General features: G+C 44.7%; 1 protein-coding gene across 1 annotated transcript; it reads left to right on the forward strand.

Moving 5' to 3' along the window:
- The first annotated feature begins 34,904 nt into the window (after positions 1 to 34,904).
- On the forward strand, positions 34,905 to 48,907 carry LOC143817648 (interleukin-20-like). The gene is made up of 5 exons (XM_077299141.1): positions 34,905 to 35,006; positions 36,949 to 37,011; positions 39,331 to 39,483; positions 40,198 to 40,272; positions 48,824 to 48,907. Exons 1-5 carry the CDS (start codon positions 34,905 to 34,907, stop codon positions 48,905 to 48,907), a joined length of 477 nt encoding a protein of 158 aa, XP_077155256.1.
- Positions 48,908 to 72,089: the final 23,182 nt, after the last annotated feature.

Raw genomic sequence — 72,089 nt, forward strand, 5'->3', positions numbered from 1 at the left:
AGGCCGAGGGTCCCCGCACACCAAATCGGAGGCAGAGGGACCCCGCCCATCAAATCGGAGGCCGAGGGGCCCCGCCCACCAAAGCGGAGGCCGAGGGTCCCCGACCACCAAATCGGAGGCCGAGGGTCCCTGCCCACCAAATCGGAGGCCGAGGGTCCCCGCCCACCAAATCGGAGGCCGAGGGGCCCCGCCCACCAAATCGGAGGCCGAGGGTCCCCGCCCAATAAATCGGAGGATAAGGGGCCCCGCCCACCAAATCGGAGGCCGAGTGGCCCCACCAACCAAATCGGAGGCCGAGGAGCCCCGCCCACCAAATCGAAGGCCAAGCGGCCCCGCCCACCAAAGCGGAGGCAGAGGGACCCTGCCCACCAAATCGGAGGCCGTGGGGCCCCGCCAACCAAATCAGAGGCCGAGGGTCCCCGCCCACCAAATTATTCTTACATTTGAATAAATAAAGTATATATGGATTCTAGACTCCCGATTCTTTAGAATCGGGCTGCCATCTAGTTAAGATCATAAAGAGATTAACAGAACAATGTAGTTATATATCTATATATATAATTGTCTAAGGGGTACTTCCGTTTTTCTGTCGGCAACTTCCGTCACGGAAATCCCGCATCGCTGATTGGTCTCGCCAGCTGCCTGTCATGGCTGCCGCGACCAATCAGCGACGGGCACAGTCCGATTAGTCCCTCCTTACTACCCTGTAGTCAGTGCCCGGCGCTCGCTCCACACTCCCTTCCGGTCACCGCTCACACAGGGTTAATGCCAGCGGTAACGGACAGCATTATGCCGCGGGTAACGCACTCCGTTACCGCTGCTATTAACCCTGTGTGTCCGCTAAGTCATCTGGGTAATTTCGCAATGCATCCTGGGAACGGAAGATGGCGGCAGCCGCGCACGCATCGCCAGAGCTTCGCTGGATCCCGGCGGGTGAGTATATAACTTTTTTTATTTTATTTTTTTTTTAACAGGGATATGGTGCCCACACTGCTAAATACTGCGTGGGCTGTGTTATATACCGCGTGGCTGCTATATACTACATGGGCAGTGTTATATACTGCATGGGCTGTGTGATATACTGCGTGGGCTGTGCTATATACTACGTGTCCTGTGTTATATACTGCGTGGCCTGTGTTATATACTACGTCACCTGTGTGCCTGTGTTATATACTGCATGGCTGCTATATACTGCGTGGGCTGTGTTATATAGTACGTGGGCTGTGTTATATACTGTTTGGGCTGTGTTATATACTGCGTGGCCACTGTTATATACTGCGTGGCCTGTATTAATGCATCGGCTATTCTACAATATGTATGTATGTATATAGCAGCCACATAGTATATAGCACAGGCCACGTAGTATTTGTCTGCTATATACTACATGGCTCCTATATACTACGTGGCCTGTGTTATATACTATGTGGCTGCTATATTCATACATACATGCATATTCTAGAATACCCGATGCGTTAGAATCGGGCCACCATCTAGTACAGTATAACTATGTCACAGTTACGTTTCCATTCATTTCAGTCATCAGTATGTATAAAATAGGAAACATTAAAAAAAACTCTTGATTTGCCTGAGGCTTTCCTGAATGTTGTACGATGTTCTGAAATCTGGATAATAATACGTTATTATGTTATTAAAAATTTCACAATCTTTGATTTTCTAAGATTATCACTATTGTACTACATTAGAGATAAAATATACATACTGTACGCCAATAACTAAAGTAAAATAATGTATTTTAGATAATTATTCCTACTGGTGAGATAACAGTTGTTTTGAACATTTGAAATTAGATCTAGTTTCTCTGTAAGATGTAGCATACTTTACAATCTGTCTTCTTTTCATTTGCTTGTGAAGTAATTCTACTGGGTTAAGCACCATATTTTATCTTACAGCAGAGGCATAGCTTGGGGTTCAACTCGTGGTTGGGGGAAGTGTAAGGGTGGGCCAGGGCGGTAGTCGTGGCTGAGGAATTCTGCTCCATCACACCCTGGCCTCCCCTCACATAAACATAGTGTCCATTAGTAAATTTACTTGTGTCTCCAGGTCCAACTCTTTCAGAGTCTCCTCTCTTCTGCAGGGGCTCTCTTCAGGCGATTTCACACAAACTGAGGCACAGTCCATTGCAACTTTAACAATAACCTATTTACTGGTTCCTTTACACAGCACATCCTTGTACTTCACAGCTTTTAGCACAGGTTGCACAATACAGTTAGCTTCATCTTTCCCTGTGCTTCTCTCATGGCTACACAGCACGTACCCAGGACAGACCATCCCAGACTGTCTCTTATCATCCTCCCTGTTTGCCTCTGCCACGGTTATACACTCTTCCATCTGTTTAAAGGTACCTTCACACGAAGCGACGCTGCAGCGATAGCGACAACGATGTCGATCGCTGCAGCGTCGCTGTTTGGTCGCTGGAGAGCTGTCACACAGACCGCTCTCCAGCGATCAACTATGCCGAGGTCCCCTGGTAACCAGGGTAAACATCGGGTAACTAAGCGCAGGGCCGCGCTTAGTAACCCGATGTTTACCCTGGTTACCAGCGTAAAATCTAAAAAAAACAAACAGCACATACTTACATTCACGTCCCCCTGCGTCCACTTCCTGACTGACTGAGCGCCGTACAGTGAGAGCAGAGCGGTGACGTCACCGCTGTGCTGCTTTCACTTTCACTTTGCGGCGCTGAGTCAGAGGAGGAAGCAGACTGCAGGGGACGCAATGTGAGTATGTACTGTTTGTTTTTTTTACATTTTACGCTAGTAACCAGGGTAAACATCGGGTAACTAAGCGCGGCCCTGCGCTTAGTAACCCGATGTTTACCCTGGTTACCAGTGTAAAATATCGCTGGTATCGTTGCTTTTGCTTTCAAACACAACGATACACAGCGATCGGACGACCAAATAAAGTTCTGGACTTTATTCAGCGACCAGCGACATCACAGCAGGATCCTGATCGCTGCTGCGTGTCAAACGAAACGATATCGCTAGCGAGGACGCTGCAACGTCACGGATTGCTAGCGATATCGTTATAATGTCGTTTCGTGTGAAGGTACCTTAACTCCAGACGTCAGATCATCTGTACCCAAAGTCAGTTGCCACATGGCGATTGACCTGCCCATCTGTACTGCCATAGCCTTTCCGGTGGTACTTCTTGTGGCCTCCAGTACATTGCGGGGACATACCGCCTTTAACGGTAATGCAGCATAAGCCCGTGCGACAAGTCGCCACATCATGGAGTCTCCTGCATCCCTGTACTCTCCTGGCCTTTCCTTCAGCTTCTGCACCACACTGCCGTTTCCCACTGTAGCTCTATCCTGTTGTTGTCCTGGCCTGTGGCTAAGGAAGGCTGGGCTCCTGTATTAAAACGTTACGGAGCTAACTGTCCTGTCAGGGCGCTCCTACCCAACTGATTCAAATTCCAGATGTTTCCCAGGTTAACGGCTGTTAGCTCCTCCCACTTAACTATGCACAAGCTGAGTATCACTCTACCCCATCTAGTGGGCCAACTAGGGTACTACGCTCTCCCTAATAAATATTACAAACAATACAATATTTAAAAACATAAATAAGCATAACATATTTTATGACTTTAGTCAACCCCCTTACTGAAACATCTGAGTGGGCCCCTAACCGGTAACCCTGATTAACTATGGTGGCACACTGATATTACCGCCAAATAGTGACATATAGTGGTCCTGCAGAACATACAAGTGATGTCAGCATGGGGCCCAGGGCGACCACACCCTCTGCCCCCTCTGCCCCTAAACTACTGTCTTACATAGTTTCTTATAGCTGTATAGTTGTATAGTAGCTGTATCTACTCGTATTGACCTCCGTTTTCATGAGCGGAGGTTAGAGCGAGCCCAGTGTAGGCAGAGGTTTCGGCTGGCTCCTTCGCCAAACCTTTGGAATCTCCGGTTCAGGTAACTGAGTCACATGAGGCCATGGAGTTGCCACGAGCGGGACCTAAGTCCCGGACCACTCGTGCACTTAGGGTCTGTCATGTTTGCCGGCAGTCAGGACATTTTGCCACCAGATGTCCTCAGCGGTCAGGGAAACGTCAGCGTCTAGTGGTAGTGGGTGGAGGTTCACTAGACCCGGCGACGTTTGCCTCCAAATTGTCCTTTAAGGGGACAATTACCATTGGCCCATCCACTCATTCGGTAGAGCTTTGCGTGGACTCCGGGGCGGAGGGCAATTTTATGTCTTCTGCATTCGCCCAACGACACACAATGCCTCTGGCGATGCTCGCCCAACCAGTGACCATACGAGTGGTGAATGGGTCGACACTGCCCTCCCAGATTACACACCAGACCATCCCATTTACTCTATCCATGTCGCCATCTCATCAGGAGATAATATCTCTGCTCATCATTCCTGAGGGAATTGATGAGGTCCTGTTAGGGATACCTTGGCTACGGAACCACTCTCCTCATATTGAGTGGTCCACAGGCAGGATTTTGGGATGGAGTAAATCTTGTGGGGGTAGATGTCAGAGGGAATGCGTTCAGGTTGCTACAACTGAGGTAGCCACAGATCTCTCCTCTCTCCCCAAGCAATATTGGCCCTATGCGGACGTGTTCTCCAAAAGGGCTGCGGAGACTCTTCCTCCTCACCGCCCCTATGACTGTCCTATTGACCTCTTGCCTGGTTCTGAGCCTCCCCGGGGTCGAGTCTACCCATTGTCTCTCCCAGAGACGGAGGCTATGTCTCAGTACATCCAGGAGAATTTGGCAAGGGGATTCATTAGGAAGTCTGTGTCACCTGCACGGGCTGGGTTCTTCTTTGTGCAGAAGAAGAAAGGAGAATTACGTCCATGCATTGATTACAGGGGTCTTAACGCCATCACCGTTAAGAACAAGTACCCTCTGCCCCTGATATCTGAGCTTTTTGACAGTCTTCGGGGAGCAAGAGTGTTTACTAAACTAGATATGCAGGGTGCTTACAACCTGATTCGCATCCGTGAGGGGGACAAATGGAAGACGGCTTTTAACACCAGGGATGGGCCCTATGAGCATCTGGTGATGCCCTTTGGGCTCTGTAATGCCCCAGCCGTTTTCCAAGACTTTGTAAACGATATCTTCCGGGATATGCTCTCCACCTCGGTGGTAGTCTACCTGGATGATATTCTCATCTACTCTCCAGATATAGACTCCCACCGGAGAGATGTGTGCAAAGTCTTCAACCTCCTACGGGCAAATTCCCTCTATGCCAAGTTGGAGAAGTGTGTGTTTGAGCAGGAGTCTTTGCCTTTCCTGGGCTATATCATCTCGGCCCAAGGATTGGCTATGGATCCTGCCAAGCTACAGGCTTTGATGGACTGGCAGGAACCCCATTCTCTCAAAGCGGTGCAGCGCTTTATGGGGTTCATTAACTACTGTCACCAGTTCATTCCCCACTTCTCAACTTTGGTAGCTCCTTTGGTTGCCCTCACCAAAAAGGGAGCAAATCCCAAATTGTGGTCAGAAGAGGTCTCCAAGGCCTTCCTCTCTATTAAGTCCCACTTTGCTAGCGCTCCCATTCTACATCGCCCCGATGTAGATAAACCTTTCATAATGGAGGTGGATGCCTCATCTGTCGGTGCTGGAGCAGTCCTATTCCAAAAGGATGCTCAAGGTCGGAAGCATCCCTGCTGCTTTTTCTCTAAGACCTTCACACCGGCAGAGAGGAATTATTCCATCGGGGACAGGGAGTTGCTAGCTATGAAGTTGGCCTTCTCGGAGTGGAGACATCTCTTGGAGGGGGCTCGTTTTCCCTTCCAAGTTTTCACCGACCACAAGAATTTGGTCTATATTCAGACTGCCCAGCGACTAAATTCTCGCCCGGCCAGATGGTCCCTGTTCTTCTCCCAGTTCCATTTCACCCTCCATTTTCTCTTCGGGGAGAAGAACATTCGTCCCGATGCTCTCTCCCACTCCGTAGTGTCATCAGCGGAGGAGGAGGAGGAACCTCGGCTTATTGGCCCTTGTGAGAGTCTGAGGACCTTGGCTCCGGTTTCGCTTGAGTCTGTGCCCCTGGGTAGGACTTTCGTGCCAGCAAATTTGCGACCGGAGGTTCTCTCTTGGGCTCATTCGTCCAGAGTGGGTGGGCACTTTGGGACTAAAAGGACATCTGAGCTGCTGGCGAGAACGTACTGGTGGCCACATATGGTCCGTGACGTCGGAGACTATATTCGGGCGTGTGTCTCCTGTGCCAAAACTAAGTCTTCTCGACAACGGCCAGGTGGGTTATTATATCCCCTGCCGGTGGCAGACAGGCCCTGGGAGATGGTCGGGATGGATTTTGTGGTGGGTTTGCCCAAGTCTCGTGGCTGTACCATCATTTGGGTTATCACCGATCATTTTTTTAAGATGGTGCACTTGGTGCCGCTTCCCCGGCTACCTTCTGCACGGGCCTTGGCAGCGTTGTTTATAAAACACATCTTCCGTCTACACGGTATGCCGGACAAAATTGTCAGTGACCGGGGTCCCCAATTTGCATCTCGGTTCTGGAGAGAGCTTTGTCATCTTCTCAGCATTGAGTTGAATCTCTCTTCTGCGTATCATCCCGAGACGAATGGGTTGGTAGAGAGGGCCAACCAGACCTTGGTCACATATCTGCGACATTTTGTCTCAGCCAGGCAGGATGACTGGGCATCTTTGCTATCGTGGGCAGAGTTTGCACTGAACAACGCTGTAGCTGACTCCACTGGACAGACTCCATTCCTCCTTAACTATGGTCAGCATCCGCGGGTACCTGTGCCCATGCCCGTGTCTTCCACCGACTCCAGGGTGGCAGACTGGGCTGTGGAGGCATGGGACATTTGGGGCTACACTCAGGATGCCATTCGGGCCTCCAAGGAGAGAATGAGGTCCTCCGCCGATACACATCGGCGCCCTGCTCCGACCTTTGTTCCTGGCGATTTAGTGTGGCTCTCCGCCCGTAACATCAGGCTGCGAGTTGAGTCCACTAAGTTTGCACCTCGCTACTTGGGTCCTTTCAAGGTCCTCGAACAGGTTAACCCTGTGGTCTACTGTTTATCCCTTCCGCCACGCCTGGGTATCACCGACACCTTTCATGTGTCCTGTTGTGAATTCTGCTCTTGTGTTCCCTCCGGTGGTTGTTGGTAGTAATGCAGTTGTCCCTGGGTTGCAATCCTGGGCAGGTGTCCCTGCTGATTGCAGCTCTGACTGGGATATTTAGGTGTGCAGGATTCATTAGCCCTTGCCAGTTGTCCATTGTTCTTGGAGGTTTTGCATCTCTGTCTGGTTCCTCCTGCCCTGCTGCCAAATCAGCAAAGATAAGTGTCTGGTTTTGTTTCTACAGCACACATGCTGTGTGCTTTACAATTCAGTACTATTCAATGTTTTTTCTTGTCCAGCTTAGACTGTGTTTGGATATTTCAGTCAAGTTGGATTCTCAGGAGATGCAGATATACGTTCCATGTCTTTAGTTAGATGGTGGAATTTTTGTATTATCTGCTGTGGATATTTTTAGGGTTTTAATACTGACCGCTTAGTATTCTGTCCTATCCTTTCCTATTTAGCTAGCGTGGCCTCTTTTGCTAAATCCTGATTTCTGCCTGTGTGTCTTTCCTCTAATACGCACAGTCAATATTTGTGGGGGGCTGCCTATCCTTTGGGGTTCTGATCTGAGGCAAGATAGAATTCCCATTTCCATCTATAGGGGTATTTAGTCCTCCGGCTGTGTCGAGGTGTCTAGGATGTGTTAGGTACACCCCACGGCTACTTCTAGTTGCGGTGACAGTTTAGGGTTTGCGGTCAGTACAGGTTCCACCTACTCCTGAGAAAGTCTCAAGCGGCTCCAAGGTCACTGGATCATAACAGTGTCCCTCTTGAAGCCCGTATTCATGTCCCGGTTTTCCGAGTCATCTGCCGGGACATCAGGTTCATCTTCGGATGATTACGAGGTGAACGCTATCTTGGGGTGCAAGGTGGTACGTGGCAAAAAATTTTATTTGGTGGATTGGAGGGGTTATGGCCCAGAGGACAGGTCCTGGGAGCCTGCTGAGCATATTCGAGCTCCGCAGCTCATTGCTGCCTTTGAGCGTAGCGAGGTCCAGGGGGAGGGGGCCCTAGGGGGGGTAATGTTAGGGGTCAAGATACCGCCTCTGCACAGGGGGAATCTCGATCCATCTCCGCTGCGGTCTCCCATCCTTCTCCAGCCGCAGTGGAGCCTGCTCAGCGGAGACGTCGGTCCCAGTGTCTGACTCTTTCCAAAGGGTTACTGCTGCTTTTCCAGCTTCTGCCATTAAACCCAGTACTGGGCAGCGGCGAGCAGACGCTTCTGGGACTAAGTCCTGCTTTTCTCGTTCTGAGCATGCCCAGAGTAAGATCTCTCAGTGGAGATCGAGGGTCACATGTTCAGATACTGCAGCTAAATCCATTGGTCCTCTAGGAAGGTCCTGAAGGTGCTCAGGCTCTGTAGCAGCCTCTCATTGGTCCTTCTAGGAAGGCCCTGTTCTTGCTGCAGCTATTCTCATGACCGCACGGCCATGCGCTAGTATTGAATCAGTTTTGTGCATGCGCCAGTGTGGTCACATTTATGTGTGTGTTCAGGGACTCGGCTGAAATAAGCCCCTAGAATGCCGGCACCTCCGGCGAGGAGATTGTGTGTGTGGATCTAGGGCCCCGGCTGAAATAAGCCCCTAGAATACCAGCTTCTCCGGTGAGGAGATTGTATGTGTGTGTGACCACACACTGCCTTCAGCTCGGCAGTTAGCTGTGAACTCCTGTGGGGTTAACAGGGCACAGCGTCTTGTTTCTGTTATGATCTGGTGGCCTAAGAGCAGCGTGAGACGTACTCCGGAGAAGGTGGTACCTGTACTGACTAAAGGGTCAAGCAAGACTAAATAGCCCAGTCAGAATTGCAAAAAGTGAACACACCTGATAAATGCTGCGATCCAGAGACAGCAGTGCTACCACTTATAACCACCGGAGGGAGCCCAAGAGCAGAATTCACAACAGTACCCCCCCTTGAGGAGGGGTCACCGAACCCTCACCAGAGCCCCCAGGCCAATCCAGACGAGCCAAATGAAAGGCACGAACCAAATCCTCAGCATGAACATCGGAGGCAACAACCCAAGAATTATCCTCCTGGCCATAACCCTTCCATTTGACAAGATACTGAAGCTTCCGCCTCGAAAAACGAGAATCCAAAATCTTCTCAACCACATACTCCAACTCCCCATCAATCAACACCGGGGCAGGAGGATCAACAGAGGGAACAACGGGCACCACATATTTCCGCAACAAAGATCTATGAAAAACATTATGGATGGAAAAAGAGGCTGGAAGGGCCAAACGAAAAGACACTGGATTGATAATCTCAGAAATCCTATAAGGGCCAATAAACCGAGGCTTAAACTTAGGGGAAGAAACCTTCATAGCAACATGACGGGAAGACAACCAGACCAAATCCCCAACCCGAAGCCGGGAACCAACACACCGACGAAGGTTAGCAAAACGCTGAGCCCCCTCCTGAGACAACACAAAATTGTCAACAACCTGAGCCCAAATTTGCTGCAACCTGTCAACCACAGAGTCCACCCCAGGACAATCAGAAGGCTCAACCTGCCCTGAAGAAAAACGAGGATGAAAACCAGAGTTACAAAAGAAGGGTGAAACCAAGGTAGCAGAACTAGCCCGATTATTAAGGGCAAACTCGCCAATGGCAAGAAAGCCACCCAATCATCCTGATCAGCAGACACAAAGCATCTCAAATAAGTTTCCAAAGTCTGATTAGTTCGTTCGGTTTGGCCATTTGTCTGAGGATGAAATGCGGAAGAAAAAGACAAATCAATGCCCAGCCTAGCACAAAAGGCCCGCCAAAACCTAGAAACAAACTGGGAACCTCTATCGGACACAATATTCTCCGGAATACCATGCAAACGAACCACATGCTGAAAAAACCACGGAACCAAATCAGAAGAGGAAGGCAATTTAGGCAAAGGTACCAAATGAACCATCTTAGAAAACCGGTCACAAGCCACCCAGATAACCGACATCCTCTGGGAAACCGGAAGATCCGAAATAAAATCCATAGAAATATGCGTCCAAGGCCTCTCAGAGACCGGCAAAGGTAAAAGCAACCCACTAGCGCGGGAACAGCAAGGCTTGGCCCGCGCACAAGTCCCACAGGACTGCACAAAAGAATGCACATCCCGTGACAAGGAAGGCCACCAAAAGGACCTACCAACCAAATCTCTGGTACCAAAAATCCCAGGATGACCAGCCAACACAGAACAATGAACCTCCGAAATCACTTTACTAGTCCATCTGTCAGGAACAAACAGTTTCCCCACTGGACAGCGGTCAGGTTTATCAGAAATTCCTGAAGAACCCGTCGTAAATCAGGGGAGATGGCAGAAAGAATCACCCCTTCCTTCAGAATGCCGACCAGCTCAAGGACCCCAGGAGAATCAGGCAAAAAGCTCCTAGAGAGGGCATCAGCCTTAACATTCTTAGAACCCGGAAGATACGAGACCACAAAATCAAAACGGGAGAAAAACAGGGACCATCGGGCCTGTCTAGGATTCAGCCGTTTGGCAGACTCGAGGTAAATCAGATTCTTATGATAGGTCAAGACCACAATACGGTGCTTGGCCCCCTCAAGCCAATGTCGCCACTCCTCAACTGCCCACTTCATAGCCAACATCTCACGATTGCCGACATCATAATTGCGTTCCGCAGGCGAAAAGTTTTGAGAAAAGAAGGCACACGGTTTCATCAAGGAACCATCAGAATTCCTCTGAGACAAAATGGCCCCTGCCCCAATCTCAGAAGCGTCAACCTCAACCTGAAAAGGAAGAGAAACATCCGGCTGACGCAACACAGGGGCAGAAGTAAATCGGCGTTTAAGCTCCTGAAAGGCAGAAACAGCCGCAGAGGACCAATTCGTCACATCAGCGCCTTTTTTCGTCATATCGGTCAGGGGTTTAACCACACTGGAGAAGTTGGCAATGAAACGGCGATAAAAATTAGCAAAGCCCAAAAATTTCTGAAGGCTTTCCACGGATGTGGGCTGGATCCAATCATGAATGGCCTGAACCTTAACCGGATCCATTTCTATAGATGAGGGAGAAAAAATGAAGCCCAAAAAAGAAATCTTCTGTACTCCAAAGAGGCGCTTAGACCCCTTCACAAACAAGGCATTATCACGAAGGATCTGAAATACCATCCTGACTTGTTTCACATGAGACTCCCAATCATCTGAAAAAATCAAAATATCATCCAAATATACAATCATGAATTTATCAAGATAATTCCGAAATATATCATGCATGAAGGACTGAAACACAGATGGAGCATTAGAGAGTCCGAATGGCATCACAAGGTATTCAAAATGGCCTTCGGGCGTATTAAACGCAGTTTTCCATTCGTCACCCTGCTTAATACGAACAAGATTATATGCCCCCCGAAGGTCAATCTTAGTAAACCAACTAACCCCCTTAATCCTAGCAAACAAATCGGAAAGCAGAGGTAAAGGGTATTGAAACTTGACCGTGATCTTATTCAAGAGGCGATAATAAATACAGGGTCTCAAGGAGCCATCCTTCTTGGCAACAAAAAAAAAACCTGCTCCCAATGGTGAAGAAGATGGCCGAATATGCCCCTTCTCCAAGGACTCCTTAACATAGCTCCGCATGGTGGTATGTTCTGGCACAGACAGGTTGAAAAGTCGGCCCTTAGGGAACTTACAGCCTGGAATCAAGTCAATAGCACAATCACAGTCCCTATGCGGTGGAAGGGAACTGGACTTGGGCTCATTGAATACATCCTGGAAATCTGACAAAAACTCAGGAATTTCAGAAGAGGGGGAGGAGGCAATTGACATCAAAGGAACGTCACCATGAACCCTGTTGTGAATTAGACTTTTTGGCACCCTCTTGTGGTCACTAGTGGTATGACTCTGGGATTGTCTTTTTTCTGTTTGGCACTCACCTGGGTCGTTAGTCCAGGGGTGTCGCTATATTAACTTCCTGGATCCTTAGTCCAGTGCCTGGCATCGTTGTAATCAGATCCTTCTGTTGCTCCTGTCTGCTGGTCCTGGCTCTTGCAAAATTAAGCTAAGTCTTGCTTCTTTGTTTTTTGAGTTACTTGCTTTGCTACTATTTTTGTCCAGCTTGTACTAAATGTGATTTTTGACCTTGCTGGAAGCTCTAGGGGGCTGGTGTTCTCCCCCCGGCCGTTATACGGTTCGGGGGTTCTTGAATATCCAGCGTGGATATTTTAATAGGGTTTTTGCTGACCATATAAGTCATCTTACTATATTCTGCTATTAGCTAGTGGGCCTCTCTTTGCTAAATACCTGGCGCGAAACGTCTAGAACCAACGTAGGCACGTTCCCCGGCTACTTCTATTTGTGGTGCTAGGATTAGATATATGGTCAGCCCAGTTACCACTGCCCTATGAGCTGGTTTTTTGTGTTTGCAGACTTGGTATTTATTCCTGAGACCCTCTGCCATTGGGGTCATAACAGTATGCCAGGCCAACATTGAATGTTTAATGCATTGCAGAAGTGGGATATAAGAAAGGAAATTCTGAATTTTTTTTTTTTCCTCTCTTCCTCCCCTTTACCTCTGAGTGGCTTGAGCTTGCTGCAGACATGAATGTCCAGACCTTGATTACAAGTGTGGACCAGCTTGCTGCTCGTGTGCAAAGCATACAAGATTTTGTTACCAGTAGTCCTATGTCTGAACCTAAAATACCTATTCCTGAACTGTTTTCTGGAGACCGATTTAAGTTTAGGAATTTCAGGGATAATTGTAAATTGTTTCTATCTCTGAGACCCCGTTCATCTGGAGACTCAGTTCAGCAAGTTAAAATTGTTATCTCTTTTTTACGGGGTGACCCTCAGGATTGGGCCTTCTCGCTAGCGCCAGGAGATCCGGCATTGGCAAATATTGATGCGTTTTTTCTGGCGCTCGGATTGCTTTACGAGGAACCCAATCTTGAGGTTCAGGCAGAAAAAGCCTTGCTGGCTATTTCTCAGGGCCAGGATGAAGCTGAAGTGTATTGCCAAAAATTTCGGAAATGGTCCGTGCTTACTCAGTGGAATGAGTGTGCTCTGGCCGCAAACTTCAGAAATGGCCTTTCTGAAGCCATTAAGAATGTGATGGTGGGTTTCTCCATTCCTACAAGTCTGAATGATTCCATGGCGCTGGCTATTCAAATTGACCGGCGTTTGCGGGAGAGCAAAACCGCTAATTCTCTGGTGGTGTTGTCTAAACAAACACCTGATTTGATGCAATGTGATAGAATTCAGACCAGAAATGAGCGGAAAAATCATAGACGTCAGAATGGGTTGCGTTTTTACTGTGGTGATTCTACACATGTTATATCAGCATGCTCTAAACGCCTAACAAGGGTTGTTAGTCCTGTCGCCATTGGTAATTTGCAACCTAAATTTATTTTGTCTGTGACTTTAATTTGCTCATTGTCCTCTTACCCTGTTATGGCGTTTGTGGATTCAGGTGCTGCCCTGAGTCTTATGGATCTGTCATTTGCCAAGCGCTGTGGTTTTGTTCTTGAGCCGTTGGTTAATCCTATCCCTCTGAGGGGTATTGATGCTACGCCATTGGCGGAAAATAAACCGCAGTTTTGGACACAGGTAACCATGTGCATGACTCCTGAACATCGGGAGGTGATTCATTTTCTTGTTCTGCATAAAATGCATGATTTGGTCGTTTTGGGGTTGCCATGGTTACAGACTCATAATCCAGTCTTGGATTGGAAGGCAATGTCTGTGTCAAGTTGGGGCTGTCAGGGTATTCATGGTGATTCCCCGCCGGTGTCTATTGCTTCCTCTACTCCTTCGGAAGTTCCTGAGTATTTGTCTGATTATCAGGATGTGTTCAGCGAGTCCAGGTCCAGTGTCCTGCCTCCTCATAGGGACTGTGACTGTGCCATAGATTTGATTCCAGATAGCAAATTTCCTAAGGGAAGACTATTTAATCTGTCTGTACCTGAGCATACCGCAATGCGTTCGTATATCAAGGAATCTCTGGAGAAGGGGCATATCCGTCCTTCCTCTTCCCCTCTCGGTGCGGGATTCTTTTTTGTGGCCAAGAAGGACGGATCTTTGAGACCTTGTATTGACTATCGGCTTTTGAATAAAATCACTGTTAAATTTCAGTATCCTTTGCCTCTATTGTCAGACTTGTTTGCCCGAATTAAAGGTGCCAAGTGGTTCACCAAGATAGATCTTCGTGGTGCGTACAACCTTGTGCGCATTAAGCGAGGAGATGAATGGAAAACCGCGTTTAATACGCCCGAAGGTCATTTTGAGTACTTGGTGATGCCTTTTGGGCTCTCTAATGCTCCTTCAGTGTTTCAGTCCTTTATGCATGATATTTTCCGGAAGTATCTGGATAAATTTATGATCGTTTATCTGGATGATATTCTGTTTTTTTCTGATGACTGGGACTCGCATGTAGAGCAGGTCAGGATGGTGTTTCAGGTTTTGCGTGAGAATGCTTTATTTGTTAAGGGCTCAAAGTGTCTCTTTGGAGTACAGAAGATTCCCTTTTTGGGGTTTATTTTTTCCCCTTCTGCGGTGGAGATGGACCCAGTCAAGGTCCGTGCTATTCATGATTGGACTCAACCCACGTCAGTTAAGAGTCTTCAGAAGTTCTTGGGTTTTGCTAACTTCTACCGTCGTTTTATTGCTAATTTTTCTAGCATTGCTAAACCTTTGACGGATATGACCAAGAAAGGTTTTGATGTTGCTAACTGGGCTCCTGCAGCCGTGGAGGCTTTCCAGGAGTTGAAGCGCCGGTTTACTTCGGCGCCTGTTTTGTGCCAGCCTGATGTCTCACTTCCCTTTCAGGTTGAAGTGGATGCTTCTGAGATTGGGGCAGGGGCCGTTTTGTCGCAGAGAGGCCCTGGTTGCTCTGTGATGAGACCTTGTGCCTTTTTCTCGAGGAAGTTTTCGCCTGCTGAGCGGAATTATGATGTTGGCAATCGGGAGTTGTTGGCCATGAAGTGGGCATTTGAGGAGTGGCGTCATTGGCTCGAGGGTGCTAAGCATCGTGTGGTGGTCTTGACTGATCACAAAAATCTGATGTATCTCGAGTCTGCTAAACGCCTGAATCCTAGACAGGCCCGCTGGTCATTGTTTTTCTCCCGTTTTGACTTTGTGGTCTCGTATTTACCAGGTTCAAAGAATGTGAAGGCTGATGCTCTTTCAAGGAGCTTTGTGCCTGACTCTCCGGGAGTCGCAGAACCAGTTGGTATTCTTAAAGAGGGAGTTATCTTGTCAGCCATTTCTCCGGATTTGCGACGTGTGTTGCAGAGATTTCAGGCTGGTAGACCTGACTCTTGTCCACCTGACAGACTGTTTGTTCCTGATAAGTGGACCAGCAGAGTCATTTCCGAGGTTCATTCCTCGGTGTTGGCAGGGCATCCGGGAATTTTTGGCACCAGAGATCTGGTGGCTAGGTCCTTTTGGTGGCTGTTATGACCCCAGTGGACAGGGTCTCAGAGGAACGTGTAAGTCTGCAAGATACAAAAATCCAGCTCATAGGGCTGTGGTAACTGGGTTGACCAAATAGCTACTCCTAACGCCAACACTAGAAGTAGCCGGGGATCATGCCTACGGTGATCGCTAGATGACTCGCGCCAGCCGGAGAATCTAACTACCCCTAGGAGAAGAAAACAAAGACCTCTCTTGCCTCCAGAGAAAGGGACCACAAAGCAAGATACAAGCCCCCCACAAATAATAACGGTGAGGTAAGAGGAAATGACAAACACAGAAATGAACCAGGTTCAGCAAAGAGAGGCCAGCTTACTAATAGCAGAATATAGCAAGATAAATTATCTGGTCAACAAAAACCCTATAAAAATCCACGCTGGAGATTCAAGAACCCCCGAACCGTCTAACGGTCCGGTGGGAGAACACCAGCCCCCTAGAGCTTCCAGCAAAGGTCAGGATACAGATAGGAACAAGCTGGACAAAAATACCAAACAAAACAAAAGCAAAAAGCAAAGAAGCAGACTTAGCTTGAAATACAGGAAACAGGATCATAGGACAAGAGCACAACAGATTAGCTCTGATTTCAACGATGCCAGGCATTGAACTGAAGGTCCAGGGAGCTTATATAGCAACGCCCCTGAACTAACGGCCCAGGTGAGGATATAGGAAAAGACAGACGCTCCAGAGTCAAATCACTAATGACCACTAGAGGGAGCAAAAAGCAAAATCACAACAGTACCCCCCCCTTAGTGAGGGGTCACCGAACCCTCACCACGACCACCAGGGCGATCAGGATGAGCGGCGTGAAAGGCACGAACTAAATCGGCCGCATGAACATCAGAGGCGACCACCCAGGAATTATCTTCCTGACCATAGCCCTTCCACTTGACCAGGTACTGAAGCCTCCGCCTGGAGAGACGAGAATCCAAGATCTTCTCCACCACGTACTCCAACTCGCCCTCAACCAACACCGGAGCAGGAGGCTCAGCAGAAGGAACCACAGGCACAACGTACCGCCGCAACAAGGACCTATGAAACACGTTGTGGATAGCAAACGACACAGGAAGATCCAGGCGAAAGGATACAGGATTAAGAATTTCCAATATCTTGTAAGGACCAATAAAACGAGGTTTAAACTTGGGAGAGGAAACCTTCATAGGAACAAAGCGGGAAGAAAGCCACACCAAATCCCCAACACGTAGTCGGGGACCCACACCGCGGCGGCGGTTGGCAAAGCGCTGAGCCCTCTCCTGTGACAACTTCAAGTTGTCCACCACAAGATTCCAGATCCGCTGCAACCTATCCACCACAGAATCCACCCCAGGGCAGTCTGAAGGTTCCACATGACCCGAAGAAAAATGAGGATGGAAACCAGAGTTGCAGAAAAACGGCGAAACCAAGGTGGCGGAACTAGCCCGATTATTAAGGGCAAACTCAGCTAACGGCAAGAAGGTCACCCAATCGTCCTGATCAGCAGAGACAAAACACCTCAAATAAGCCTCCAAAGTCTGATTAGTTCGCTCCGTCTGTCCATTAGTCTGAGGATGGAAAGCAGACGAAAACGACAAGTCAATGCCCATCCTACTACAAAAGGATCGCCAGAATCTGGAAACGAACTGGGATCCTCTGTCTGACACAATATTCTCAGGGATGCCGTGCAAACGAACCACGTTCTGGAAAAACACAGGAACCAGATCGGAAGAGGAAGGCAGCTTAGGCAAAGGAACCAAATGGACCATCTTGGAGAAGCGATCACATATCACCCAGATAACAGACATGCCCTGAGACACCGGAAGATCAGAAATGAAATCCATGGAGATATGTGTCCAAGGTCTCTTAGGGACAGGCAAGGGCAAGAGCAACCCGCTGGCACGAGAACAGCAAGGCTTAGCTCGAGCACAAGTCCCACAGGACTGTACAAATGACCGTACATCCCTAGACAAGGAAGGCCACCAAAAGGATCTGGCCACCAGATCTCTGGTGCCAAAAATTCCTGGGTGACCTGCCAACACCGAGGAATGAACCTCGGAAATGACTCTGCTGGTCCACTTATCAGGCACAAACAGTCTGTCAGGTGGACAAGAATCAGGCCTAACAGCCTGAAATCTCTGCAACACACGTCGCAGATCTGGAGAAATAGCTGACAAGATAATACCATCCTTAAGAATACCAACAGGTTCAGCGACTCCAGGAGCATCAGGCACAAAGCTCCTGGAAAGAGCATCGGCCTTCACATTCTTTGAACCTGGTAAATACGAGACAACAAAGTCAAAACGGGAGAAAAACAATGACCAGCGGGCCTGTCTAGGATTCAGGCGTTTAGCAGACTCGAGATACATCAGATTTTTGTGATCAGTCAAGACCACCACACGATGCTTAGCACCCTCGAGCCAATGACGCCACTCCTCAAATGCCCATTTCATGGCCAACAACTCCCGATTGCCCACATCATAATTTTGCTCCGCAGGCGAAAACTTCCTAGAGAAAAAGGCTCAAGGTCTCATAACAGAGCAACCAGGGCCTCTCTGCGACAAAACGGCCCCTGCTCCAATCTCTGAAGCATCCACCTCAACTTAAAAGGGAAGCGAGACATCAGGCTGGCACAAAACAGGCGCCGAAGTAAACCGACGTTTCAACTCCTGGAAAGCCTCCACGGCAGCAGGAGCCCAATTAACCACATCGGAGCCCTTCTTGGTCATATCCGTCAAAGGTTTCACAATGCTAGAAAAGTTAGCGATAAAACGACGGTAGAAGTTAGCGAAACCCAAGAACTTCTGAAGACTCTTAACTGACGAGGGCTGAGTCCAATCAAGAATAGCTCGGACCTTGACTGGGTCCATCTCCACAGCAGAAGGGGAAAAAATGAACCCCAAAAAGGGAACCTTCTGTACACCAAAAAGACACTTTGAGCCCTTGACAAACAAAGAATTTTCACGCAAAATTTTAAAGACCATCCTGACCTGCTCCACATGCGAGTCCCAATTATCAGAAAAAAACAGAATATCATCCAGATAAACGATCAGAAATTTATCCAGATAGTTCCGGAAAATGTCATGCATAAAGGACTGAAAAACTGAAGGGGCATTAGAGAGCCCAAAAGGCATCACCAAGTACTCAAAATGACCTTCGGGCGTATTGAATGCGGTTTTCCATTCATCCCCTTGCTTAATGCGCACAAGGTTGTACGCACCACGAAGGTCTATCTTGGTAAACCACTTGGCACCTTTAATCCGGGCAAACAAGTCAGACAACAGCGGCAAAGGATACTGAAATTTGACAGTGATCTTATTTAAAAGCCGATAGTCAATACAAGGCCTCAAAGATCCGTCCTTTTTAGCCACAAAAAAGAATCCCGCACCAAGAGGGGAAGAAGACGGACGGATGTGTCCTTTCTCCAGAGACTCGTTGATATATGAACGCATAGCGGTATGTTCAGGTATCGACAGATTAAATAGTCTTCCCTTAGGAAATTTACTGCCTGGAATCAAATCTATTGCACAGTCACATTCCCTATGAGGAGGCAATGCACTGGACCTGGACTCGCTAAAGACATCCTGATAATCAGACAAGTACTCCGGAACTTCCGAAGGCGTAGAAGAAGCAATAGACACAGGCAGGGAATCCTCATGAATACCACGACAGCCCCAACTAGACACTGACATAGCCTTCCAGTCAAGGACTGGATTATGGGTCTGTAATAGTGTTGAGCATTCCGATACTGCAAGTATCGGGTATCGGCCGATACTTGCTGTATCGGAATTTCCGATACCGAGATCCGATACTTTTGTGGTATCGGGTATCGGGTATCGCAACAACATTAATGTAATAATGTGTAAAAAAGAGAATTAAAATAAAAAATATCGCTATACTCACCTGTCCGACGCAGCCGGGACCTCAGCGAGGGAACCGGCAGCGTTGTTTGTTTAAATTTCGCGCTTTTACTTGGTTACGTGAAGTCCCGGCTTGTGATTGGTCAGGGCGGCCATGTTGCCGGGACGCGGACCAATCACAGCAAGCCGTGACGAAATTACGTCACGGCTTGCTGTGATTGGTCCGCGTCCCGGCAACATGGCCGCCATTAACCAATCACAAGCCGTGATGTCACGGGAGGCTGGACATGCGCGTATTTTGAAAAGCGCGCGTGTCCAGCCTCCAGTGACGTCCCGGCAACATGGCCGCCATTAACCAATCACAAGCCGTGACGTCACGGGAGGCTGGACATGCGCGTATTTTGAAAAGCGCGCGTGTCCAGCCTCCAGTGACGTCCCGGCAACATGGCCGCCATTAACCAATCACAAGCCGTGACGTCACGGGAGGCTGGACATGCGCGTATTTTGAAAAGCGCGCGTGTCCAGCCTCCAGTGACGTCCCGGCAACATGGCCGCCATTAACCAATCACAAGCCGGGACGTCACGGGAGGCTGGACATGCGCGTATTTTGAAAAGCGCGCGTGTCCAGCCTCCAGTGACGTCCCGGCAACATGGCCGCCATTAACCAATCACAAGCCGTGACGTCACGGGAGGCTGGACATGCGCGTATTTTGAAAAGCGCGCGTGTCCAGCCTCCAGTGACGTCCCGGCAACATGGCCGCCATTAACCAATCACAAGCCGGGACGTCACTGGAGGCTGGACACGCGCGCTTTTCAAAATACGCGCATGTCCAGCCTCCCGTGACGTCACGGCTTGTGATTGGTTAATGGCGGCCATGTTGCCGGGACGCGGACCAATCACAGCAAGCCGTGACGTAATTTCGTCACGGCTTGCTGTGATTGGTCCGCGTCCCGGCAACATGGCCGCCCTGACCAATCACAAGCCGGGACTTCACGTAACCAAGTAAAAGCGCGAATTTTAAACAAACAACGCTGCCGGTTCCCTCGCTGAGGTCCCGGCTGCGTCGGACAGGTGAGTATAGCGATATTTTTTATTTTAATTCTTTATTTTACACATTTATATGGATCCCAGGGTCTGAAGGAGAGTTTCCTCTCCTTCAGACCCTGGGAACCATCAGGAATACCGTCCGATACATGAGTCCCATTGACTTGTATTGGTATCGGGTATCGGTATCGGATTGGATCCGATACTTTGCCGGTATCGGCCGATACTTTCCGATACCGATACTTTCAAGTATCGGACGGTATCGCTCAACACTAGTCTGTAACCATGGCAGCCCCAAAACAACCAAATCATGCATTTTATGTAGAACGAGAAAACGTATCACCTCGCGGTGTTCAGGAGTCATGCACATGGTAACCTGTGTCCAATACTGCGGCTTATTTTCTGCCAATGGCGTAGCATCAATACCCCTAAGAGGGATAGGATTTTCTAATGGTTCAAGAATAAAACCACAGCGCTTAGCAAATGAGAGATCCATAAGACTCAGGGCAGCACCTGAATCTACAAACGCCATGACAGGATAAGATGACAGTGAGCAAATCAAAGTTACAGACAGAATAAACTTAGGATGCAAATTACCAACGGTGACAGGACTAACAACCTTAGATATACGTTTAGAGCATGCTGAGATAACATGTGTAGAATCACCACAGTAGTAGCACAAGCCATTCCGGCGTCTATGAATTTTCCTCTCATTTCTAGTCAGGATTCTATCACATTGCATCAAATCAGGTGTCCGTTCAGACAACACCATGAGGGAATTTGCGGTTTTTCTATCACATTGCATCACATCAGGTGTCTGTTCAGACAACAACATGAGGGAATTTGCGGTTTTGCGCTCCCGCAACCGCCGGTCAATTTGAATAGCCAGGGACATGGTATCATTCAGACCTGTGGGAATGGGAAAACCCACCATAACATTCTTAATGGCCTCAGAAAGGCCATTTCTAAAATTAGCGGCCAGTGCACACTCGTTCCAATGTGTCAGCACGGACCATTTCCGAAATTTTTGGCAATACACCTCAGCCTCATCCTGGCCCTGAGACATAGCCAGCAAGGCTTTCTCTGCCTGAATCTCAAGATTGGGTTCCTCATAAAGTAAACCGAGCGCCAGAAAAAACGCATCAATATCAGCCAATGCCGGATCTCCTGGCGCCAACGAAAAAGCCCAATCCTGAGGGTCACCCCGTAAGAATGAAATAACAATTTTTACTTGTTGAGCAGAGTCTCCAGACGAACAAGGTTTCAGGGACAAAAATAATTTACAATTATTCCTGAAATTCCTAAACTTAAATCGGTCTCCTGAAAACAGTTCAGGAATCGGAATCTTGGGTTCAGACCTAGGATTTCTGGTAACATAATCTTGTATACCCTGCACACGAGCGGCAAGCTGGTCCACACTTGTAATCAAGGTCTGGACATTCATGTCTGCAGCAAGCTTAAGCCACTCTGAGGTAAAGGGGAAAAGAAAAAAAAAAAATGAGAGAGGGAAAAAAAAAACTCAAAATTTTCTTTCTTATAATCCCACTTCTGCAATGCATTAAACATTTAATACTGGCCTGGCATACTGTTATGACCCCAGTGGACAGGGTCTCAGAGGAATGTGTAAGTCTGCAAGATACAAAAATCCAGCTCATAGGGCTGTGGTAACTGGGTTGACCAAATAGCTACTCCTAACGCCAACACTAGAAGTAGCCGGGGATCATGCCTACGGTGATCGCTAGATGACTCGCGCCAGCCAGAGAATCTAACTACCCCTAGGAGAAGAAAACAAAGACCTCTCTTGCCTCCAGAGAAAGGGACCCCAAAGCAAGATACAAGCCCCCCACAAATAATAACGGTGAGGTAAGAGGAAATGACAAACACAGAAATGAACCAGGTTCAGCAAAGAGAGGCCAGCTTACTAATAGCAGAATATAGCAAGATAAATTATCTGGTCAACAAAAACCCTATAAAAATCCACGCTGGAGATTCAAGAACCCCCGAACCGTCTAACGGTCCGGGGGGAGAACACCAGCCCCCTAGAGCTTGCAGCAAAGGTCAGGATACAGATAGGAACAAGCTGGACAAAAATACCAAACAAAACAAAAGCAAAAAGCAAAGAAGCAGACTTAGCTTGAAATACAGGAACCAGGATCATAGGACAAGAGCACAACAGATTAGCTCTGATTTCAACGATGCCAGGCATTGAACTGAAGGTCCAGGGAGCTTATATAGCAACGCCCCTGAACTAACGGCCCAGGTGAGGATATAGGAAAAGACAGACGCTCCAGAGTCAAATCACTAATGACCACTAGAGGGAGCAAAAAGCAAAATCACAACAGGTGGCCTTCCTTGTCACGGGATGTGCGGTCGTTTGTGCAGTCCTGTGGGACTTGTGCTCGAGCTAAGCCTTGCTGTTCGCATGCCAGCGGGTTGCTCTTGCCCTTGCCTGTCCCGAAGAGGCCTTGGACACACATTTCCATGGATTTCATTTCAGATCTCCCGGTGTCTCAGGGCATGTCTGTTATCTGGGTGATATGTGATCGCTTCTCCAAGATGGTCCATTTGGTTCCTTTGCCTAAGCTGCCTTCCTCTTCCGATCTGGTTCCTGTGTTCTTTCAGAATGTGGTTCGTTTACACGGCATTCCTGAGAATATTGTGTCTGACAGAGGATCCCAGTTTGTTTCCAGGTTCTGGCGATCCTTTTGTGCTAGGATGGGCATTGAGTTGTCGTTTTCGTCTGCCTTTCATCCTCAGACTAATGGACAAACGGAGCGAACTAATCAGACTCCGGAGGCTTATTTGAGGTGTTTTGTTTCTGCGGATCAGGATGATTGGGTGACCTTCTTGCCATTGGCTGAGTTTGCCCTTAATAATCGGGCTAGTTCCGCTACATTGGTTTCGCCATTTTTCTGCAACTCTGGTTTCCATCCTCGTTTTTCCTCGGGACATGTGGAGCCTTCTGACTGTCCTGGGGTGGATTCTGTGGTGGATAGGTTGCAGCAGATCTGGAATCATGTGGTGGACAACTTAAAGTTGTCACAAGAGAAGGCTCAGCGTTTTGCCAACCGCCGCCGCGGTGTGGGTCCCCGACTTCGTGTTGGGGATTTGGTATGGCTGTCTTCTCGATTTGTTCCTATGAAGGTCTCCTCTCCTAAATTTAAGCCTCGCTTCATCGGTCCTTACAAGATATTGGAAATCCTTGGTCCTGTGTCCTTTCGCTTGGATCTTCCTGTGTCGTTTGCCATTCACAACGTGTTCCATAGGTCTTTGTTGCGGCGGTACGTTGTACCTGTGGTTCCTTCTGTTGAGCCTCCTGCTCCGGTGTTGGTTGAGGGCGAGTTGGAGTACGTGGTGGAGAAGATCTTGGATTCTCGTCTCTCCAGGCGGAGGCTTCAGTACCTGGTCAAGTGGAAGGGCTATGGTCAGGAGGATAATTCCTGGGTGGTTGCCTCTGATGTGCATGCGGCCGATTTAGTTCGTGCCTTTCACGCTGCTCATCCTGATCGCCCTGGTGGTCTTGGTGAGGGTTCGGTGACCCCTCCTTAAGGGGGGGGTACTGTTGTGAATTAGACTTTTTGGCTCCCTCTTGTGGTCACTAGTGGTATGACTCTGGGATTGTCTTTTTTCTGTTTGGCACTCACCTGGGTCGTTAGTCCAGGGGTGTCGCTATATTAACTTCCTGGATCCTTAGTCCAGTGCCTGGCATCGTTGTAATCAGATCCTTCTGTTGCTCCTGTCTGCTGGTCCTGGCTCTTGCAAAATTAAGCTAAGTCTTGCTTCTTTGTTTTTTGAGTTACTTGCTTTGCTACTATTTTTGTCCAGCTTGTACTAAATGTGATTTCTGACCTTGCTGGAAGCTCTAGGGGGCTGGTGTTCTCCCCCCGGCCGTTAGACGGTTCGGGGGTTCTTGAATATCCAGCGTGGATATTTTAATAGGGTTTTTGCTGACCATATAAGTCATCTTACTATATTCTGCTATTAGCTAGTGGGCCTCTCTTTGCTAAATACCTAGCTTATTCTTATGTTTGTCTTTTCCTCTTACCTCACCGTTATTATTTGTTGGGGGCTTGTATCCAACTTTTGGGGTCTTTTCTCTGGAGGCAAGAAAGGTCTCTCTTTTCCCTTCTAGGGTTAGTTAGTTCTCCGGCTGGCGCGAGACGTCTAGAACCAACGTAGGCACGTTCCCCGGCTACTTCTATTTGTGGTGCTAGGATTAGATATATGGTCAGCCCAGTTACCACTGCCCTATGAGCTGGTTTTTTGTGTTTGCAGACTTGGTATTTATTCCTGAGACCCTCTGCCATTGGGGTCATAACAGAACCCCCTGACAACCCCAACTAGTCACAGACATAGATTTCCAATCTAATACCGGATTATGCACCTGTAACCATGGGAAACCCAGCACAATAGCATCATGCAAATTATGCAACACCAGAAAACGACAATCTTCCTGATGGGCTGGCACCATGCACATGGTCAGCTGTGTCCAAAACTGAGGTTTATTTTTAGCCAACGGTGTAGCATCAATGCTCCTCAAAGGAATAGGACTCTGCAAAGGCTGCAAGGGGAAACCACAATGTCTGGCAAATTCTAAGTCCATTGGGTTTAGAGCGGCGCCTGAATCCACAAATGCCATGACAGAAAATGACGATAATGAGCAGATCAGGGTCACAGATAACAGAAATTTAGGTTGTACAGTACTGATGGTAACAGAACTAGCGATTCTCTTGGTACGCTTAGGGCAATCAGAAATAACATGAGCAGAATCGCCGCAGTAAAAACACAACCTATTCTGACGTCTGAATCCTTGTTGTTCAGCTCTAGACACAATCCTATCACACTGCATAGGCTCAGGACTCCGCTCGGAAGACAATGCCATAGTGTGCACAACTCTGTGCTCGCGCAAGCGCTGATCAATCTGAATGGCCAGAGACATAGAATCACTCAGACCAGCAGGCGTGGGGAACCCCACCATAACATCTTTAACGGATTCAGAAAGACCCTTTCTGAAAATTGCCGCCAAGGCATCCTCATTCCATTTAGTCAGTACAGACCATTTTCTAAATTTCTGGCAATATGATTCTGCCGCTTCTTGACCCTGACACATGGCCAACAAGGTCTTCTCAGCATGATCCACTGAATTAGGTTCATCATACAATAACCCAAGCACCTGGAAAAAGGTGTCTACATTAAACAACGCCGGATTCCCAAGTTCCAGGGCAAATGCCCAATCCTGGGGGTCACCACGCAGCAGAGATATAACAATTTTAACCTGCTGGGTGGGATCACCAGAGGAACGGGGTTTCAGAGCAAAAAACAGTTTACAGTTATTTTTAAAGCTCAAAAATTTGGACCTGTCCCCAAAAAACAAATCAGGAGTTGGAATTCTAGGCTCTGAAACCGGAGTCTGAACGATATAATCGGAAATACCCTGTACTCTAGCAGCAAGTTGATCCACACGAGAAGCCAATCCCTGAACATCCATACCAGCGCCGAACTCCTAAGCCGCCCAGAAGTAAAGAGGGAAAAAAAAAAAAACACAACAGACTACAGAAAAAAAAATGGCTCAGCACTTTCCTTCCCTTCTTCTGAGATGCGGTTAACTCATTACTGGCCAGTTGTACTGTTATGATCTGGTGGCCTAAGAGCAGCATGAGACGTACTCCGGAGAAGGTGGTACCTGTACTGACTAAAGGGTCAAGCAAGACTAAATAGCCCAGTCAGAATTGCAAAAAGTGAACACATAACGGCTCTGTTATTTTCATAGCATATGTAAACTGGCAGGCAGATTTACTTTGAAGGAACCCTATGGAGTCTCACGCTGCTGCTGGTCTTCACCCTCCTGGGCAAGGAAATATGTCCCTAATCAGTTAGCTCTCTAAATTATAGTCCTGCAGAGGCAGAAGAAAGTGTCAAAGCAGAGTTAGAGAGGATGAAAAGGAGGCTGGGAAGGAGACAGAGTCGAAAGTCCAAGCTAGAGATCAAACAAGAGAAACAAAGTTGAAGGCAATATTTAAGGGAAAAGATAGAGAGAGGCACACAGACAGGCAGAAAAATATACAGGCTAAATTAAAAATTGAGGTATGGCAAAGGGATCACACACCAATTGTGACAAGAACAGAAAAAAATACAATCAAACAGGTCCAAAGTAAAAGGCTATAAATATTTTATTGGATATTATAAGTCAGGGTAAAGGGAGAATGGGGGAGAAAAAGGTGCATACGTGCTATAAACAAAGCTGGGACGCAGAGTGCGCGCTTAAGGTCATATAACACACACAATATAATTAGCAAATAGCCATTAATTCAAATACTCAGAATAAAGACCCATTGCCCATATTCATTAATAAAGTATCTACATCTTTTTACTTTGGATCTGTTTGATCGTATTTTTTTCTGTTCTTGTGATGTCTTCTGGCGATCGGTCCGCCTATGAGTCCCTCATATGAGCATTATAATAAATAATATGATTATGGAACGTATTCTATCATTATGATAATGGTGCTATATTTTTTGTTGAGTTATCTTTACACACCAATTGTGGTGGCAGATGAAACATAAAGCAATAGAATGGTATATAAAGGGAATCTATTAGAAGGTCTTTGCCATGTAATCTGAAGATGGCAGGTGATGGAGGCTGAAATACAGAATTCAGAGATGTGTAACTTGTAAAAGTATGTACTGCTGTTTACTAACTGTGAAAGATGTATCACTAAGAGATTAAAATTGCTGTACTACATTAGTCTGACAGCACCTCCTCCCCCTGTGCTAAGCATCTCACTAGTCTATGGACTTTGTGCACGGAGAGCCTGGTGTGGGTGGTGTTTGCTTTCTTAGCTTTGCTTCATTCTAAATCTAAAAATGATTCATCATTGGATTTAGGGTCTCTTTGCCTATATTATGCTGCTTTCAGATGATATAGCAAAAATCAGCTGACGGATTCCCTTTAACACATGCCCTTTCAACAGGCTGATATGACTTTGCATGCCAGAGATTGAACAATATTAATTTTAGACAATGGTTCATCATGGTTATTGTTTGTTATATTAGACATCTTTAACATTGGACATAGCATGTATCATTAACATAATTGGTTTTCAATGGTTAATAATAAATGTTACATATATGGTACTATAAGCAAACAGTTCCAATTTCCAATGAATGGAAAATTGTTCCAAGAGTTTGAACACATTGGTGGAAATTCTTTATGGCTAGAGATAAGCAAATTGAATAGATTCAAATAATATCTTGGGCATGGCTAAGCAGAGTTTCCCAAAAAGATTTTTTCTCATCACATCGTATAGTATAGTCAATTAGGTGGAACTATAAAAGTCTGTATAAAAGCAAAAGCAGGAAATGCAGCATCCATTTTGTGTTGAATCTGGATGAAAAAAGGATTTCACAGCTTAGCCATACAGATAGGGAGTTGAAAGCCATAAAACATTTAAGCGACTGTACAAATAGTGTGTGACAGCATAGCATGGCATAGCAGTGAAGAACAGTTACCATTTATCCATAGCTATATATGTAATGATTTATTTGGACTTAATTCTGTGTTTGCATTAAAGGTACTTGAAAGGGGTTGGGCAGAGTTGTAGCGACCTCAGAGTATCTTAAACTTCTTAAATTTTCTAAGGAATTAAAAAAAATGTTTTTACCCATATTTACGACACATAAAAAGTTAAAAGTGGATTTTCAGTTAAAACACTTTTCCAAAATTTTGTGAATTTTCTACACCATCCCTGTTTTTAGAATTGAGAGATGTGGCCAACTAGGACTTGCCAATTTCTCAATAAGTTTTGCCAGAAAGTACAGTAAATTGTAGAAGAAATCTACGCCAGTTCATATCTAAGAAAAAGAAGGGGAGAAGCCAGCACTGCTTATGGTCCGAACGCAATACAAATGATGCACATGCACCTACTGAATTCTAACTGTAGTTCAAATATGAGACATTTAGCAAATAATTGATCAATTTTTTGAGCTACCCCGCCACTTCACGGCAATCTCATAATGGGGCAGTCCTACGCTACGTATTTTATTAACATTGTGCCATTACGGCCTCCTAGATGTATAAAAAAAGCATAAAAAGAAAGACACCATTACTTTACTATGACATGCAAGCTGTACCTGGAGCATTTTCAGAATCACTCCCTTGGTGCCAGGAAGGAAAAGCGTAGGTGAAGGCCGATCAGGTCCTGTACGGACATATCAGATCTGGCCTCCACGCCTCCAAACCAGCACCAAGGTTAAAGGGTGAGACAGGCTCAGACACAGCTGCAAAATTAACTAGAGCCTGAGGCAGGGCAGGGCTGCTGTGTGTGTGAACAGCAGCCTATCAATCACAGAGAACACAGAAAGAATGGCGTACGTAACCCAGCGTGCGCGGCAACAGTGGTGGTCTGTGATTGATAGGCTGCTGTTCACACACACAGCAGCCCTGCCCTGCCTCAGGCTCTAGTTAATTTTGCAGCTGTGTCTGAGCCTGTCTCACCCTTTAACCTTGGTGCTGGTTTGGAGGTGTGGAAGCCAGATCTGACATGTCCGCACTGGACCTGATCGGCCTTCACCTACGCTTTTCCTTCCTGGCACCAAGGGAGTGATTCTGAAAATGCTCCAGGTACAGCTTGCATGTCATAGTAAAGTAATGGTGTCTTACTTTTTAGGCTTTTTTTATACATCTAGGAGGCCGTAAGGGCACAATGTTAATAAAATACGTAGCGTAGGACTGCCCCATTATGAGATTGCCGTGAAGTGGCGGGGTAGCTCAAAAAATTGATCAATTATTTGCTAAATGTCCCATATTTGAACTACAGTTAGAATTCAGTAGGTGCATGTGCATCATTTGTATTGCGTTCGGACCATAAGCAGTGCTGGCTTCTCCCCTTCTTTTTCCAGTTCATATCTGGTATATATTTCTGATTCTGGGGAACGGAAATTTTGGACTTCATGTGACACCAGATTTGAAGTATTTGCCCTTATCGTTTAAGTTTCATAATTTGGGGGGGTGTTAAATGCTAGATTTTTATAATGTAATACTATCATCCAAGATGCATGTAGAGTAATACATACGACTCATACTTTACATACTATTAGATTATAGAATCCAAGACTATTGCAGCTTCTGAATGATGCAATTTTTGAAACTTTCCATACATAACATTGGCAAATTTAAGCTGTGTGCTAACAAGGAAAAAAGTTTTGGAAACTGGTAAAAAACTGATCTGACAAGTGTTTAGTCATGATCATAAAGGTATATAAGAGATGGGGAATATCAGATCCTATGCATTTCTTTACAAGAAAGACCGTGTTTAGTAAATTGAAGCCTAGGTGAGCAAAAGTCTATTTTTTTGTATCCAAAGACTATTTCAATGTTAGCCTAAAATATTATAGCACATATATAGCAAATATAATAGTATTATTTATTTATTATTATTATTTACATGTGTATTAGCAGGGATTATAGTGTTGTACCTTAAAATATATGTTATTTTCAGAGTAATTATTTGAATACATGAAAATTAAAGTGATAATAACTTGATAATATGATAGGCGATGCTGTTACACATTTTCCATGGGGGTCAGAAGCATTGTACCACTAATTATCCAAAATATCTGTAACTCAGGCATTGATAGGTGCTACTATGAATTGGATGTATTGTGGCTATTACTAATCATGAAAATCTTAGTTGTTAATGTTATTTTGAGTCTATTGCTGTCTCTTTTGAAGAGCATGACATTGATTTGGTAGAAGTGCGGATCTTAGGGATGACGTGACTATCACTATTATTGGAAGGGTAATTGTTACATTTATGGGGTTCACCGTGGCTTCCACTGTTATAGGAAAACTGACATTGTGGGTGACACTGTGGTCTATAATAGTGTGAAGTGGCATTGTGGTCATTAATAGTGTGGGGTGGCACTGTGGTTGTTAATAGTGTGGGGTGGCATTGTGGTCATTAATAGTGTGGGGTGGCATTGTGGTCGTTAATAGTGTGGAGTGGCATTGTGGTCACTAATAGTGTGGGGTAGCACTGTGGTTGTTAATAGTGTGGGGTGGCATTGTGGTCATTAATAGTGTGGGGTGGCATTGTGGTCGTTAATAGTGTGGAGTGGCATTGTGGTCACTAATAGTGTGGGGTAGCACTGTGGTTGTTAATAGTGTGGGGTGGCATTGTGGTCATTAATAGTGTGGGGTGGCATTGTGGTCATTAATAGTGTGGAGTGGCATTGTGGTCATTAATAGTGTGGGGTGGCACTGTGGATGTTAAAAGTGTGGGGTGGCATTGTGGTCATTAATAGTGTGGGCTGGCATTGTGTTCGTTAATAGTGTGGAGTGGCATTGTGGTCATTAATAGTGTGGGGTAGCACTGTGGTTGTTAATAGTGTGGGGTGGCATTGTGGTCATTAATAGTGTGAGGTGGCATTGTGGTCGTTAATATTGTGGAGTGGCATTGTGGTCATTAATAGTGTGGGTGGCACTGTGGATGTTAATAGTGTGGGGTGGCATTGTGGTCATTAATAGTGTGGGGTGGCCCTGTGGATGTTAAAAGTGTGGAGTGGCATTGTGGTCATTAATAGTGTGGGGTGGCATTGTGGTCATTAATAGTGTGGGTGGCACTGTGGATGTTAATAGTGTGGGGTGGCATTGAGGTCATTAATAGTGTGGGGTGGCACTGTGGTCATTAATAGTGTGGGGTAGCACTGTGGTTGTCAATAGTGTGGGGTGGCACTGTGGTCATTAATAGTGTGGGGTGGCACTGTGGATGTTAATAGTGTGGGGTGGCATTGTGGTCGTTAATAGTGTGGGGTGGCATTGTGGTCATTAATAGTGTGGGGTAGCACAGTGGATGTTAACAGTGTGGGGTGGCATTGTGGTCATTAATAGTGTGCAGTGGCATTGTGGTCGTTAATAGTGTGGGGTGGCATTGTGGTCGTTAATAGTGTGGAGTGGCACTGTGGATGTTAACAGTGTTGAGTGGCATTGTGGTCATTAATAGTGTGGGGTGGCACTGTGGTCATTAATAGTGTGGGGTGGCACTGTGGATGTTAGTAGTGTGGGGTGGCATTGTGGTCATTAATAGTGTGGGGTGGCCCTGTGGATGTTAAAAGTGTTTAGTGGCATTGTGGTCATTAATAGTGTGGGGTGGCATTGTGGCCATTAATAGTGTGGGATGGCATTGTGGTCATTAATAGTGTGGGTGGCACTGTGGATGTTAATAGTGTGGGGTGGCATTGAGGTCATTAATAGTGTGGGGTGGCACTGTGGTCATTAATAGTGTGGGGTAGCACTGTGGTTGTCAATAGTGTAGGGTGGCACTGTGGTCATTAATAGTGTGGGGTGGCACTGTGGTTGTTAATAGTGTGGGGTGGCATTGTGGTCATTAATAGTGTGGGGTGGCATTGTGGTCGTTAATAGTGTGGAGTGGCATTGTGGTCACTAATAGTGTGGGGTAGCACTGTGGTTGTTAATAGTGTGGGGTGGCATTGTGGTCATTAATAGTGTGGGGTGGCATTGTGGTCGTTAATAGTGTGGAGTGGCATTGTGGTCACTAATAGTGTGGGGTAGCACTGTGGTTGTTAATAGTGTGGGGTGGCATTGTGGTCATTAATAGTGTGGGGTGGCATTGTGGTCATTAATAGTGTGGAGTGGCATTGTGGTCATTAATAGTGTGGGGTGGCACTGTGGATGTTAAAAGTGTGGGGTGGCATTGTGGTCATTAATAGTGTGGGCTGGCATTGTGTTCGTTAATAGTGTGGAGTGGCATTGTGGTCATTAATAGTGTGGGGTAGCACTGTGGTTGTTAATAGTGTGGGGTGGCATTGTGGTCATTAATAGTGTGAGGTGGCATTGTGGTCGTTAATATTGTGGAGTGGCATTGTGGTCATTAATAGTGTGGGTGGCACTGTGGATGTTAATAGTGTGGGGTGGCATTGTGGTCATTAATAGTGTGGGGTGGCCCTGTGGATGTTAAAAGTGTGGAGTGGCATTGTGGTCATTAATAGTGTGGGGTGGCATTGTGGTCATTAATAGTGTGGGTGGCACTGTGGATGTTAATAGTGTGGGGTGGCATTGAGGTCATTAATAGTGTGGGGTGGCACTGTGGTCATTAATAGTGTGGGGTAGCACTGTGGTTGTCAATAGTGTGGGGTGGCACTGTGGTCATTAATAGTGTGGGGTGGCACTGTGGATGTTAATAGTGTGGGGTGGCATTGTGGTCGTTAATAGTGTGGGGTGGCATTGTGGTCATTAATAGTGTGGGGTAGCACAGTGGATGTTAACAGTGTGGGGTGGCATTGTGGTCATTAATAGTGTGCAGTGGCATTGTGGTCGTTAATAGTGTGGGGTGGCATTGTGGTCGTTAATAGTGTGGAGTGGCACTGTGGATGTTAAAAGTGTTGAGTGGCATTGTGGTCATTAATAGTGTGGGGTGGCACTGTGGTCATTAATAGTGTGGGGTGGCACTGTGGATGTTAGTAGTGTGGGGTGGCATTGTGGTCATTAATAGTGTGGGGTGGCCCTGTGGATGTTAAAAGTGTTTAGTGGCATTGTGGTCATTAATAGTGTGGGGTGGCATTGTGGCCATTAATAGTGTGGGATGGCATTGTGGTCATTAATAGTGTGGGTGGCACTGTGGATGTTAATAGTGTGGGGTGGCATTGAGGTCATTAATAGTGTGGGGTGGCACTGTGGTCATTAATAGTGTGGGGTAGCACTGTGGTTGTCAATAGTGTAGGGTGGCACTGTGGTCATTAATAGTGTGGGGTGGCACTGTGGATGTTAATAGTGTGGGGTGGCATTGTGGTCGTTAATAGTGTGGGGTGGCATTGTGGTCATTAATAGTGTGGGGTGGCACTGTGGATGTTAACAGTGTGGGGTGGCATTGTGGTCATTAATAGTGTGCAGTGGCATTGTGGTCGTTAATAGTGTGGGGTGGCGCCTAATACATAAATTATTTGTTTGGTTCTTATTGTATTCCCATGTCATATGCTAGAAATACTAAAATCTATTCTTTTTAACCAAATTACTTTTTTAATTTATTGTGGTCCTTGGGAGTGGTTGTAGGATATTTAGCTCCCAGCAGTTCGCCCCCAGCAGTTCATCCTGTTCGTGATGCCAAGTTGAGTCACCCGCCAGGGCAGTGGGGTACTCGGTACCGGGTCCGATACTTGAAGGGGACATCACGGTGGCTGCGACCCGGTCCATGGCCCTGTGCGCCCAAGTAAAGGGAAAGTTCTTTAAAGGGAGTTTAAGAAGAAAGTGTGTTTGTGACGCCACCTGTGGTATTCAGTCAGTAAGGACCGACGCTGCTTAAAGGGGTCCTCTGGGGTGATGGTATGGCAGCTGGATAGTATAACTTCCCACAGGTGAAGTAAATGTACCCAGGGCGAACTGCTGGGGCGAACTTCTAGGAGCGAACTGCTGGGGGCGAAACAACCAAATCCCTTTGGCAGTATTGTAATCTACAATGTTTTGGAACACATCTAAATATGCTGCCAAAAGCTAAATGCAATAATAGAATATTGCACTAACAGTTATATATAGAGCTTTAATCTGTTCATATGTACTTACCATAGATGTGATTCTATTAAGATCTGGTATGTGTTTTATTCATGTAGACCCTTGTTCATTTTCAGTTAATTAATAATTGCCGTCCTTTTTGGTAGATGGCATGTATAAGTGTTCTTATTGGGATAGTGCTGAGTATCTCCTCCCACTGGACTCTGAAAACCAAACTGAGCAAGAATGTAAATTACTTATATTATAAGCTATTCTGAATATTTTTCCGTAAAAATATTTTTCTAACTTAGCAGCTCCATTTACTTTACAACATCTGCCTGAAGATCAAGCTGCATCATGACAGGTTTTATTTAAATGGAACCTGTCACCGTGAAAATGCAGTCCAATCTATAGGCATCATGTTCTAGAGCAGAAGGAGCTGAGAAGAGTGATACATAGCTTTGTGAGAAAACATTCAGTATAACTTGTGTTTTAATCATTCAGTCCTCTGATCTTTCTGGGATTTTTGGTCCTATCAGTGACTGACAGCTATATCTGTATGATTACTTATACATGGGAGCTCTCAGTCACTGATATGACCGCCCTCTGGGCCAAAAATCCCAGAAAGATCCGAGGATTAAATGACTAAAACACAAGTTATACTTAATCTTTTCCCACAAAACTGTATATCAATCTGCTCATCTCATCCTGCTCTAAAACATGCTTCCTGCAGACTGGACTGCATTTGCATGATGAAAGGTTCCCTTTAATATATAGTATATCAAATGTATTCGAGAAAATGTTTCTGCATACTTATATTTGTTACCAAGTATGATGATACTGCACCAATCTGTGAATAATTTGAATTAAGTAAATTTATAGCAGACTGTGCTTAATGCTAAATTACTGGACAATGTTACTGTCAAATATAGTAGAAACGTGACTTTGTCTATTCCTCTTTTATATATTATTTGATTAGGACTTGCTTGCATCATGCAATCTGCATATGTCCGTCTCTGTATCATCACGGTTGGAATAATGGCAATGGACATGGCATCTTTTGAAGATAAGAAGAGTTGTGCGATATCTCAAGATATGTTTGAATTAAAAAAATATTTTGAGGTTATTAAAGATATTTTGGTGAGTTGCATAGATTTTTGTTGGGATTTCTACTTTAAGATTCATATTTGAGTATATTTGTCATTTATTTATTTTGCTCTATTATATAGAGTCATTAATTATCACAGCGCCTTACATACATTATTATCACTGTCCTCATTGGGGCTCACAATCTAAATTCAATATTAGTAAGTTTTTTGCAGTATGAATGGAGTACCCAGAGGAAACCCATGAAAACATGGGGAGAACATACAAATTGTTTGCAGGTGTTGTCCTTGGTGGGATTTGTACCCAGGACCCCAGCATTGCAAGGAAACTATTTGATTAAAGACTTTTCTTCATTTATAAAAATTCACAGTAATTGTATACAATGTATCCACTTCCGGCACACAAAGACAACAATAGCCAATTTTTCAGAGATGCCAAAAATTTGGACTCTCTTTCTCGAGAACTTTCAGTGGCTATGACATATCATATGTCATATCCACTGAAAGTTCTCGAGAAAGAGAGTCCAAATTTTTGTATTGTATTTGCTTCTATATAAAGTGCCAAAAGTTTACGATTTGCATTTTTTTGCATTTCAGTAGCCAACACATCTTGGAGTCTGTGCTAAATATCTTCTCTTTCAACATGAAACCTATGGATAAACTGTGTACACAAACTGTCACACTCATGACAAATGTTAAAAGCAGAAAATGCCTAAACTCACTTGCATCACAGTAGGTATTGCATCATTGTGAACAAAAAAATTCCAGCACAAAACTAAATAAAATTTTGCTATATATTTCATGCAAAACGTTTCATTTATGTAAAAAAAAAAACCTAGCCATCGTTTACATATTCACAATCAGGTCACAATCAGTAGACACTTTTTTATCCTAATATTCAAGTCCATATGTCACATATGGACATATGCCCGCCGCTAATGTGAACGTTAGCAAAGAGAAGATATTTAGCACAGACTCCAAGATGTGTTGGCTACTGAAATGCAAAAAAATGCAAATCGTAAACTTTTGGCACTTTATATAGAAGCAAATACAGCAGAATTAATTGATTTTTTTGACACACGATTTGGTACTGGATTGTTATCACATATTATGAATTATTATCAGAAAAAGTCTACAAAAGAGTTGTTAAAATTCATTAAGGGAGTTGTCTTACCTTGAGGTACAAGTCTTGTGAATCTTCTCAGTGCGCTCCCTGCTCGCTGTGAAGATTCTCTGGTGCCAGAACCAGCAGCCGGCGATCATGTGACCGCAAGTATGTGATTTGCATACTTCTGGCCACAATCTGACTAGACGTGTCCAGCCTTGCTTAATACACTTGCACTGAGCGAGGATGCACACGTCTAGTCGGCACATGATGTTTGTAAATCGCATACTTGTGGTCACACGCCTGCCGCAATGTGCATGCTGTGAGGATTCATAAGTCTGTAGTCACATACAGTGACTGCATACTTGTACACCAAGGCTAGACAACCCCTTTGAGACAATATTAGCTTTTGCTCCATTCAGAGAAGCTCCCAAATTGATTTCTGAGTTTGATCCTTAACTTTTGATCAACCTTCTTTTGCAATTCTATGGGATGCCTGATTGGCAAACTTCCTAGATTATTCAATTTCAGATTAAATAAGTTTCACTGTGCATTTTATTAGTCTCAGAGAATACTCTTTTAAAGGACACTTTTAAAGTAGCTGGTGTTCTTATCCCAACAAAAATGAACTAATAGCATGGAGCTGGAATAGGCGGCAGTGCTGTTGTTGAGGCACAATCGGGCACCAACTCAAGTAGTGCTTAAACTTCCAGTGGAGTCCCCTAGCATTATATTTCAAATTATTTTGGAGACCCAAAGCACCATGAACATTATAGGTGCCCTAATACCCTTATACTAATACTTAGGAAAATACTTATGAAATACTAAATTGTGTTTTTGACATTTCAATTGTTGCTTTCATTTTCTGTAGCATGACAATGACAAAATCACAGATATAAACCTACTAAGCGGAAGAGCACTGAATGAAATACATGTAAGTAACAAGTCTTAGATATTTGTTTAAATGACCGATTTCAATAGCTTGCACGTAATTAAATGCCATAATCCAGATTCATTCAGTGCTGAATATTATTTTAAAAACGAATTCTTTGTAAATTTCTCTAAAATGTGTTTTTATGCGAAACACCTTTTTTGTGGATAAACATAAAGGGTAAATGTATCTGTATTGAAATATCTTGCCAACTTAACATCTTAATGACCAGAGGTATTTTTGTTTTTGCATTTTCATTTTCTGCCCCCCCCCCCCTTCTTCCCAGAGCCAAAACATTTTTTATTTTTTGGTCAAAATGACCATGTGAGGGCTTGTTTTTTTGTAAAACGAGTTGTACTTTTGAAGGATACCATTGGTTTTAACATATTGTGTACTGAAAAATGGGAAAGAAATCCCAAGTGCTGTGAAATTGCAAAAAAAGTGCAACCCCACAGTTATTTTTTTTACCATTTTCACTAAATGCTAAAACTGACCTGCCATTATGATTCTCCAGGTCATTACGATTTCATAGACACCAAACATGTCTAGGTTCTTTTTTATTTAAGTGGTAAAAAAATAATTCCAATTTTGTTAAAAAAAATTGCACATTTTCCAATACCTGTAGCGTCTCCATTTTTCGTGATCTCAGCTTGGGTGAGGACTTATTTTTTGCATACCAAGCTGATGTTTTTAATTATACCATTTTGGTGCAGATGCGATCTTTTTATAACCTGTTATTGCATTTTAATGCAATGTTGTGGCAACCACAAAAATTTAATTCTTGACTGTTTTCTCGTTATGCCATTTAACAGTCGGGTTAATTCTTTATTTATATTGACAGATCGGGCGATTCTGAAAGCCGCAATGCCAAATATGTGTATATTTGATATTTTTATTGTTTTATTTTGAATGGGGTAAAAGGGGGATGATTTGAACTTTCATATATTTTTTAATTTTTATATTTTTAAAACATTTTTTTTTTTTTGCATGCTTCAATATTCTCCATTGGAGACTAGAAGCTGCAGTTGCTCTGCTACATACAGGTGATGATCAGATCGCCTGTATGTAGCAGAAATGCTCACTTGCTGTATCATTCTGGCTATGGCAGTAATGCAGTAATGCAGTTCAACTTTCAAATATCATGTTTTCATATTTTAGAGCTACAGTGTGCTGTCTTATTTATTTGATTATACCAGGAAGGGGCCCAGTATGGAGGACATTGTTACAGAAAGGGGTTATGATGGGGTACATTATTACACAGAGGGGCCTAGGATGGAGGACAATAGTACATGGAGGTTGAACACATTTTTATAGGATTTAGAAAGCTACAAAAGCCCATACATCTGACGAACATGTAGATGGGGGCCCTGGTTCAAATGTTGCTCCGGGGCCCTTGGGACTCTAGTTATGCAACTGGCTGCCGGCATTCAGTCATAGAGTTGAGACAGGAGCGGATTAAGCAACTGCTCAGCATACAGTGAGATGTGGCTGTAAGCATTCCCTGGCACTTTCACAGCTCACTTTGCACAGATGTGTTGCAAAGAGAGCTGTCAAAGTGCCAGAGAATGCCAAAATTACTACTACCCTCACTATATACTGTGCAGTGACATGACTCTATGATTGAATACCGGCAGTTTCGAGGAGGTAGAAATGTCATTCTCTCCCAGTAGCCATGCTTTCATTAAGATGAGTTTTGTAATTTGAGGACATGACAGGTAACCTTTTCAATGTTATCCTGCCATAGACATTTATGGCATATCCATATTATACATTTCAGATACGAATTGTATGTGAATTTTTCTGTTTCTGTAACTTCAATAGGCTTCAGTAGAGAGAGCCACTCACAATGTTTTGGTCACACCTCATTTAGACATAGATCTTAAGAGGTCATAAAAGGTTGAGTTACCCAAGAACATTTACTTATAACTTATGCTATAAATGTCTATGGCTGGAAACCACTTTAATATCTTGATTTTACAATCTCTAATATAGCATCATGGTCTTCCACTAATATCTCTTCAAAAAGATATGATCCAATAGTTGCAATAAGCAACAGCTTCAAACAAAATTGTTGTGTAACGTAATTTTACCTGGGAAAAGACAACGCCTTCAAAAGCAAAATATTTTATGCAAAATGTAGCATATAAGAGCATATAAAAACAATGGAGCGATGTTGCCCAAAACTTACCAGACAGGTTTTCTTACATTTTGAACATTTTCTTTTGTGCATACACTAGTCTGCACTTGTGATTGATTATGCTTGAATTTGAAGTTCTTAAACTTTGCACTAATTTTCTTTTTTTTTTTGGTCTTTGCTTTTAGGTATTTGAAAAATGTTGCTTTCTCCTTAAAATTGGAACATTTTATGTGACCAACATTTTCCCTCAGCTTCAATTCAACATCAGCAAGAAACACAGAGAATTCAGCCATCTAGCCAATTCTATGCTTGGTTTGAAGATAGAACTCAAGCATTGTGTATGTATTTGCATTTATTTCCATCATTATTGGAAATTTAGGAAGATGATATTTCCTTTTAACGTTAACTTAGTAAAGTGTGGTCACAGGATTCAGGGTTGCTGCTTCAGGAGACCGGCGGCAGCTGGAGTGGGGCGATGCTGTGGTGCCTGGGACCTCAGAAGGTGTCAGTGTCGGTGAGCGGAGTACATTTTCCCTATGATGTTACTGCAGCGGGCTTCAGGAAAATGGCCGCCGGAGACAGCACATGTGCATATTGAGATCTTGGAAGACTAGATCTCCTCTCCTGAAATCTCAATCTACACATGAGCAGCCGGAGGCAGCCATTTTCCTGAAGATCATTGCAGTGCAATCCTAGGGACAGTGGACTCCGCTTACCGGCGCCGACACCCTCTGTGATCTCAGCCACCGCAACATCAAGTGCTCCTGCTGCCGCCTGTACCCTGAGGCAGCGAACCTGCCTACTGTAATCCTGCTACACTGCTGCCGTTCCCTGGCAATCTAATTTCGGATTTTGAAACACACCCCTATTTTCCTCCCAAATTTGGAAGAAAAAAGTGTATCTTATGATCTGAAAATTACAGTACTTATTTATACATACATTAAGCAGCTAATTTTTTAAAAATATCATAAATGCATTACTATCAAATGCAATGAATGCAGAATCTTAACAGGTTGTAGGTAGAATTATTGATGTTTTTCTTTCATTTATAGCATGCTACAATGAGGTGCCCATGTGGGGAGCAAGCCAAAATAATGATGGAAGAATTCAAGCATGACTATTACAAGGTATGTGATGTTTTGAAAACTTATATTTTCATAATACCCTAGTTCTTTTTTTCATTAACCTCGGTGTTAGGAAACATTACACTTGTTTTTGTTTTCTGTAAGGTTCTTCTGTGAAAGGTAATATGCTACTTATTACATAAGATTTTAAAACATTACAAAAAAATAGTGAGACAACTATCTAAAGTAAAATCTAACAGGCCAAGTGCAGCTCACAGTCTTCTGAGTACCCAACTAGGAGCCAAACAGGCATCCAAGAAACACATTTATGGCCAGATCTGTGACAAATAGGCAGAGGCAAAGATTGCTATATCCAGTCAGTTTATTTTAGAGCTTTAAGTAGAAGTGATATAGAAATTATAAAAGTACTGCATTACAAAGGCAAAATATGAGCATTTAGGGTTAGGACATTTGTTTAAACATGGATGCTTTGGTTTAACCCCTTTCCAACATCGGTCGTAATGGAACGCCGAAGTCAGACTCCCTCCCTTTGATTCCCTTTGTAGACTCCTGCGCTGAATTCACATCTTTTCGGCACATGTCAGCTGTTTTGAACAGATGACATGTGCCTCTAACAGCTGCGAGTGGAATCGCGATCCATTCGCGGTTTTAACCCCTTCATGACCCAGCCTATTTTGACCTTAATGACCTGGCCGTTTTTTGCAATTCTGACCAGTGTCCCTTTATGAGGTAATAACTCAGGAACGCTTCAACGGATCCTAGCGATTCTGAGATTGTTTTTTCGTGACATATTGGGCTTCATGTTAGTGGTAAATTTAGGTCGATAATTTCTGAATTTATTTGTGAAAAAAATGAAAATTTTGAAAATTTCGCAATTTTCACATTCTGAATTTTTATTCTGTTAAACCAGAGAGTTATGTGACACAAAATAGTTAATAAATAACATTTCCCACATGTCTACTTTACATCAGCACAATTTTGGAAACAACAGGTTTTTTTTTTGCTAGGAAGTTATAAGGGTTAAAATTTGACCAGTGATTTCTCATTTTTACAACAAAATTTACAAAACCATTTTTTTTAGGGACCACCTCACATTTGAAGTCAGTTTGAGGGTTCTATATGGCTGAAAATACCCAAAAGTGACACCATTCCAAAAACTGCACCCCTCAAGGTGCTCAAAACCACATTCAAGAAGTTTATTAACCCTTCAGGTGTTTCACAGCAGCAGAAGCAACATGGAAGAAAAAATGAACATTTAACTTTTTAGTCACAAAAATGATCTTTTAGCAACAATTTTTTTATTTTCCCAAGGGTAAAAGGAGAAACTGGACCACGAACGTTCTTGTCCAATTTGTCCTGAGTACGTTGATACCTAATATGTGGGGGTAAACCACTGTTTGGGCGCACGGCAGGGCTCGGAAGAGAAGGAGCGCCATTTGACTTTTTGAATGAAAAATTGGCTCCAATCTTTAGCGGACACCATGTCGCGTTTGGAGAGCCCCCGTGCGCCTAAACATTGGAGCTCCCCCACAAGTGACCCCATTTTGGAAACTAGACCCCCCAAGGAACTTATCTAGAAGCATAGTGAGCACTTTAAACCCCCAGGTGCTTCACAAATTGATCCGTAAAAATAAAAAAGTACTTTTTTTCACAAAAAAATTATTGTAGCCTCAATTTTTTCATTTTCACATGGGCAACAGGATAAGATGGATCCTAAAATTTGTTTGGCAATTTCTCCTGAGTACAACAGTACCTCACATGTGGGGGTAAACCACTGTTTGGGCACATGGTAAGGCTCGGAAGGGAAGGAGCGCCATTTGACTTTTTGAATGAAAAATTATCTCCATCGTTAGCGGACACCATGTCGCGTTTGGAAAGCCCCTGTGTGCCTAAACATTGGAGCTCCCCCACAAGTGAGCCCATTTTGGAAACTAGACCCCCCAAGGAACTTATCTAGAAGCATAGTGAGCACTTTAAACCCTCAGGTGCTTCACAAATTGATCCGTAAAAATGAAAAAAGTACTTTTTTTCCACACAAAATTTCTTTTAGCCTCAATTTTTTCATTTTCACATGGTCAACAGGATAAAATGTATCCTAAAATTTGTTGGGCAATTTCTCCTGAGTATGCAGATACCTCATATGTGGGGGTAAACCACTGTTTGGGTGCACGGCAAGGCTCGGAAGGGAAGGCGTGCCATTTGACTTTTTGAATGGAAAATTAGCTCCAATCGTTAGCGGACACCATGTCGCGTTTGGAGAGCCCCTGTGTGCCTAAACATTGGAGCTTCCCTACAAGTGACCCAATTTTGGAAACTAGACCCCCAAAGGAACTTATCTAGATGCATAGTGAGCACTTTAAACCCCCAGGTGCTTCACAGAAGTTTATACCGCAGAGCCGTGAAAATAAAAAATAATTTTTCTTTCCTCAAAAATGATTTTTAGCCCGGAATTTTTTATTTTCCCAAGGGTAACAGGAGAAATTGGACCCCAAATGTTGTTGTCCAGTTTGTCCTGAGTACGATGATACCTTATATGTTGGGGTAAACCACTGTTTGGGCGCACGGCAGGGCTCGGAAGGGAAGGCACGCCATTTGGCTATTTGAATGGAAAATTAGCTCCAATCATTAGCGGACACCATGTCGCATTTGGAGAGCCCCTGTGTGCCTAAACATTGGAGCTCCCCCACAAGTGACCCCATTTTGGAAACTAGACCTCCCAAGGACCTAATCTAGATGTGTGGTGAGCACTTTGAACCCCCAAGTGCTTCACAGAAGTTTATAACGCAGAGCCATGAAAATAAAAAATAATTTTTCTTTTCTCAAAAATGATTTTTTAGCCCACAATATTTTATTTTCCCAAGGGTAACAGGAGAAATTGGACCCCAAAAGTTGTTGTCCAGTTTCTCTTGAGTACGCTGATACCCCATATGGTGGGGAAACTACTGTTTGGGCACATGCCGGGGCTCGGAAGGGAAGTAGTGATGTTTTGGAATGCAGACTTTGATGGAATGGTCTGCGGGCATCATGTTACGTTTGCAGAGCCCCTGATGTGCCTAAACAGTAGAAACCCCCCACAAGTGACCCCATTTTGGAAACTAGACCCCCCAAAGAACTTATCTAGATGTGTAATGAGCACTTAGAACCCCCAAGTGCTTCATAGAAGTTTACAACGCAGAGCCGTGAAAATAAAAAATAATTTTTCATTCCTCAAAATTTATGTTTTAGCAAGCAATTTTTTATTTTTGCAAGAGTAACAGGAGAAATTGGACCCCAATATTTGTTATCCAGTTTGTCGTGAGTACGCTGGTACCCCATACGTGGGGGTAAACCACTGTTTGGGCACAAGTCGGGGCTCGGAAGGGAGGTAGTGACGTTTTGAAATGCAGGCTTTGATGGAGTGGTCTGCGGGCTTCACATTCCATTTGCAGAGCCCTTGATGTGCCTAAACAGTAGAAACCCCCCACAAGTGACCCCATTTTGGAAACTAGACCCCCCAAGGAACTTATCTAGATGTGTAGTGAGCACTTAGAACCCCCAAGTGCTTCATAGAAGTTTACAACGCAAAGCCGTGAACATAAAAAATCATTTTTCTTTCCTCAAAAATGATGTTTTAGCAAGCAATTTTTTATTTTCACAAGGGTAACAGGAGAATTTGGACCCCAACAGTTGTTGCCCAGTTTGTCCTGAGTACACTGATACCCCATATGTGGGGGTAAACCACTGTTTGGGCACAAGTCGGGGCTCGGAAGGGAGGTAGTGACGTTTTGAAATGCAGGCTTTGATGGAGTGGTCTGCGGGCGTCACATTCCATTTGCAGAGCCCCTGATGTGCCTAAACAGTAGAAATCACCCACAAGTGACCCCATTTGGAAACTAGACCCCCCAAGGAACTTATCTAGATGTGTAGTGAGCACTTAGAACCCCCAAGTGCTTCATAAAAGTTTACAACGCAAAGCCGTGAACATAAAAAATCATTTTTCTTTCCTCAAAAATGATGTTTTAGCAAGCAATTTTTTATTTTTACAAGGGTAACAGGAGAAATTGGACCCCAATAATTGTTGCCCAGTTTGTCCTGAGTATGCTGGTACCCCATATGTGGGGGTAAACCACTGTTTGGGCGCACGTCGGGGCTCGGAAGGGAGGGAGCACCATTTGACTTTTTGAACGCAAGATTGGCTGGAATCAATGGTGGCGCCATTGCGTTTTGAGACCCCTGATGTGCCTAAACAGTGGAAACCCCTCAATTCTAACTCCAACCCTAACCCCAACACACCCCTAACCACAACCCTAACCCTAATCCCAATCCTAACCCTAATCCCAACCCTAACCCTAACCTCAACCCTAACCACAACTTTAACCCCAACACACCCCTAACCCTAGCCATAACCCTAACCACAAGCCTATTCTTAACCCTATTTCCAACCCTAGCCTTAATTCCAACCCTAACTCTAATTCCAACCCTAAGGCTATGTGCCCACGTTGCGGATTCGTGTGAGATTTTTCCGCACCATTTTTGAAAAATCTGCAGGTAAAAGGCCTTACCACGGATTTCCAGTGTTTTTTATGCGGATTTCACCTGCGGATTCCTATTGAGGAACAGGTGTAAAAGGCTGCGAAATCCGCACAAAGAATTGACATGCTGCGGAAAATACAATGCAGCATTTCCGCGCTGTATTTTCCGCACCATGGGCACAGCGGATTTGGTTTTCCATAGGTTTACATGGTACTGTAAACATGATGGAACACTGCTACGAATCCGCAGCGGCCAATCCGCTGCGGATCCGCAGCCAAATCCGCACCGTGTGCACATAGCCTAATTCTAACGCTAACCCTATTTCTAACACTAACCCTAACCCTAACCCTACCCCTAACCCTACCCCTAACCTTAACCCTACCCCTAACCCTAACCCTAACCCTAGTTCTAACCCTAGTGGAAAAAAAAATATTTTCTTTATTTTATTATTGTCCCTACCTGTGGGGGTGATAAAGGGGGGGGTTCATTTACTATTTTTTTTCTTTTGATCACTGTGATAGGTTTTATCACACCGATCAAAATGTGCATGGAACGAATCTGCCGGCCGACAGATTCGGCGGGCGCACTGCGCATGCGCCCGCCATTTTGGAAGATGGCGGCGCCCAGGGAGAAGACGGACGGACTCCGGGAGGATCGGTAAGTATGAGGGGGCGGTGGGGGGGTGGATCGGAGCACGGGGGGGTGGATCGGAGCATGGGGGGAGCGGACAGGAGGACGGGGGAGCGGACAGGCGGACGGAGGGGAGTACGGGACAGAACGGAGGACTGGGGAGGCGATTGGTGGCGGTAAGGTGGGCAGATTAGGTTTTCCAGCCATGGCCGATGCTATTGCAGCATCGGCCATGGCTGGATTGCAATATTTCACCATTTTCATAGGTGAAATATTGCAAATTGCTCTGATTGGCTGTTGCACTTTCAACAGCCAATCAGAGCGATCGTAGCCATGTGGGGGCAAAGCCACCCCCCCTGGGCTGAAGTACCTCTCCCCCTGTCCCTGCAGATTGGGTGAAATTGGAGTTAACCCTTTCACCCGATCTGCAGGGATGCAATCATTCCATGATGCCACATAGGCGTCACAGGTCGGATTGGCACCGACTTTCATGACGCCTACGTGGCGTCATGGGTCGGGAAGGGGTTAACTACCGTATATACTCGAGTATAAGCCGAGATTTTCAGCCCATTTTTTTGGTCTGAAAGTGCCCCTCTCGGCTTATACTCGAGTCATGGTCGGCGGGTGAGGGGGAACAATGACTGGCACATACTCACCAGCTCCTGGCGCGGTCCCTGCATGTTCTGTGGTCTCTGGCGCCCGCAGCTCTTCCTCTGTTCAGCGGTCACTGGTACCGCTCATTAAAGTAATGAATATGGACTCCACTCCCATGGGGTGGAGCCGCATATTCATTACTGTAATGACCAGTACCAGTGACCGCTGAACAGAGGAAGAAGCTGCCGGCTCCCGGAGACCATCTGTCCGTGAGAAGCTGCCAGGGACCACGCCGGGAGCAGGTGACTATTTCATAGTCACCTTTCCCTGTCCCACCGCCGCTCCGTCTTCCGCGTCCTCTGCAGTGGCTGTTCAGGTCAGAGGGTGGAATGATGTATTAGTGTGTGCACCGCCCTCTACATTACATGTGGCACATTTTTATATGGAGCGTCTTATGGGGCCATAATGAACTGTATGGAGCATTACATGTGGCACATTTTTATATGGAGCATCTTATGGGGCCATATTGAACTGTATGGAGCATTATATGTGGCACATTGTTATATGTAGCACCTTTTGTGCCATAATGAACTGTATGGAGCCTTATATGTGGCACATTTTTATATGGAGCAACTTATGGGGCCATAATGAACTGTATGGAGCATTACATGTGGCACATTTTTATATGGAGCATCTTATGGGGCCATAATGAACTGTATGGAGCATTATATGAGGCACATTTTTATATGGAGCATCTTATGGGGCCATAATGAACTGTATGGAGCATTATATGTGTCACATTTTTTTATGGAGCATCTTATGGGGCCATAATGAACTGTATGGAGCACTATATGTGGCACATTTTAACACTTAACCTACTGATGTCTCAATCAATTTTACTTTTATTGGTATCTATTTTTATTTTTGAAATTTACCAGTAGCTGCTGCATTTCCTACCCTAGGCTTATACTTGAGTCAATAAGTTTTCCCAGTTTTTTGTGGCAAACTTTGGGGTCTCGGCTTATACTCGGGTCAGCTTATACTTGACTATATACGGTAGTTAAATGCTGCTGTCAATTTCTGACAGCGGCATTTAACATGCACTTCCGGCAAGCGCATCGGAAATCCCACCCATTGGTGACCCCGTCACGTGATTGCAGGTCACTTATGAGTCAGCACGACAACCAGAGGACTCCAGCAGTCCTCTATGGTTGTCACTGCCGGGTTGATATGAGGGCCGACCGATGGTCGGCACTCATGGCAAATGAGCACTTCTGCTAAACACAGGCAATCTGATCATCGCCTATATGTAGCAGAAGCGATCGGATTATGGCAGCTTTTAGTCTCCCATAGAGACTAATGAAGCATGTCAAAAGTAAAAAATAATGCTTTTAAAAAATGAAAAAAATGTAAAAGTTCAAATCATCCACTTTTCGCTCCATTCAAAATAGAACAATAAAAAAACAAACATACACATATTTGGTATCGCCGATTTCAGAATCGCCCAATCTGTCAATATAAAAAAATAATTAACCCGCTCATTAAACGTTGTAGTGAGAATAAAGTCAAAACGCTCGAATTACGTTTTTTTGGTTGCCGCAGCGTTGCATTGAAATGGGCAATAAAAAGATTGTATCTGCACCAAAATGGTATCAATAAAAACATCAGCTTGGATTTCCCAAAATAAGCCCTTACCAACCCTAGATCACAAAAAATGGAGACGCTACGATTATCGGAAAATGGCACAATTTTTTTTAACAAACTTTGACTTTTTTTTACCACTTAAATAAAAAAGGACCTATACATGTTTGGTGTCTATAAACTTGTAATGACCTGGGGACTCATAACGGCAGGTCAGACTTAGCATTTAGTGAACATGGTAAAAAAAACAGTGGGATTGCCCTTTTTTTGCAATTTCACCACACCTGGAATTTTTTTCCTGTTCTCGAGTACACAATATGGTAAAACCAATGATGTTGTTCAAAAATACAACTGCAAACAATAACATGTCCATTTTGACCAAAAAAATAAAAACGTTATGGCTCTGGGAAGAAGGGGAGCAAAAAATGAAAATACAAAACCAAAAATACCTCTGGTTGTTAAGAGGTTAAGCATGTTTACTGGTTTAACAGTAGTTTATTTGCTGGTTCTTTGGATTTAGAAATACTGCCTTATTACTATCAAAGCATTTTCTGGAATTATGATTGGATGACATGCTGGAATTGGCAATTTTGTGTTATTTCTTTGCTGGCCTTACTAATAGACCAATCCATTATCACTGTCAGTAGAGAAAAATGGCAAAGAATAGCTGAAACATGGCACCATTATGTTAGAACCATGACAGTCTGCTCTAAAAAAGAATATTTTGAACTTTTTTATAAAATATTATTTTTGAGGGTGAGGAATGGATAAGAGGTGTTAGATTAACAAGATTTGAAGATGACTAGAAATGAGTAGATCGATTTGCGCATCTCGGGTCCAGTGTCTAGGTCAGTGGTGCGTGACAGCTACATGGGAGGCCCGTTAATCTCTTACCTTCTCTCATTCATGGCCCAGCTTTTCCTTAATGCAATGTTATCTGTTCATCACATCACACAGATGATGACACGCTAGTCCCAACAAATCAGATGCTATGTTGGGGATGCTGAAAGGTAAGAGATTCACAGGTCTCCTATCCAGCTGCCAGCTACCACCGACCTTGATGATAGGCCATATTGTCATGAATGTATTGCTTATAATGATAACCTTTCCGCAAATGTTTTCATTGTTAAAACATTATAATTATATTTAGAAAAAAGTCTAAAAATGTATCAAGATTTACTTTTCTCTTGATTAATTGCAATTCCTCTTTTTACAGATGAAAACACAGGATGCTACCGTTAAAGCTATTGGAGAGCTGAATGTTCTGTTCCATTGGATAGAGAAGAACTTTAAAAACTAAAGCGCTAAGCTAAATATTTATTAAGGAATAATTCCATTCTTTATTTTTTAATTTGTTTATAGAATAGGAAATCATACAATTTTCAATCTTGCAAGTATTTAAGTTGAAACGTTAAAAAAAACCACATCCCTGATAAGTATGATTTGCTACCCTCTGAAAAACAAGAAAAATATTGGACAACCCTTTTAACTTATTACTGCCAATTAGATATAAGCAAAGTGATATTTATGTAGTATTTATTTATTTAAAACAAACTAATTTATTTAGTTATTTAAGTTGACAATAATTGATTATTGAATTAGTACAATTTGTTCTATTTATATAAAATTATTTTTTTATACTGTATTTATAAAGATTTATGCTATTGGCTTGAACTGAAATGGTATTGAAACTTAGATGAACGTTGCTAAATATTGTATGTTTATATTTTTTGTTGACTTTTTGTCTAATAAAAATGAATCTTTTTTAAAAGTAAAGATTTATCTATCAACTGTATTTCAACAAAACTGTCAATGGTCTTCAGTAGGGTTGAGCGAAACGGATCGTTCATTTTCATAAGTCGCCGACTTTTGGCAAAGTCGGCGTCTCATGAAACCCGACCCGATCCCTGTGTGGGGTCGGCCATGCGGTACGCGACTTTCGCGCCAAAGTCGTGTTTCAATGACGCTAAAAGCGCCATTTCTCAGCCAATGAAGGTGGACGCAGAGTGTGGACAGCGTGATGACATAGATCTCAGTCCCCACCATCTTAGAGAAGGGCATTGCAGTGATTAACTTGCTTTCTGCGGCGTCACAGGGGCTATAAAGGGGCGTTCCCGCCGACCGCCATCTTACTGCTGCTGATCTGAGCGTAGGGAGAAGTTGCTGCTGCTTCGTCAGAAGCAGGGATAGTGTTAGGCAGGGTACATTCAACCCCCAAACCGCTTGTGCTGTAGCGATTTCCACTGTCCAACACCACCTTTTGTTTCCAGGGACAGTGGAACTACATTTTTTTTTCCTCAGCGCTGTAGCTCATTGGGCTGCCCTAGAAGGCTCCCTGATAGCTGCGTTGCTGTGTGTGTACGCCGCTGTGCAAACCAACTGCTTTTTTCAAAGCACAAATCCTGTTGTTCCTTCCTTTCTGCACAGCTATCATGTTTGTTTGTCCACACTTTTGTGTGCAGCAGTCCTTTTTATAGCTGCCTGCCATACTTTTCTGAGATTACTGCAGGGAGATAAAGATTGGCAAGTTTGCCTCTGTGCCAGTGCTGTGTGTGGCATCTGTCTCTCATTGTGTGCCACAGAAAACCTAGTGTGTAATACTGGGCCTTTTTTTTTTTTTTTTATTCTCCCTGAAAAAAAAATAAAAAATAGTGGGAGATAAAGATTGGCAAGTCTGCCTCTGTGCCAGTGCTTTGTGTGGCATCTGTCTCTCATTGTGTGTCACAGAAAACCTAGTGTGTAATACTGGGCCATTTTTTTTTTTTTGGTAAATTCTCCCTGAAAAAAAATAAATAAATAAATAGTGGGAGATAAAGATTGGCAAGTCTGCCTCTGTGCCATTGCTGTGTGTGGCATCTGTCTCTCATAGTGTGCCACAGAAAACCAGTGTGTAATACTGGGCCATTTTTTTTTTTTCGTAAATTCTCCCTGAAAAAAAAAAAATAAATAGTGGGAGATAAAGATTGGCAAGTCTGCCTCTGTGCCATTGCTGTGTGTGGCATCTGTCTCTCATAGTGTGCCACAGAAAACCAGTGTGTAATACTGGGCCATTTTTTTTTTTTTTTGTAAATTCTCCCTGAAAAAAGTAAATAGTGGGAGATAAAGATTGGCAAGTCTGCCTCTGTGCCATTGCTATGTGTGGCATCTGTCTCTCATTGTGTGCCACAGAAAACCAGTGTGTAATACTGGGCCCTTTTTTTTTGTAAATTGTCCCTGAAAAAAAAAAAAATAGTGGGAGATAAAGATTGGCAAGTCTGCCTCTGTGCCATTGCTGTGTGTGGCATCTGTCTCTCATTGTGTGTCACAGAAAACCTAGTGTGTAATACTGGGCCATTTTTTTTTTTTTAATTCTCCCTGAAAAAAAAAAAATAGTGGGAGATAAAGATTGGCAAGTCTGCCTCTGTGCCATTGCTGTGTGTGGCATCTGTCTCTCATAGTGTGCCACAGAAAACCTAGTGTGTAATACTGGGCCATTTTTTATTTTTTTTTATTCTCCCTGAAAAAAAAAAAATAGTGGGAGATTAAGATTGGCATTTCTGCTTGAGTGCCGGTCGTGTGTGTGCCATCTGTCTCAAATTATTGGGGCACAGAAAACCTAGAGTGTAACATTGGGCCTGGTTTTCCTTTCAGTGTCAGCCACCTATAAAGGTGTATATAAATCCTACAGAAGTTTGAGATCACCTTATAAGTTGTTTTACAGTAACAAATACCGTTACTTTGGTTACGTTTTGCAAACAATGAGGAAGTCAGGTGGAAGAGGTCGTGGCCGTGGGCGGTCATTGTCAGCTGGTAATGATGGTAGTGGTGGTGGAGCATCAGGTGGTCGTGGTAAAAGCAGTACAGCACCTAAGTCTCGAGTTGTTGAGCCAGGTTCGTCATCTGGCTACACAAGGCCTCGAACGCTCCCTTTTCTGGGAGTAGGAAAACCGCTTTTAAAGCCGGAGCAGCAAGAACAATTTTTGGCTTTCCTTGCTGACTCAGCCTCTAGCTCTTTTGCCTCATCTTCTGAAAGTGCAAAATGTAAAAGCAGCGCGTCGTTAGTGGATGTTCACAGTCAGGGACAAGTCGCTTCCTTGTCTTCTTCACCCAGAACAAGAGAGAAGGATGCGTCAGGAGACACAACGGGTTACTCCATGGAGCTCTTTACACATACCGTTCCTGGGTTAGACAGTGAAACAGTTAACAGGCCATGCCCATTAGAAGTTGAATCGGACATGGAGTGCACTGATGCACAGCTACAGCCAGATTACTATGCTGTTCCTTTGACTCAGACCAGAACATTGCCCTTGCAGTGTACTGAGCCAGAATCAAACCCAGCTGAGACTATGGTGCCCCGTCACGAACGCTATACCACCGGCTTACACGGTGACACAGACGAAGTTGCACACGAGATAGAAGAGGAGGTCATAGATGACCCAGTTGTTGACCCCGATTGGCAGCCATTGGGGGGAACAGGGTGCAGGCGGCAGTAGTTATGAAGTGGAGGAGGAGGAGGAGCCGCAGCAGGCATCAACATCACAACAGGTTCCATCTGCCGGGCCCATATCTGGCCAAAAACGCGTGGCAAAACCAAAACCAGTTGGAGGACAGCGTGGCCATCCGGTTAAAGAAGCTCAGTCTGCAATGCCTGAAAAGGTATCCGATAGTAGAAAGAGTGCAGTCTGGCATTTTTTTAAACAACATCCAAATGATCAGCGCAAAGTCATCTGTCAAAAATGTTCAACTACCTTAAGCAGAGGTCAGAATCTTAAAAGTCTAAATACAAGTTGCATGCATAGACATTTAGCCACCATGCATTTGCAAGCCTGGACTAACTAACAAACGTGCTTAAAGGTTGCAGCACCCTCGGCCAATGAAGCTAGTCAGCAACGCTACATCCCTTCCCTCACTGTAAGCCCACCATTTACCGCAACACCTGCAGTATCTGTGCAGCTTTTGTCTCCAGGCCAAAGCAGTCAGGGAATCACCAGGTTCGTAGTAGGAAACACTGCATGTAGGGCACCGGCAAGAATACCATCTCCAACCCTCTCTCAGTCTGCCATGTCCACCGGCACCACCGCTAGTTCCACGATCTCCAGCTCTCCAGTCCAGCTCACCCTACATGAGACTCTTGTTAGGAAAAGGAAGTAATCATCCTCGCATCCACGTACAAAGGGTTTGAACGCCCACATTGCTAGACTAATCTCATTAGAGATGATGCCCTACCGGTTAGTTGAAAGCGAAGCTTTCAAAGCGCTGATGGACTACGCTGTACCACGCTACGAGCTACCCAGTCAACACTTCTTTTCTAGAAAAGCCATCCCAGCCCTCCAACAGCATGTTAAAGACTGCATCGTCCATGCACTCAGGCAGTCTGTGACTACAAAGGTGCACCTGACAACAGATGCATGGACCAGTAGGCATGGCCAGGGACGTTACATGTCCATCACGGCACACTGGGTGAATGTGGTGGATGCAGGGTCCACGGGGACAGCAATATTGGGACAGTTCTGCCTAGCCCACGGTCAAGGAAAGAGTTGGCTGTAGGCGTTCGCCCCCCCTCCTCCTCTTCCTCGTCCTCCTGCAGAAGCGAGAGCTTGTCCACAGACCGCAGTCGCACATCCACTCCATCCACAGCTGCCACTGTTGCACACCAGGTGTGCCATTATGGGACAGCTAGTGGCAAGCGTCAGCAGGCTGTATTGGCAATGAAGTGTTTGGGCGACAACAGACACACCGCGGAAGTTCTGTCCGAGTTCTTGCAGAAAGAAACTCAGTCATGGCTGGGCACTGTACATCTTGAGGCAGGCAAGGTAGTGAGTGATAACGGAAGGAATTTCATGGCTGCCATAGCCCTTTCCCAACTGAAACACATTCCTTGCCTGGCTCACACCTTAAACCTGGTGGTGCAGTGCTTCCTGAAAAGTTATCCGGGGTTACCCGACGTGCTCCTCAAAGTGCGCAGACTTTGCTCGCATATCCGCCGTTCACCCGTACACTCCAGCCGTATGCAGAACTATCAGCGGTCTTTGAACCTTCCCCAGCATCGCCTAATCATCGACGTTGCAACAAGATGGAACTCCACACTGCACATGCTTCAGAGAGTGTGCGAACAGAGGCGTGCTGTTATGTATTTGTGGGAGGATACACGGGCAGGCAGTTGGATGGCAGACATGGAGTTGTCAGGTGTGCAGTGGTCGAAGCTACAAGACCTGTGTCAAGTCCTTCAGTGTTTTGAGGAATGCACACGGCTGGTTAGTGCAGACAACGCCATAATAAGCATGAGCATCCCCCTAATGCGTCTGCTGATGCAAAGTTTGACGCACATAAAGGAGCAGGCGTCTGCAGCCGAGGAAGAGGAAAGCCTTGATGACAGTCAGCCATTGTCTGGTCAGGGCCGTGTAGAGGACGCGGTAGTGGGCGAAGAGGATGAGGAGGACGAGGAGGATGATGGGGATGAGTACTTTTTTAATGAGGAAGCTTCTCCTGGGCCAACAGAAATTAGTGGCGTTGCAAGGCCGGGTTCTGGTTTTTTAAGGGAGACAAGTAACGTAGATTTGCGGATTATGCCTTACGTATCCTCAAAAGGGACCCACGCATTATTAAAATGATGACCGATGACGATTACTGGTTGGCCTGCATCCTTGACCCTCACTATAAAGGCAAATTGCCAAATATTATGCCACATGAGAACCTCGAACAAATATTAGCAACCAAACAAGCAACTCTTGTAGACCGTTTGATTCAGGCATTCCCAGCACACAGCGCCGGTGATGGTTCTCACACGAGCTGCAGGGGGCTACAGGGCAGAGGTGTTAGAGGTGCACAAATCAGAAGTGGCGTTGGACAGAGGGGTTCTCTGACCAGGTTGTGGAGTGATTTCGCAATGACCGCAGACAGGACAGGTACTGCAGCATCTATTCAAAGTGACAGGAGACAACAATTGTCCAGTATGGTTACTAACTATTTTTCATCCCTTATCGATGTTCTCCCTCAACCGTCATTCCCATTTGATTACTGGGCATCCAAATTAGACACCTGGCCTGAATTGGCAGAATATGCATTGCAGGAGCTTGCTTGCCCAGCAGCTAGTGTGCTATCAGAAAGAGTATTCAGTGCTGCTGGTTCAATATTAACCGAAAAAAGGACTCGTCTGGCTACCCAAAATGTGGATGATCTAACCTTCATCAAAATAAACCACTCCTGGATTTCAAATTATTTTGCCCCACCTTTCCCGGCTGACACCTAGCTTTCCTATAAAAAGGTCTTGCTTGTGGACTGGTCTTACTGAGTGTTCCAATCTCTTAATTTGCAGCAGCTGTTTGTCCAGCATACGACATGTTTACACCTCCCTCAATGGGAAAACTCCCCCCACGGGGCCGTGGTCTCGCCACTTGGCGCAAGCACCTGTTAGAGTGCCGTTTGTCTGAAGAGGTGGGTGTGCCCGCTTTTGGTCGACGGCACTGCCACTGGGTCCCTCATAGTACAATAAAGTGTCTCTGGCGGTGGTGGCGCGCACCCAATGTCAGACACACCCTTGTAACATGAGGGGCCCTGGGACGGTACCGCCGGCCACAAGAGAGTTCACCCCCCCCAGCTCAAACTGTGCTCTACCACGTGCAAAATTATCTCTCACAGCTCCACCAATGTTTAGTCTATGCGCTGACATCATTCAATGCCTGGCACTGACAATACCAATTTGTTGACATCTATGATGCTAGTTAAAGTAGTCTGGGTCAGTGTCCTATACTGACACCAGTAAATACTTACTGCCAAATTACTATGTCAGAAACTCAGCAGATGAGCCCACCCCTGTGCCTAAGTATGCCACCCTTTTTTTTTTTTTTTTTTTTGCGAGACATTAACATCTATTTATTTTTTGTGAATACTAACTGTGTCAGACACTCCTTGCAATCGTCCTCCGCTGACCACACAATGCTGCCTGTGTACCCCTGCGAGATAACTCTAAGTGCCTTGAGCCTATTTTTATTTATTTTAGGCCTAGTAAGCCTGTCTGTGGTCCCTCCTTGCAATCCTCCTCCGCTGACCACAACAATGCTGCCTGTGTACCCCTGCGAGATAACTCTAAGTGCCTTGAGCCTATTTTTATTTATTTTAGGCCTAGCAAGCCTGTCTGCGGTCCCTCCTTGCAATCCTCCTCCACTGACCACAACAATGCTGCCTGTGTACCCATGTAACCTATTTAAAACTGCATAGAGCCTATTTTTTTCTTTTATTTAATATTAATAAAGCCATGATGGACTACGCTGTACCACGCTACGAGCTACCCAGTTGACACTTCTTTTGCGAGAAAAGCCATCCCAACCCTCCACCAGCATGTAAAAGACCGCATTGTCCATGCACTCTGTCAATCTGTGAGTACAAAGGTACACCTGACAACAGACGCATGGACCTGTAGGCATGACCACGGAAGGTTACGTGTCCATTACGGCGCAATCGGTTAATGTGGTGGATGCATGGTCCACAGGGGACAGCCTACTAAGTCTGTCTGCAGTTCCTAATTCAAATTGTCCTCAATTCAGGTTTTCGGGCTTTTTTAAAAAATAGGAAACTGCATTTGGGCTACTAGTTTGGTTGGGGCCTACTGTTGATGTCTGACGCTCCTGGGTGTTCTCCTCCTCCTTGGTGTTCTCCTCCAGGTTTCCTTGTCTGAGATTCAACCTTCTGGCTCTCATTAAGTGCTTTTTTTTTAAAAATTGGGGGTTAGGGCCTACTAACGGTGTCTGCCGCTCCCTGGTGTTGTCCTCCACTGTATAAATCTGAGCTTCAACCTTCTGGCTCTCATTAAGTGCTTTTTAAAAAAAAAATTGGTGGTTAGGGCCTACTTACGGTGTCTGCCGCTCCCTGGTGTTGTCCTCCACTGTATAAATCTGAGCTTCAACCTTCTGGCTCTCATTAAGTGCTGTTTTTAAAAAAATTGGTGGTTAGGGCCTACTAACGGTGTCTGCCGCTCCCTGGTGTTGTCCTCAACTGTATAAATCTGAGCTTCAACCTTCTGGCTCTCATTAAGTGCTGTTTTTTAAAAAAAATGGTGGTTAGGGCCTACTAACGGTGTCTGCCGCTCCCTGGTGTTGTCCTCGACTGTATAAATCTGAGCCTCAACCTTCTGGCTCTCATTAAGTGCTGTTTTTAAAAAAATTGGTGGTTAGGGCCTACTAACGGTGTCTGTCGCTCCCTGGTGTTGTCCTCAACTGTATAAATCTGAGCTTCAACCTTCTGGCTCTCATTAAGTGCTGTTTTTTAAAAAAATGGTGGTTAGGGCCTACTAACGGTGTCTGCCGCTCCCTGGTGTTGTCCTCGACTGTATAAATCTGAGCTTCAACCTTCTGGCTCTCATTAAGTGCTGTTTTTAAAAAAAATTGGGGGTTAGGGCCTACTAACGGTGTCTGCCGCTCCCTGGTGTTGTCCTCAACTGTATAAATCTGAGCTTCAACCTTCTGGCTCTCATTAAGTGCTTTTTTAAAAAAAATTGGGGGTTAGGGCCTACTAACGGTGTCTGCCACTCCCTGGTGTTGTCCTCAACTGTATAAATCTGAGCTTCAACCTTCTGGCTCTCATTAAGTGCTGTTTTTAAAAATAAATGTTTTTTAGGGCCTACTAACGGTGTCTGCCGCTCCCTGGTGTTGTCCTCGACTGTATAAATCTGAGCCTCAACCTTCTGGCTCTCATTAAGTGCTGTTTTTAAAAAAATTGGTGGTTAGGGCCTACTAACGGTGTCTGCCGCTCCCTGGTGTTGTCCTCAACTGTATAAATCTGAGCTTCAACCTTCTGGCTCTCATTAAGTGCTGTTTTTTTTTAAAATTGTGGTTAGGGCCTACTAACGGTGTCTGCCGCTCCCTGGTGTTGTCCTCGACTGTATAAATCTGAGCTTCAACCTTCTGGCTCTCATTAAGTGCTGTTTTTAAAAAAAATTGGGGGTTAGGGCCTACTAACGGTGTCTGCCGCTCCCTGGTGTTGTCCTCAACTGTATAAATCTGAGCTTCAACCTTCTGGCTCTCATTAAGTGCTTTTTTAAAAAAAAATTGGTGGTTAGGGCCTACTAACGGTGTCTGCCGCTCCCTGGTGTTGTCCTCGACTGTATAAATCTGAGCTTCAACCTTCTGGCTCTCATTAAGTGCTGTTTTTAAAAAATTTGGGGGTTAGGGCCTACTAACGGTGTCTGCCGCTCCCTGGTGTTGTCCTCAACTGTATAAATCTGAGCTTCAACCTTCTGGCTCTCATTAAGTGCTTTTAAAAAAAAATGGTGGTTAGGGCCTACTAACGGTGTCTGCCGCTCCCTGGTGTTGTCCTCCACTGTATAAATCTGAGCTTCAACCTTCTGGCTCTCATTAAGTGCTGTTTTTTAAAAATTTGGTGGTTGGGGCCTACTAACGGTGTCTGCCGCACCTTGGTGTTGTCCTGTGTTATTTTCCTGACCTTTAATCTTCAGGCTTTCGGCCTTCATTTGTAATATTAAACTGCATAGGGACTATTATTTCAAAGGTGTTCTCCACTGAACAAAGCAGTGCCGCCTGTTTACTCCTGTTACCAATTTTGAACTTTATTTTGCCCACTTTATTATTTGGGCCTACTAACTGTGTCTGCCTCTCATTACAGTTGTCCTCCACTGAACTAAGCAATGCTCCCTGGTTGGTTAGTCCTGTTACCAATTTTGAATTGCATTTAGCCCACTTTATTATTTGGCCCTATATCAGTGTTTCTTCCTCATCCTGCCCATTGCCCAGCCGGTGCTACATGAGTCTTGTGGTACTTTGACCCAGACCACTACATTCCCCTTGCACGCTACACAGCCACAATCTGACCCTGCTGAAAGTCAGGTTCCCCTTCCCGCATACTATACCACCTTACACAGGGACAAAGAGGAAGGTGCAGATGAAAGTGCAGGTTTCTTTAACAGGTAGGGGGCATACTCGTTGGTGACGTCACAGGCACAGGGCCCCTCAGAGTACGCAAAAGTGTCGCTGCCGGTGGGAGGCGCCCCCGCCGTGCAAACACACCGCTGTACTTTGAGGGGCCCTGTGCCAGTGCCATGTGAACGAGTGGGCCTCCCTGCTTGCTCAGGATCACAGCACTTGCAAAGTTGAAATACTTACCTCTCACTGCTCCACCGCCGTGACGCACTCCACGTTTCCTGGGCCCACTAAAACCTTGAACCAGCCCTACCCCCCACAACTTTTGCCAAATGACCCCCAATTTCCAATGCCCAACTATTATTATAAAGTTAATTAAGATTGACAAGCTTCAGAAACAAGAATGGATGTTTTTGGCATTAAAATGGGCACTGTAGGTGTTTTCCTGGCCTCCACTCACTGCCGACTATGCTTCCCCATTGACTTGCATTGGGTTTCGTGTTTCGGTCGATCCCCGACTTTTCGCGATAATCGGCCGACTGCACTCGACTCGACTTTGGGCAAAGTCGGGTTTCGCAAAACCCGACTCGATCTTAAAAAAATGAAACTCGCCCAACCCTAGTCTTCAGCATTTGCTACATTAAAACAAAATAAATGTGTTAAAACATGCAAATTAAAAGATTTCTTCTTTTATTAAAATGTGGGAGAGTATGATACTTAGAGCAATAAACCTATCAGAAATGTTAGCTCTCATTTGGACATAGATGAGCAGAAAAGTATTGTAAAAATCATTGTACCCCAAAAAGATCTTAGGAATCTATATGCCTAGGTCATATCATTTATGTGTTAACTATGTATCAAACCTTAAAAAGAAGCTTTCATTAAAAAAATACTATTAACCTGCAGATATGAGGTTAATATGTAGGTTAAAAGCACACTGCAGCTCTGCGGCCGCCACACTGAGAGCCCAACTTTCCATTGTGAGTGGCAGCTCCTGGCTTTGACTGACAGCTGACTCAGTATTGCATCAGTACAGAGCTGGCTTTCAATCAGTGTTCATGGTGTAGTTACAGCTGCCACTCACTATACACTGAGTGGCGTATAGGCCACGTCCCTATGACTGAAAGCTCAAGGCTGCCGGGAGGAACAAAGTTTGTTTCCTCCCAGCAGCAGAGCTCTCAATGTGGCAGTTGCATGGTTTCAGAACACTATTAACCTTCAGAGTAACCCTACAGCTGCAGGTGAATAGCATTTTTTGTACATGACAGGTTCCCTCTAAAGCAAACCTGTGACCTTTAGAATGCAGCCCAATTTCTAGGCAACATGGTAAAGTGCATGAAAAGCGGAACAGATCAATATATAATTTATCAGTAAAAGGTTTAGTATAGCCTGTGATTTATTCATTTAGATCCCTATTTATTTTGGACTTTTCAGTCACGTAGCCGATCCAGCTCTATGACTTACAGCTTTCTGTGTACAGGAAGGATATATATCTTGGTACCGTGTTAGCCAGTTGATAGAACAATATTTAGAATTGAGAGTCCTCAGTGGTTAATACTCAATACACAAATGTATAGGAATCAAAAAATCTAGTGTGCGCACATATAATCCCTTAAAACTTTACTTTTATTTATATTAAATATAAAACCCAGACCCAATATAAAAAAGGAGAAAACGATACCAAAATATGAGTCACAAAATACAATAACCTATTATGGTCCTAGATATGCCTACTGCTCGCACCTGCCTTGCTGTGGGGGTTGGCACCCTAAGAAACGATTTTTTGGCGCCCCCACTCAAAGCAGGCTATCCCTCTCTCCCCTGCAATATCCCTCTCAATGCAGGTGGGAAAACAATATAGTTTAGGAGCAGTGGTGTAATAATTATAGGGGATAACTCAGGAGACTCTTTGCGTGGAACAAGACAACTACAGGACACAGTTTTATAAGTGTTAAAGTCTATATTATCACACGGTGATTCAAACAGGTGCAGAGAGAAACTCAAGTCCACAACACTTGGTGTAAATATGAAACGCAGCTTAGCAGTCTATAGGAAACTTCAGAGGAAAATGCAATCAAGCAGAAAATCTATGAAGCACAGTTATTCTTGAGGATACTTGACACGAATAAATCCTTGTCGTAGTCCAAACACAGATAGATATGCTTATAAGGCAGTTCAAATCATATCTTAGCTCAACCAGGGAGGCCTGGTTAAAAGTCTCAGGTTTCTGCAGAGCAGAAACAGCTTACATGTCCAGCAAATGCAGATGGAAGTAAACATGAGCAGCAGATGAAGGAAGATTACTGGAACTGGTGTATGCAGCAGGAACTCTGAGAAGAGCAGCAGGATAACCCCACAGGTTCACAGGAGCAGGTATATAGCCAGGGAGTAATCAGAGGTCAGAAGCTGGATGCAAGGCAGAATACTCTAGCACAGATTGAAGGCTGGGGTGGAATTTTATATCAGGAAGACACAGTGCACATGAGACCAAAGACGCCATCTTGGAAAAGGACAGTAATGCACAAAAGGTTAAAAATGTTCAGAGTCCTGACAAGTGGTGAAACATAGACAAATAAATAAATAAATCAGCCATCATATGGACCTATATAGGTACCTCCATATAATCAAGCAAGGTTTACAACACAACGCACATAATGCATAAATAATCCCCTGTAGTATCAAAAAGCATTGCACTCAGATAGCAGTTGTGATGATTCTCTATCCATCAGCAATACATGATAGATTTACTCAAATCAATAACCAGACAGCAGCAATAGAAAGATACCTCTTAGTGGATAGTTAGGGTACCGTCACACAGTGCAATTTTGATCGCTACGACGGCACGATTCGTGACGTTCCAGCGATGCATTTACGATATCGCTGTGTCTGACACGCTACTGCGATCCGGATCCCCGCTGAGAATCGTACGTCGTAGCAGATCGTTTGAAACTTTCTTTCGTCGTCTAGTGTCCCGCTGTGGCGGCATGATTGCATTGTGTGACACAGGTTGTATACGATGTGCGCACAGTAACCAACGGCTTCTACATCGCAAATACGTCATGAAATTATCGCTCCAGCGCCGTGTATTGCAACGTGTGACCGCAGTATACGACGCTGGAGCGATACTTATACGACGCTGCAACGTCACGAATCGTGCCGTCGTAGCGATGAAAATGGCACTGTGTGACGGTACCCTTAGGGTAACTTAGCATGTGTCGGTATCTCCCTCGCACATAATGCATATATAATCCCCTGTAGTATCAAAAAGCCTTGCACTCAGATAGCAGCTGTCATGATCCTCCATCCATCAGCAATACATGATAAACTTAGTCAATTCAATAACCAGACAGTAGCAATAAAAAGATATCTCTTAGTAGATAGTTTGGGTGACTTGGCGTGTGTCGGTGGGTGAACTGGAGACTGCCATAACTTTTTCGTATACAGAGGAGGATGCCCTACGGATTTTGTCCGGTACCTCCGTTGATAATGCTTTCCTGAGTAGACCTACTGCGGATATGCTCCGCAAGAAACATGAAAGTGAAAAAAGGAGACTGATCTCTCTTGAACTGCATGTGACGACTCTCATTGAGTATTACAAGGCCCATAGAATACCAAGGGGCCTACGTCCGCATTTACGTCCGACTTTGCTGGCTGATAATGTGCAGTTTTGTAACAAATTTGAATGTATCACGAATAAGTTCGCCTTTGACATAATGCTCCTTAATATTGAATTTCTCCAGAAGGAGATGGAGCTTGTGAAACCTGTGGTGGCGGATTTAGAGGTACAATTGGCTAATCTTATGACTGCACAGGATTTGGAGGTTTATAAATCTCGATTGGAGGCGAATTTGATTAAATTTCGTGAGGAGATTGAAAAGACTAAAAGAGTCAAATGGTTCCGGGATGTGGAAGATTACAAGTCAGGTCGAATTTTCTCCTGGCATCCTGGTACACTATCTGCATTAAATAATAGGAGGCCGAGAGCTTTTCAGCCACGCTATAAGAGGAGACCACGAGAGAAAGACTAACACAAATTTGGTTTTACGACGGCGGAGTCTGACTCCACTGACGACTCCAATGTTGGAGCTTCTTCTTCTTCTTCCATTTTTTTAGGTACCAAGAAAACGGACAGACCATCAGCAAAAGGAGGAACCGCAGAGGCGGGAGGAAGCACAGGAGGAAACACTACGAATCAAGATCGGAGGAAATTTCACAAATCCCCGATGAGAACACGGAACATGGACAAACGACGGAAAATGCACTAAATCATAGAGAACTGGTGGTAAATATATCATCTGTACAACTTTCGGAGACTGAGTATGATGTGTTGTCCAAGGGACTTTCTTTTTGTCCTAAAAATTCACCTGACTGGTTCCAGATTGAATGTGACTTGTTTGCTTTCTTTAGAAGACTTCGGTTGACCGCTTATTTCTCAGGGACCCAACATGATTCTGATAGAAGAAAAGGGGTGGATATGGGTGGATTTACCTTGGAAGGGGCGGGTTTATTTAATCGCAGCTCCTTTCAACCCCCGATTAAAAATCATTTTGTTGAATCATATGTTGAATTGGTAGAGAGAGATGTCAAACGGTTAAAAAATAACTTCCGGAGCTCTGGGTTTAATAATCTATCCAATGTGGAAAGACAGGCTCTTGCTAGCTTATCAAACAGGACCGAAATTACAATCAAACCGGCCGACAAAGGGGGTGCGGTTGTGATTATGGATACGGTCAAGTACAGAACGGAGATTCTGGAACAGCTGGCTGATACAGCGGTGTATTTGAAACTAGATTGTGATCCCACTACTCGTTTCCAAAGGGAACTACAGCTTCTGATCGAGGACTCCTTGACTTGTGGACTTATCGATCAGAAACTATCAGAATTTTTGTTTGTAGATGCCCCTATTACTCCAGTTCTGTATACCCTCCCCAAAATTCATAAAGATTTATTTTGTCCCCCCGGACGTCCGATTGTATCGGGGAGAGGGTCCATGTGCAATAAGGTAGCCATTTTTTTGGATAAGATTCTTCGTTGTTTTGCTACTTCTGCTCGTTCCTATATTAGGGATACGAGCGATCTCTTGGAAAAAATTAACAATGTCCGTGTTGGCACTTCTACTATCCTAGTGTCTTTTGATGTAGTGTCTCTGTACACATCTATTGAGCACGAGAGAGGTTTGGATGCTGTTGGTGTGGCGCTATCTGGCTCGGACGTGGCTCCGGATTGTGCACGGTTGGTCCTCACGCTGCTGGAGTTCATCCTCACGAGAAATTTCTTTCTTTTTGGGGATGAATACTACCAGCAGCTACGGGGTACCGCCATGGGGTCCAATGTGGCCCCCACTTATGCTAACATCTACATGGCGGTACTTGAGGACCAATTCGTGTACAGTTCCAGCTTCTGGGGCTGTGTCCGGGCTTGGTGGCGCTACATCGACGACATCTTTTGTGTGTGGGAGGGGTCTCAGGATGAGCTCTCCAGTTTCCTGGTTGAACTCAATAATGTACATCCGGAATTTAAATTCACCATGACAGCTTCGGTGGATCATTTACAGTTCTTGGATACGATGGTGTACAAACAAGGTGATATGTTATGTACTGATTTGTTTACCAAAATTACTGACAGAAATAGTCTTTTGTATTATGACAGCTACCACCCTAGGAAGATGATGGACTCGCTCCCGTGGAGTCAGTTGGTCCGTGTACGTAGGATAGTTTCCGATACTGACACACGTGATGTAAGGTTGGATGAGATGTGTGAAAAATTTATACACAGGGGCTATCCTAGAGAGAAAGTGATTCACCAGAAGGAGAAAGTAACGGGTTTACGTGATGGTGATTTAACTGTACACAGATCTCAATCAAAACAGAAACGCATACCATTTGTTTCAACATATTGCCCAGCCAGTAATGGGATTGCCAATATCCTTAACAAACATTGGCTACTACTGAATAGGGGTTTGCCCCTTATACAGGACTTCAGCTCGCGCCCCATTCTATCATATAGACGGGGGCGCAATCTGAAGGACCGTTTAGTTAAATCAGACGTAGGGACAGGTAAGGTTGCCCTCCAAAGGACTTTATGTCCACCACGGATGGGCAATTTTCCCTGTTTGAGTTGTTCATGTTGTAGCAATATGCTGAAAGGGGATAGCTTTTGTCATCCCCAGACTGGAAAGAGATTCTCCATTAAGGAACGGTATACGTGCTCCTCTAAATTTGTGGTTTATTTATTGATATGCCCATGTGGTCTCATGTATGTTGGTGAGACCACGATGGAGATAAGAGCACGTGTGAATAAACACAAAAGTACCATCAGGACAAAAATGCTTGATTTGCCAGTTCCTAAACACTTTCATGAGTACAGGCACTCTATCAATCAATTAAGGTTTAGGGTTATCGATGGGTTCCCTGTATTAAGGAGGGGGGAGACAGAATACAAAAATTGAAGCAAAAAGAACTAAGATGGATTTCCACTTTAGAGACTTTGCAACCAAAGGGGTTGAACATTGAATACAACCTCCAAATATGTTTATCTTGAAGCCCCCTTCTATTACAGGGTTTGGGTTCCCTTCTCCTGTATTTTTGTATATGTATTTTTGTATATATATTTTTTATTTCTTTGTTTGATATTGTACATTATTTTTTTTCCCTTTCTTGTTTTTAGCTAATCATGGATTTGGCATCCAGGGACATCAGGAGGATACAAGGGATAGTTCTGTATTAATTAGATCTGAACACAATGTGCATTATGTTGTATCTCCTCCCTTCTTTCCCCCCCCCCCCTTTTTCTCCCTCCTTTTTCCTTGTCTGCCAGATCACTGTGTGGCTATATTCTTTAGTTTTGCTCCTGTTTTTACATTACTACCCATGTTTGGTTTGGTAGCCATGGATATGGCTGGTCCCCTTTCTCTCCCCGAGATCACGGACCCAGCGCGGCCGGTGAGTGATAGGGGGTGTGGCTGAATGCATCCTGCTTCACCGCCTCCCTTCCTCATGTGCGCCTGCGCTGGTGATCTGGTGACTTGGATGGGAATGTTCGTCCTCTTGCCGCTGTGCGCGTGCGCGGAGGTTTTCACCTACGTTGCGGTCATGTGACCGGTGACGTGGGTGTCCCTGTGCGCTTGCGCCGGCGTCCTGTGGCCGTTGGACTCCAGAAATGGATTATGTGAGTGTAATGTGGCGCGCTTGTTACTGGCAGTACCGATTGGTTAGCGTTTTACATATGATATGTTGGTCGCTATGACAACAATATAAACCAAGGAGGTGATTGGTGGATTTCATGTTGTGTGATGTCTTTTCTAGCTTTTATTCTCATGTTTTCTATGTAGTTTTTATATATTAATTACATTTCTGATATGTCTGTATCGATGCTATGATATTGATTTTTAATATATGTATATACTATGCGTTATTTGAGATATGTATTAAAGGCCGCCCTTTTGTGGTGATTGGCCCAGATTTGGGCACTACACTATTTAAGATGGCCACTGATGCTTTATTGTATGCTTGACAAAGGCTGGTTGCCGGCCGAAACGTTGCATCCTGTAAATGGCAGAATAAAGACTTTATTTTTTCACCTGGATACGGATGCTGCTCCTTTCTTTATTATTATTGGCGTGTGTCGGTATCTCCCCGACGCGTTTCCCCGCTCTCACGGTTCATCAGGAGGAAGCGATATTCATGTTGCCGCATGCTCAATAGATGTAAGGCATGACTTACATCTTTAAGAGATATCTTTTTATTGCTACTGTCTGGTTATTGATTTGACTTGATTTGGTAGTCTCGAAAGCTTGCAATTTGTTACCATCTTTTCAGTTAGCCATTAAAAGGTATCAACCACTGAGGATTCTCAATTCTAAACATTTTTCTTTCTATACAAGTAGTTTCAGGTCCATGGTGCTATGATCAGGCATACAAATATGTTTGGCCACAGGTAGATCCATTGTTTTTTCTCTTATTGTATGGCGGTGAGAATTTATCCTTGTTCTCAGTTTTTGCCCTGTCTCCCTAACATACAGACCCCCAGTTGGACATTTAGTACAAATAATTAAGTACACCACATTAGATGTGATGCATTTGAAGGTACCTGGTATCTTGTAGTCCTGATGTGATTATAAATGGACAGGTTTTACATTTTTTTTGGTTACAAGGAAAGGATCCTGCAGCTGTTGGAGAGGACAGGGAACTTCTGACAATGATGCTTCTTAGATTTGGTGGCTGCCTAAAACACACTAGTGGGGGGGGGGGGGTCTGGAAAAATGTATTGTAACTGTAAGCGGGCATCTTTTTGTAGTCAGGGCTGTAATTTCCGTGCAGCTCCTGTTAGCACTTCCAGATTTGGATTGTAGGTAACTAATAGAGATACCCGGTTATTTTCTTCTTTAGCTTTGTAATGTAGCAGGTGATTCCTTGATATTCTGGTGGCTCTTGTAATCTGGCTTTCAATTGTTCTTGGATGGTAGCACTGATTCAAAAAGGTCTTTCTGAGGCGACCAAGGTATTCATCCCTAACCATTGGGTTGGAACATATATGATTGTATCTGATGGCTTAGCTGTAGACAATAGAGTTTTTTATGTGTTTTGGATGGAAAATGTCCAATTTAAGGTAAGTTGGGCGGTCGATTGGCTTCTGATACAGGGATGTCTCTATTTTATTGTTCTGCAGCTTAATGATGGTTTCCAAAAAGTTAATTTCAGTACAGGAGTAGTTGAGTGTCAAGTTGATGGTGGGATTAAATTGATTAAACTGTTCATGGAACGTCTTTAGCTGTGGCTCATACTCCGTCCAGATGATTAAAATGTCATCAATGTAGTGGTAGTAGGCCAAAGGCATGAGGACAAAAAGTCACTTTCAAGCTTGGCCATGAAAAGATTTGCATACTATGGAGCCATTTTACTTCCCATTGCTGTGCCAGTCTCCTGTAGATAATGTAGATCAGTGTTTCTCAACTCCAGTCCTCAAGACCCACCAACAGGTCAAGTTTTCAAGATATCCTTAGTATTGCACAGGTGATAATTTAATCACCTGCTCAAGCATTAATTCCATCACCCATGCAATGCTAAGGAAATCTTGAAAACATGACCTGTTGGTGGGTCTTGAGGACTGGAGTTGAGAACACTGCTGTAGATAGACCTTGTTGTCAAATTCAAAGTAATTGTGGGTGAGGATGAATTTTATAAGTTTCACCACAGAATCTGCATCAGTCCCCGTGTTTTCCAGGAAGAATTTGCAGGCATTTTATCCATCCTGGTGTGGGATATTGTAGTACAAAGATTCCACATCCATGGTGGCCAGGATGATTCCTTCTGGTAGAGGACCTATTGCTGATAGTTTGTTTAATAGGTCAGTTGTGTCCTGCATGAAGCTGGGTGTATCCTTTACCAGGGGTTAAAGAATACCCTCTACCCATCCAGATACCTGCTCAGTAAGGGTGCCCACACATGAAATAATTGGTCTTCCTGGATTTCCAGATTTGTGGATTTTGGGAAGCATGTAGAATATCCCTGTTCTTGGACTTTCTGGTATCAGGTCATTGGCTCTTATGGATTCGTCAGGCAGACAAGATACCAACTTGTTTAGTTCCTTGTAATAGTCCTGTGTAGGATCCAACTCCAATTTTTTGTAGTAGCGTGTGTCCATAAGTTGTCTGTTTGCTTCCTTCATATAGTTTGATGTGTTCATCATGACTATTGCACCTCCCTTGTCAGCAGGTTTGATGATGATTTCTTTGTTGGTTTTCAGAGACTGTATCTGTACCTTTAGCTGCATCACATCTAATGTGGTGTACTTAATTATTTGTACTAAATGTTCAACTGGGGTGTGGCACCCCAGGGTCCTGGTCGTCACAGTAGCATTGCTTTCCTCATGGGGAGAGTGATGTTACGTTTGGAAGCGATGAAGGATATCTTTTATCAGGTAACCACCATACATACAACATGTTCACACTCCAGGCTAGAAGGGGGAGCTCTAAACCTGTTTAAGGTGAACTCCCCTATAAATACATTCTAATCTGGAGGGAAAGGGTTCAGAAAGTTACAGACATGGAAGAGAGCAGACCGACAGAGTGTCAGAAGGTCTGAAGGGGCCGTGTAGTCTGAAGTACTACAGCTCCTGGAAAGAGACATACAGAAAGCCGAACATTGTTCAGTGAGCATGCAGGAGAGCGAAGCACAGGAGAGTAACATCAGGGGAGACCAGCTATGAGCAGACTGTCTCCCTGGCAAAGCGCAGATAACCAGTAGCTGGAACACCGAAGTTGTAAGGGACTCTACGACTTACAGCAGAGACCGGCAGGACAGCTGAACTGCAAGTTACCTGAATGCCACAGACACCTGAGACACAGTGACACATAGAGACTGGGGCGTGCTAGAGTCCCTGTAAAAAGGCCTGAGTTACCTTTCATGCAGGTATGGTTATGGTCCTATCCTATATGGGGACAGAGAGAAGAACTGTGAGGACCTTATTTGAAGCCATATGCAGTAAGGGACTACAACACCACCGCACTAGAGGAAGGCTTTTAACTCCACCTGGTAAAGGGGACTCTGGATTCACTTCCAAGCCAGCCGGACCCTGCCTGCCTTGTGATCTGGTACTCTGGACTAGGGTTGAGCGAAACGGGTCGATCATTTTCAAAAGTCGCCGACTTTTGGCTAAGTCGGCGTCTCATGAAACCCGATCCGACCCCTGTGCTTGTCGGCCATGCGGTACGCGACTTTCGCGCCAAAGTCGCGTTTCAATGACGCGAAAAGCGCCATTTCTCAGCCAATGAAGGTGAACGCAGAGTGTGGGCAGCGTGATGACATAGATCCTGGTCCCCACCATCTTAGAGAAGGGCATTGCAGTGATTGGCTTGCTGTCTGCGGCGTCACAGGGGCTATAAAGGGGCGTTCCCGCCGACCGCCATCTTACTGCTGCTGATCTGAGCTTAGGGACAGGTTGCTGCCGCTTCATCAGAAGCAGGGAGAGCGTTAGGCAGGGTCCACTAACCACCAAACCGCTTGTGCTGCAGCGATTTCCACTGTCCAACACCACCTTCGGTGTGCAGGGACTGTGGAAGCTATTTATTTATTTTTTTCCCCTCAGCGCTGTAGCTCATTGGGCTGCCCTAGAAGGCTCCGTGATAGCTGTATTGCTGTGTGTACGCCACTGTGGAAACCAACTGCTTTTTTCAAAGCACATATCCTCTTGTTCCTTCCTTTCTGCACAGCTATCTTTTTTGTTTGTCCACACTTTTTATTTAATTTGTGCATCAGTCCACTCCTATTGCTGCCTGCCATACCTGGCTTACATTACTGCAGGGAGATAGTAATTGTAGGACAGTTTTTTTTTTTTTTTTGTTTTTTTTTTGTGGGAGATTAAGATTGGCATTTCTGCTACAGTGCCATCCCTGTGTGTGCCATCTCTCACTGAGTGGGCCATAGAAAGCCTATTTATTTTTTCCGTGATTTGTGTTCTAAAATCTACCTCAACACAGAAACACTACATCAATCAGTGGGAGAAAAATATTGGCCTCAGTCAGGGCTTGTGTGCCACTGCTGTGTGTGCGCTATCTCTCATTCAGTGGGCTATAGCAAGCCTATATTTTTTTTTTTTTTTTTTTTTTAATATTATTTGGTTTCAAAAGTCTCCCTGAAAAAAAAAAAAAACCTAAAAAAACAGTGGGAGAGTAATATTGCCCTTTCAGCTTGTGTGCCAGTCTTGACTCCTGGGTGTGCCACCTCTCTCCCTTTCATTCAGTGGGCCATAGAAAGCCTATTTTTTTTTTTTTTTTAATATTATTTGGTTTCTAATTCTCCCTGAAAAAAAAAAAAAAACCTAAAAAAACAGTGGGAGAGTAATATTGCCCTTTCAGCTTGTGTGCCAGTCTTGACTCCTGGGTGTGTCACCTCTCTCCCTCTCATTCAGTGGGCCATAGAAAGCCTATTTATTTTTTTTTTTAAATATTATTGGGTTTCTAAAGTCTCCCTGAAAAAACAAAAAATACATAAAAAAACAGTGGGAGAGTAATATTGCCCTTTCAGCTTGTGTGCCAGTCTTGACTCCTGGGTGTGCCACCTCTCTCCCTCTCATTCAGTGGGCCATAGAAAGCCTTTTTTTTTTTTGGTTTTTTTAATATTATTTGGTTTCTAAAGTCTCCCTGAAAAAAACAAAAAAAACATAAAAAACAGTGGGAGAGTAATATTGCCCTTTCAGCTTGTGCGCCAGTCTTGACTCCTGGTTGTGCCACCTCTCTCTCTCTAATTGTGGGCCATAGAAAGCCTTTTTTTTTTTTTTTTTTAATATTATTTGGTTTCTAAAGTCTCCCTGAGAAAAAAAAATAAATAAATTAGGTGGGAGATTAATATTGACATTAGTGCTTGAGTGACAGTCCTGCGTGTGTGTCATCTCTGTGATTTTGTGCCACAGAAAACAGAGTGTGTAACATTGTGCCTGATTTTCCTTGTGGTCTCACCAACCTGTTAAGGGATATTGAAATCATACTGAAGTTATAGCTCACCGTGTAAGTTGTTTGATAGCAACAAATAAAGTTACTTTGGTTAAGATTTTAAAACAATGAGGAAGTCTGGTGCAAGAGGTCGTCGTGGGCGTTCATTGTCAGCTGGTAATGATGGTAGTGGTAGTGGAGCATCAGGTGGTCGTGGGGATAAAAATATTCCACCTAAGTCTGGAGCTGTGGAGCCAGTTTCGTCGTCAGGCTACACAAGGCCTCGAACGCTCTCTTTTCTGGGAGTAGGAAAACCGCTTTTAAAGGCGGAGCAGCAACAGCAAGTTTTGGCTTACATTGCAGACTCAGCCTCTAGCTCTTTTGCCTCCTCTTCCGAAACTGGTAAATGTAAAAGCAGCGCGTCGCTTGTGGATGTTCACGGTCAGGGACAAGTCGCTTCCTTGTCCTCCTCAGCAAAAACTACAACAAGAGAGAAGGATGCAGCAGGCGACACAACGGGTCACTCCATGGAGCTCTTTACACATACCGTCCCTGGCTTAGAAAGTGAAACATTTAACAGGCCATGCCCATTACAAGTATATTCTGACATGGAGTGCACTGATGCACAGCCACAGCCAGAGTACTATGCTGCTCCTTTGACTCAGACCACCACATTGCCCTCTCAGGGTACAGATCCACAATCAGACCCTGATGAGACTATGTTGCCCCGCCACGAACGCTATACCACCGACCGACACAGTGACACAGACGAAGTTGCACACGAGCTCGAAGAGGAGGTAATAGATGACCCAGTTATTGACCCCGATTGGCAGCCATTGGGGGAACAGGGTGCAGGCGGCAGTAGTTCAGAAGCGGAGGTGGAGGAGGGGCCGCAGCAGGCATCAACATCGCAACAGGTTCCATCTGCCGGGCCCGTATCTGGACCAAAACGCGTGTCAAAGCCAAAACCTGTTGGAGCACAGCGTTGCCATCCGGTTAAAGCTCAGTCTGCAATCCCTGAAAAGGGATCAGAGTCTAGGAAGAGTGCAGTCTGGCATTTTTTTAAACAACATCCAACTGATCAGCGCAAAGTCATCTGTCAAAAATGTTCAACTAGCTTAAGCAGAGGTCAGAATCTGAAAAGTATAAATACTAGTTGCATGCATAGACACTTAACCACCATGCATTCTCAAGCCTGGACTAAC

This window comes from Ranitomeya variabilis, chromosome 3 (assembly GCF_051348905.1).
Source record: "Ranitomeya variabilis isolate aRanVar5 chromosome 3, aRanVar5.hap1, whole genome shotgun sequence".
Classification (NCBI taxonomy): domain Eukaryota; kingdom Metazoa; phylum Chordata; class Amphibia; order Anura; family Dendrobatidae; genus Ranitomeya; species Ranitomeya variabilis.

Bases quoted from the DNA above. Each gene is read 5' to 3' on its own strand.
- LOC143817648 (XM_077299141.1), top strand. From the start codon at position 34,905: ATGGCAATGGACATGGCATCTTTTGAAGATAAGAAGAGTTGTGCGATA. The intron at 35,007-36,948 runs GTGAGTTGCATA...CATTTTCTGTAG, and splicing joins AGGTTATTAAAGATATTTTG to CATGACAATGACAAAATCAC. The intron at 40,273-48,823 runs GTATGTGATGTT...CTCTTTTTACAG, and splicing joins TCAAGCATGACTATTACAAG to ATGAAAACACAGGATGCTAC.